Genomic DNA, 72,089 nt, shown 5'->3' with positions numbered 1-72,089 from the left:
AAAAAAATATATATCGTAGCCAACACGCGACAAGAACATAACAACCTTTTGTAAATAATTTATGCCGCTCGCCGTACACACACACACACACACACTCAATGCAAACGCAAATCATAATTATAAGTAAGTGAATAACGAAAGCAATTAAATGTGACACGATTATATACGATATCTATCGTGCATCTGGCAAGGGTCGGCTGCGGGCTGACGATATCAACAATGTTTTTGTTTATTTTCGTGCATTTATTATATTGTTTCGCGGCCGATAACAAAAAAATTATAATTTTATAGGTTAGACCAATTTTGTTGCAGTTTTCTTAGCTTTACATCATTCTTCTTCGATTTTAAAGTAATTCTCTACGAATAGTTTTACAAAACTAGGCATAATTAAGAAAATAACTTCTTTTGAGTGAAAAGAGGGGAGGGCGGGTCACTTCGGACCCGGGGTGCAGATTATAGGGTTAAGAGGTAGAAGGCTGTCAGTAAGAGGAGGAGAGTTGATAAGACGAAGAGCTTTAGATTCCACTCTGTCCAGAAGAGCTGTGTGAGTGGAGCCCCCCACACGTGAGATGCATACTCCATGCGAGGGCGGACAGGGCCCCTATATATGGGAAGCATCTGTGCGGGGGAGAAGAAGTGGCGGAGACGATTCAAAATGCTCAACCTCGAGGAAGCTGATTTAGTAAGAGAGGAGATGTGAAGTTTCCAGTTGAGATTTTAAGCTAAGGGTAGAACGAGGATATTTAGTGTTGAAGAAGGTGACAGCCGAGTGTTGTCGAAGAATAGGGGATAGGTGTTTGGAAGATTGTGGCGAGTTGATAGATGGAGAAATAGGGTTTTTGAGGCATTGAAGGATACAAGGTTCCTTTTACCCCAATCGGAAATGATAGCAAGGTCTAAGGTTAAGCATTCTGCAGCCTCCAGTCTGGAGTCTTGTAATTCCTGTTGTGAGGGTCTTCTGTTGAAAGAAGTTGAATAACACAGACTGGAGTCATCAGCGTATGAATGGATAGGACAGCTTGTTATAGAAAGAAGATCATTGATGAATAACAGGAAGAGAGTGGGTGATAGAACAAAGCCCTGTGGAACACCACTGTTGATAGGTTCAGGGGAAGAACAGTGACCGTCTACCACAACAGAGATAGAACGGCCGGAAAGGAAACTGAAGATAAAGGAACAGAGAGAAGGATAAAATCCGAAAGAGGGCAGTTTAGAAAGCAAAGACTTGTGCCAGACTCTATCGAAGGCTTTCGATATGTTTAGCGCAACTGAGAAAGTTTCACCGAAATGATTAAGAGAGGATGACCAAGAGTCAGTTAAGAGAGCAAGAAAATCGCCAGTAGAACGCCTCTTGCGGAAACCATACTGGCGAACAGAAAGAAGGTTAGAAGTGAAAAGATGCTTTTGAATCTTCCGGTTAAGGATTGATTCAAAAGCTTTAGATAGACAGGAAAGTAAAGCTATAGGACGGTAGTTTAAGGGATTCACCCTTCTTAGGCACAGGCTGTAAGAAGGCGTACTTCCAGCAGGAAGGAAAGGTAGGTGTTGACAGGCAGAGACGAAAGAGTTTGACCAGGCAACAATGTTCATTATAATGACATTAATAATTTACAGCATTTAGATTCTTTTTTGGTGTAAACATGATAGTGACCATTATAACTCTGATATATTGTTAGTTTGGTACAGAAAAGTACCATTTAAGCCTCGCTGGACCCCAGCTGGCCGCAGGTTTTGCTCTGGCAGAGGCTCCAGGAGGGCCACCAGATGGTAGGTCGAGCTCAGTGAAGGACCCTTTTAAGCGCGAAAAAACAAGCTTGGAGCTCTTGCTTGTTTGAGAATGTCAAAAGGAAAATAACAGATAAGCAGACATGTATTCACACAGCTTTATCCAATCTATCAGCCACGCCATGAGTATCTGCAAACTCAGGAATAACCTTGAATGTAATAATCATTTGTGTACCAAAGAAGAACTAAAGTATTAAGCAATGACAATAATGGCAAAAAATACATTGATGATAATTCTACCACAACTTTAAAAAATATTGATAATGATAAAACAATATAATGAATATAAAACATCAATAATATAAATAATAATAAAGAAATTACCACCACCACTACTCCGACTACTACTACCTACTACTACTACTACTAATAATAATAATAAAGATAAAGATAATAAGAAAAATACTACTGCTACTACTACAGGTAGTAGTAGTAGTAGTGGTAGTTGTTGTTGTTTTTGTTGTTTTGTTGTAGGTGGTGGTGGTGGTGTAGCAGTAGCAGCAACAACAGCAATATTAGTATTAGTATTCGTAGTAGAAGCACAAATGAATGTAATAAAAGTAAAAAAAATATAAACAGTCGTCGTGGTCGTAGTAGCTGTAGTAGTAGTAGTAGTAGCAACACCAGCAGCAGCAGCAGTAGTAGTAGTAGTAGAACAGCAACAATGACAACCGTTGTAGTAAATTAATATTATAGTATTATTTTAATATTTTATTCGAAAGAAGCAGCGGTAGTAGTAGCAGTAGTAGTAACAGACGAATGAATGTTGTTCCAAAGTTTACCAGCAGAAAGGATAAAAGAATGAAGATGCCGATCAACTCTTGGATGCATAGAGGAATTGGACACAATAGAGATGAGCAGGAGTGTGCAGCAGGGCCGCGGGATGGGGGAGGCATGCAATGAGCAAATTTAGAAGAGCAGTTAGCATGAAAATATCGATAGACAATAGAAAGAGATGCAACAATGCGGCGGAATCTAAGAGGTAAAAGATTGCTAGTAAAAGTAAACATGGAAACATGGAAATGCAGGCAACAGAAAGCCTGTTGGCTCATTACAAGGTTGCCCGCTTTGGTGATTTAATCTGCTCGACAGCCACTTGGGGCCTGGGGAGCAGATGAAAGCACCTCGACATTGAGGAGCAGATGAAAGCACCTCGATATTGAGGAGCAGATGAAAGCACCTCAATATTCAGTTTACTCCCGACGCAGCGAAGTGACGGTCGATTCTATATTTGAAGGAGTTGATAGTTCATTGATGATCTTCTTTCCAAAACGAACTGTCCTATCCATTCCTACGCCGATGATTCCACTCTGCATTATTCAACTTCTTTTAATAGAAGACCCACCCTTCAGGAACTTAACGACTCAAGGCTGGAGGCTGCAGAACGCTTAGCCTCAGACCTTACTATTATTTCCGATTGGGGCAAGAAGAACCTGGTGTCCTTCAACGCCTCAAAAACACAGTTTCTCCACCTATCCACTCGACACAATCTTCCAAACAACTATCCCCTATTCTTTGACAACACCCAGCTATCACCTTCCTCAACACTAAACATCCTCGGTCTATCCTTAACTCAAAATCTCAACTGGAAACTTCATATCTCATCTCTTACTAAATCAGCTTCCTCGAGGCTGGGCGTTCTGTACCGTCTCCGCCAGTTCTTCTCCCCTGCACAGTTGCTGTCCATATACAGGGGCCTTGTCCGCCCTCGTATGGAGTATGCATCTCATGTGTGGGGGGGCTCCACTCACACAGCTCTTCTGGACAGAGTGGAGGCAAAGGCTCTTCGTCTCATCAGCTCTCCTCCTCATACTGATAGTCTTCTACCTCTTAAATTCCGCCGCAATGTTGCCTCTCTCTATCTTCTATCGATATTTCCACGCTGACTGCTCTTCTGAACTTGCTAACTGCATGCCTCCCCCCCTCCCGCGGCCCCGCTGCACTCGACTTTCTACTCATGCTCATCCCTATACTGTCCAAACCCCTTATGCAAGAGTTAACCAGCATCTTCACTCTTTCATCCCTCACGCTGGTAAACTCTGGAACAATCTTCCTTCATCTGTATTTCCTCCTGCCTACGACTTGAACTCTTTCAAGAGGAGGGTATCAGGACACCTCTCCTCCCGAAACTGACTTATCTTTCGGCCACCTCTTTGGATTCTTTTTAGGAGCAGCGAGTAGCGGGCTTTTTTTTTTTTATTAATGTTTACTTTTTTGTGCCCTTGAGCTGTCTCCTTTGCTGTAAAAAAAAAAAAAAAAAAAAAGGTATTCGCATTTACTACTTCTGAAGGAAGATTGTTCCAGTGACGGATGACTCGGTTTGAAAAGAAACTCCTTCCGATGTCTGTGTTACATCGACTAGACTGAATGGATAAACCGTTATTTCTAGTTCTTGAGTTGGTTTGCAGTTCAAAGAATTTGGAGTAATCGACGTTATTGAATTTTTTCAGATACTTGAAGACTTGAATCATATCCCCTCGTAGGCGTCTTTTCTCCAATGTAAAGAGATTGAGTCGCTTGAGTCGTTCCTCGTGCGGTTGAGCCCTTAAGGTTGGTATAATTTTCGTGGCGCGTCGTTGAATCCTTTCCAGTAAATCAATGTCCTTTCTGTAATTAGGAGATCAGAACTGTACTGCATACTCGAGGTGCGGTCTTACCATGGAATTATACAAGAATAGCATCACGTCTGGCGTTTTACACTCGAAGTTCCTCGCTATGAACCCGAGCATAGTGTTGGCCTTGTTGTATGCTTTCTTACAGTGATTCGCGTGTTTCAGGTCACTGCTGATAGTGACTCCAAGATCCTTTTCCTCCTGCATCGCTTGCAGAGGTCTCCCATTCATGATGTATGTGTGGTTACTATTTCTGGACCCAATGTGCATGACTTTGCATTTGTCAACATTAAAGGACATTTGCCATTTTTCCGACCATTCGATAATGTGATTGAGGTCTTTCTGAATGATTTCGCAGTCGGTCTTTGTGAGGGCCTTTCCCCCCACCTTGGTGTCATCAGCAAATTTCGATATTGTGGATTTCAGTCCTGATTCGAGGTCGTTGATATATATGATGAAGAGAATGGGTCCCAGCACTGACCCTTGAGGAACTCCACTAGTGACTGGAAGCCAATCGGAAGGCTGTCCGTTGAGTAGTACTCGTTGTTTTCTGTCGGTGAGCCAATCTCTTATCCACGCGATCAGATTGGCTCCAATGCCCGCCGAGTGCAGTTTCTTAAGGAGTCGCTCGTGCGGTACCTTGTCGAAGGCTTTCTGAAAGTCCAGGTATATAACATCACTGGGGATGTGGGCATCCCAGTTCTTATATATACCTTGGAAGAAGTCTAATAAATTCGTTAGGCAGGAGCGCTTGTTTCTGAAGCCATGCTGGGTGTCGGAGATTACATTATTGTCTTCTAGAACCTTAACAAGTTTGTCTCTAATAATCTTTCCGAGTATTTTTCCTGCCACTGATGTCAAACTAATGAGCCTGTAGTTTAATGCAACGCTTTTGTCTCCTTTTTTGAAAATCGGTGTTACGTTCGCCATCTTCCAGTCTTCCGGGACCTTTTTCAATTGAACAGACTGGTTGAATATGTTAGTGAGTGGCTGAAGTATTTGTTGTTTAAACTCTTTTAATAACCGCGGGGACAAACCGTCAGGTTCTGTTGACTTGTTCGTGTCGAGTTTATCCAAATACTCTTTCACTTCTTGGTCGCATATTGAGTCAATTTTCAGAGGCGTGATTCCCCTCGGCGGGTCAGGGCTCTCGGGCGTGGTTTCGATTTCCTCGACTGTGAATACGGATGCGAAGTTACTGTTGAGGATTCTGGCCATCTGTTTACTGTCCTGAGTTACAGCTCCAGTCTCATCTGTCAGGGGACCAATGTTGGATTTTACTTTCTTTTTCGATCTGATGTATGTGAAGAATTTTTTTGAGTTTGTCTTGATGTCACGCGCTATTTGTTTTTCGTAGTTGCGTTTACTAAGTTCCGAATAATGGTGCGACAAGCTCTGAGGCTGTTGTGGTACTGAGTACGGGCTTCGGCCGTGTCATTCTCTTTCATTAGGTTATAATTCCTTTTTTTTAAGTTTACCGCCCTTTTTATTTCTCTGGTCATCCACGGTGGATCTACGGCACCATTTACTCGCCTGGGTTTCGTAGGCACTGTAGCCTTTTCTACTCCCAAAAGCTTATCTTTGAAGTTGTTCCACACGTTGTCGATTGTATTGTCGGTGAGGTGAAGTTGGTCCCAGGTCGCAGAGGGAAGCAGCTCACGGGCTAGGTTGAAATTTGCTTTTTTGTAGTCTGGTATCACTGACGGATTGTCTACGAGTTTGTGACTTATGTTGACATTGAAACGGATTAAGTGGTGATCGTAACCGTTAATTTTTTCACCGACTTCACAGTCGCGAATGAGGTCGGGGTCGCTTACTAATACCAGATCCAGCAGATTGTTTTCTCTTGTTGGTTGAGTTACAACTTGAGTGAGGAACGAATCCTCCACCATTTCTATAAGCCTGTTACCCTCTTGATCTCCAGTCAATTGTCCCCAGTCAATGTTAGGGCAATTAAAGTCCCCAATTATTATTGCTTCTTTACTTTGTGTTAAAGAGTGAAGCTCTTCGTACAGGGCAGTGTCGTCGGCTGCCTGTTGTTTTGGAGGCCTGTATACGGTCGCAAGTGTTAGTTTCTTATTATTCGCAGTTATTTCCACATAGACGGAGTCGTAATTCTCTGCGTCCTATTTGTCTATTTATATGGCAGGGAGCGTACTTTTTACGTAGCAAATTACTCCTCCTCCTTTCTTGTGCATTCGATTTTTTTGGAAGGTTTCGTACCCGGGGAGAGCTAATGAGACGATGGTACTTTGACTCCACTCTGTCCATGAGAACTGTTTGTGCTAAGCTCCCCCCCCCCCCCACACACACACACTCACACGAGATGCATACGGCATTCGAAGGCAGCCATGACCCATGTGTATGGACAGCATCTGAGAGGGGGAAAAGAACTGGCGGAGACGATACAGAACGCCTAACCTTGAGGAACCTATTTAGCAAGAGGAGATAATATTATAAGTTTCCTATTAAGACTGTGAGTTAGGGATAGACCGAGAAAGTTTATTGTAGAAGAAGGTGGCAACTGTGTCATCGAAGTGTGTGTGTTATCGAAGTTATAGTGTTATTATTCGTGGTAGTAGTTTTTTTTTTTTTTAGGTGCTGCCTATAGCGCTTTCTTCAGGCGTCTCTTGGACGACCCCAGCCCGTCGGTGGCGCTGGGGAATTTTATTTATAGTTGCGGCCGTGGTAGCAAAAGTAGTATAAGTAGTGTTTTTTTTCTTATCATTTTTATTATAACCAATATTTATTATTAATATTCTGACAGTAGTAATATTTTAATCATTATTATTATTATTATTATAATTATTTTATTTATTAATATTATTATAATTATTATTTATTATTATCATTAATATTATGATCTTTAACACTGTTGTTGTTGTTGTTGTTGTTGTTGTTGTTGCTGCTATTATTATTATTATTATTATTATTATTATTATTATTATTATTATTATCATTATTAATAATATTATTATTCATCTCCTGGTAGTTGTTGTTTTGATTTGTTTTTGTTATTATTACTATTATTATTATTATTGTTATTATTATTATTATTATTATTATTATTATTATTATTATTATTATTATTGTTATAATTATAATTATAATTATTATTATTATTATTATTATTATTATTAGTAGTAGTAGTAGTAGTAGTAGTAATGGTAGTAGTAATTGTTGTTGTAGTAGTAATATTTATTATTATTATTATTATTATTATTATTATTATTACTATTATTATTATTATTATTATTATTATTATTTTTATTAATATTTTTATTATTATTACTAATAATATTATTATTATTATTATTATTATTATTATTATTATTATTATTATTATTATTATCATTATTATTATAACATTATTATTATTAATTTTATTATTATTATTATTATTATTATTATTATTATTATTATTATTATAGTTATTATTGGTATTATATCATTATAATCATTATTATTAGTAATGTTTCTGATACCATTGACATCACTGAGCATATTTTTGTTATAATCAATAAACATTATGTGATAAAGGGAAACATAGAAAAGAGGAATATTAATTACATTCATGATAACGATAATGATATTAATAAATATAATAATAAATGGACTACTACTACTACTAATAATAATAATAATAATAATAATAATAATAATAATGATAATAATAATAATAATAAAAATAATAATGATGATAATAAGAAATAAGAATAATAACAATACAACGTGAATTGTAAAAACATATTTTTACCTCAAATATTACTATTACGATTGTTATTTTCTTAAATTATTATTGAAAATATAATTATTAATACTAATATTATTATTACTATTTTTTATTAATATTGTTGTAATTGTTGTTACAATAATAATAAAAAAAATATTATTGTTATTATTATTACTATATAATAATAATATTAACTTCAGAATAATAATATTATTATCATCAATATCATTGATGCCATAAATTTGGTAGATAGATTATTCATTCATTTAATAATTTAGAAAGTATATATTATATCAAATGTTATCATCATTAATATTTTCATAGTTATTATTATTATTATTATTATTATTATTATTATTATTATTATCATTATTATTATTATTGTTATTATTATTATCATTGTGTATTATTTTTACTATTATTATAATTGTCAGTTTGGTTATTAATAGTATTATTATTATTATTTATGCAACTACATCTAGAAGATAATTATCAATTAATCATTTCATGCTTATACTTCAACAACTCGAAAAAAATAATTCCAATATAAAAACCGCATACGCGCCCTCAAACGTGAATGAGGCAGATAGTGGTAGACGCCGTATTTAATACTGGCTCGGTTATTTCAATAACTGTAAAAATAGAGATTATTATTTTTGACATTACCTACTAAGACTACTACAATACCTCCCTTTAGTGTTATTGGTTCAATTATGTAAAGCTGCAGTAAGAATCATTATAAGAGTATTATTGAAAATCATCATCTTAATTACCATCATAATAATAATATTAATATTAATAATGATAATGATGATAATAATAATTGCAGTGATAATAATGCTAATGATAATAATAATTATAATGATAATATTGCCAAAATAATATTATTAATAATAGTATTAGTATTAGTAGTTGTACTAATAATAACGATAATATTAATCATAATTATAATAATAATAACTAACAATAATACCAACTACTACTACTACTACTACTACTACTACTACTACTACTACTATTACCACCACTCCTACTACCACTACTACTACTACTACCACTACTACCACAACTACTACAACAATTAATAATAATAATAATAATAATAATAATAATAATAATAATAATAATCATAATAATAATAAAAATACCGAGATGTATAAACTTCAGGAGAAAGCGTTTATTTTTATTTTTTATGCCAAGCTCGACTCTAGTCGACCAGTACCCCCAGGGTGACACATTTATTGTTTTGGGCGACTTCAGTGCATCTTCTGGCACAGAGAGAGGTGGCTACGAGGTATGTGTTGGGCCACATTGCTCTGGCATCAAACTTTGCAAAGTCCAGAAGGCTGAGGTTTGGTATATAGTACCTGGTTCCAGAGAAGCGAGTCACGCCCCTAGACTTGGTATAGCAATGCTGTTGTTGTGACAAAAGAGAGCGAATATCTCCTTGTTAGAATTCGTTGGAAGATCATCCTGAATAGGTTTTTTTTTCGGACTGGTAAGTTTTTTGCGACCGCCACAGACTTCTCGTTGCAAAACTGAGGATTCGCATCAAGTCCAAGAAAATCTGAAGGTGCAACCGTCTTGGGTTCTTGATAAATTGAAGGACCAGGCATATGCTCAGGACCTTGTGTTGGGGCTGACCATTAGGCTCCATCAAGAAAGCCTACCGGCGTACTAGGCAGAAGGTTAAAAAAAAATGATGCAGTGATTGTCTCGTATCGGTTTGAAGAACTTGCTGCTCTGAAAGACCACTGATAGTGTTGGCATACCTTTAAACGGGGAACTACCAGAGCAACCGAAGCACTGGAGAGCGTCCGAGGTATAGGAGTGTATTATCTATCTGAGTAGGTAGGAAGACACCTACCGTAACGGGTGTGAGCCTCTCCTGGTGAGGTATGTACGAGAAGCGTCCTCACTTTCCGTTTCACTATTGTCTCGTCAACGTCAGAATGCTCTCAAAGAAAATCCTCTTACTTTCCCCACCACACTACATACACGCAACACACACCATTTACCCAAAATTTATATTTTTTCACAATGGTTAACGAAAAGAATTCCCCGGAGTCCCCGTCTGGGGGAGACCACAAATGCCCCCAGAGCGAACTCCCATTTTAATTTTCGACCTGAGAGGTGTCCTGATAGCTTTCCAAACATTCTCTTTATAAACTACTGCAACATTCGCGGTGTTCGTTCTAGTTTACCTTCTGTGGAACACCATCTCCCCTCCTTTAAACCTCACCTTCTCTTTCTCACCGAAACCGAGGTCTCGGGGGCTCTCGACAGCAATGTCTACTTTGTTCCCTCCTACTATCTCAATCCTAACTTTGAAGCTTTCATTACAAAGCTGGGTGTTGCATCTACGTACGCAATGTCATCACTTGCTCTCGTGCCCACGATCTTGAATCTTCAGAATTTTTCACCATCTGTCTGGGACTTGTGACACTCTATTACTAAGTACATCTGTGCTGTTTATCTCTCACCTAACTCTACCAACTATGTAAAATTCTTTTGACTACTTGAACTCCAAAGTGGAACACATCTTGACTCACTCTCCCTTTGCTGAAATTTCCATCCTAGGAAATTTCAATGTTCACCACTAGCTTTGGCTTTCATTTTCTTTCACTGACCAGAATGGTGTACAAGCCTTCAACTTTGCTCTCCTCTATCTAGAGCAGTTGGTTCAGCACCCTACTCGTAATCCCGACCGCCTAGGACACACGCGCAACATTCTTGACCTCTTCCTAACCTCCAATTCTTCAGCAATCTCTGTTAAACTGTTCTCTCCGTTGGGCTCCTCCGACCACAACCTTATATCTGTATTCTGTCTTATAGCTTATGTACAGCCTCTGGACCCACCGAAGGGGCGGTGCTTCTGACATTTTGCTTCAGCTCGGTGGGACGACCTGAGGATGTAGCCTACCTTTCCGATTTCCCGTGGAATGACTACTGCTTCCAGGAAAGAGACCCCTCTGTGGTCGCCCGGCGCATCACCGAGGTGATTGTCTCTGGAATGGAGGCATACATTCCACATATTTTCTCTACTCATGCTAAAAAGCCTTGGTTCAATCACGCTTGTTTTCGTGCTCTCAAAGATATAGAGGCAGCTCACAAAAGGTATCAGAGCCTTCGCACTACTGCTAATCATGATCCTTACATTTCTGCCAGGAATCGTGCCAAGTCAATTCTTCGACTCACCAAAAACATTTCATCAATAGAAAATACCGCACCCTTGCTCTTTCTAATTCTTCCAGACACTTCTTGCACCTAGCGAAAAATGTCACCTACATTTTAATTTCTTCATCTTTCACTCTTCTTAATCCTGATGGCAGCACCGCCGTCACTTCTATCTTTAAAGCTGAACTCTGCGCTCAAACTTTCTGTAAAAACTCCACTCTGAACGATTCAGGGCTTATTCTTCGTACTCATCCCCCCCCTAACTCCTTTATGCCTGTTAATAAAATTCTTAAGAATGATATTTTCTCTGCCCTCTCTGGCCTCAATCCTCGGAAGGCTTATGGACCTGATGGAGTGCCTCCTATTGTCTTTAAAAACTACTATCTACTGACACTCTGCCTGGTCAAACCCTTTCGTCTCTGCCTTTCAACATCTACCTTTCCTTCCTGTTGGAAGTACGCCTACATACAGCCTGTGCCTAAGAAAGGTGACCGTTCCAATCCCTCAAACTACCGTCCTATAGCTTTACTTTCCTGTCTTTCTAAAGCTTTTGAATCAATCCTTAACCGGAAGATTCATAAACATCTATTTACTTCTGACTTTCTATCTGATCGCTAGACGAATAGCCTAAGACTCTTCGTCTCGTTAACTCCCCTCCTCTTACCGCCAGTCTCCTACTTCTTAAAATCCGGTGCCATGTCGCCTCTCTTTCTATCTTCTATCGATATTTTCACGCTGACTGCTCTTCTGAACTTGCGATCTGTATGACTCCCCTCCTCCCGCGGCCCACCTGCACTCGACTTTCTTCTGAAGCTCAACTATACTGTCCAGATCCCTTATGCAAAAGTTAACCAGCATCTTCACTCTTTCATCCCTCACTCTGGTAAACTCTGGAATAATCTTCCTTCATCTGTATTTCCTCCTGCCTACGACTTGAACTCTTTCAAGAGGAGAGTATCAGGACACCTCTCCTCCCGAAATTGACCCCTCTTTTGGTTACTCCTCTTATTTTTTTTTTTTTATAGGTGCAGTGATTTGTTTCTTGTTTTCATTGTTTTCTTTTTTTCTTTTTTTTTGCCCTAGAGCTGTTTCCTTTGTCATTTTTTCATTAATAATAATATATGTTTAATACTTTTTATTATTTTTGTGGTTATTTTAGGATATTAAGATTATTATTATTATTATTATTATTATTATTATTATTATTATTATTATTATTATTATTATTATTATTATTATTATTATTATTATTATTATTATTATTATTATTTTGATTGTTGTTGTTGTTGTTGTTGTTATTTATATCATTATCATTATTTACATTATTTCTCCTTACAATATTATTATTATTATTATCATTATTAACATTATTATCATCATTATTATCATTATTATCATTATCATCATTATTATTATTATTATTATTATTATTATTATTATTATTATTAGACTATTATTATCATTATTATTATTTTTTATCATTATTATTATTATTATTCCTTTTAATATTATTACCTCCGTCAACGAAGTTGTGAGGTTATATTTTTGGTCCGGTCAGTATGTTTACTTATTTATTTATTTATTTGTTTGTTTGTTCGTGAGCAGTCTCATGTGCACAATTTTGAGGATATATCAACCAACCAGCCTCAACTCCCTTATTTCTGAGGCTACATAAATGTTTTTGGTATCAGTCGACGGCAAAATGAAAGGGCTATATTTTGTAATAAGCGACGGAGCTCAATAACCGACTCGAAAAGGTAAACAATCGAATAAATTCGCAAAAAAAACGACTGAAAAAAAACTATTTTTGGGTTCCCGACCCCGAACCCACTCATTTTTTGAGAATTCCAAAAACCTGATTTGACAAATAATTTAGTCCTTCCAATGTGCTTTCCGATATGATGCATCACATTTCCCTACTCCCAGTAGTTTCGTCGCTAGAGTCAAAACGTAAACCCTTTTGAGAGCGATTTTGACGAACTCGACACTTTGCCGTTTTTGTCTATTGTGGCATTGCTATTGCCTCTAGAAGGCTGTAATTTGGCATGTATCAGGACACCTCTCCTCCCGAAATTAACCTATCTTTCGGCCACTCCTCTAACTCTTTATAGGAACAGTGAGTAGCGGGCTTTTTTTCACATTTATTACCTTTTTTTATGCCCTTGACCTGACTTCTCTGCTGTAAAAAAAAAAAAAAAATGTAGTCCCTCTTGGCAATGTAGTTTGACCAGCTCGAAGGATGTTTTGATAGCTTGATTCCACGTTTGTCGTCGAGCCGTCACATCATAGCCTGTTTTTCGGCCCTTTTGCCGCGATTTGAATACGTCCTAGTTTTTGCTTATAACTTTTTTATTTCTTTAATGCATTCCAATTTGTTTTTTTCTGATTATTAATCTGTATTAATAGAGCTTTCATTTGCCACCAAGCACGCCTTCCTAGCTTCAGTAGTTTTTGCTTAAGCTTGACCTAAAGTCGCGACGAACATTCGCGGAATCTAACTCATTTCACGCGCCGCGACGAAAAACCTTCCTGACGCCACAAAAAATTAATATATCTGCATAACAATTCATATATGAAGACTGCAATATGTTGACTATCTTGTATTAAACCCGTTTTAGGATATCTATATAAAAGTTACTATTATTATATAATCATTTCACTATATAAATCACCCTATATTAAGCCTTATTATACATGTTATTTCTTATCTTTTTTTTTTTTTTTTAGTATTCTACTATATTTCTTCCCATTTATGAATAATACATTTAATATATATATATATATATATATATATATATATATATATATATATATATAAATATATATATATATATATATATATATATATATATATATATATATATATATATATATATATATATATATATATATATATTTAAATATATTAAATGGGAAGAAATAGAGTTGAATACTAAATAAAATAAGAAATAACATGTATAATATATATATATATATATATATATATATATATATATATATATATATATATATATATATATATATATATATATATATATATATATATATATATATATATATTATTAAATGTATTATTCATAAATGGGAAGAAATATGGTTGAATACTAAAAAAAAAAGATTAGAAATATGTATTATAAAGCTTAATATAGGTTGATTTATATAGTGATATGCAGATATATTAATTTTTGTGGCGCCAGGAAGGTTTTTCGTCGAGGCGCGTAAAATGAGTCAGATTCGGTGATTTTTCGTCGCGACTTCTGGTCAAGCTCGAGCAAAAACTACTGAAGCTAGTAAGGCGTGGTAGGTGGCAAATGAAAGCTCTATTATTACAGATCGATAATCAGAAAAAAATGGAAAGCCCTAAATGAATGAAATAAAAGGTATAAGCAAAAAAGTAGGGCGTGTCCAAATCGCGGCAAAAGGGCCGAAAAACAGGCTATTTTGTGACGGCTCGACGACAAACGTGGAATCGAGCTATCAAAACATCCTTCGAGCTGGTCAAACTACATTGCCAAGAGGGGCTACATACCAAATTACAGCCTTCTACAGGGAAAGGCAATGCCACATTAGACAAAAACGGCAAAATGTCTGGAGTTCGTCCAAATCGCTCTCAAAAGCGTTTACGTTTCGAACTCTAGCGACGAAGCTACTAGGGGTAGGAAAATGTTATGCATTATATTGGAAAGCACAGTGGTACGGCTAAATTATTTGTTAAATCAGGTTTTTTAAATCCTCAAAAAGTGAGTGGGTTTCAGGGTTGGGAACTCAAAAAATAGTTTTTTTTTCTTTCAGAGTCGTTGTCTGCGAATGTATTCGATTTTTACCCTTTCGAGTCAGTTTTTGAGGCCGTTCGGTTATTAAAAAAAAAAAAAATATATATATATATATATATATATATATATATATATATATATATATATATATATATATATATATAACCCTTTCATTTTGCCGTCGATTGATACCAAAAACATTTCTGTTGCCTCAGAAATAAGGGAGCTATGGCGATTCGCACCAAAGCGGTTGATTTTCCAAAATTCGCGGCTTAATGATAGGGTTGGGGCAAGTATCCGGTCCATAGTGTAGGGTTTACTGTTCCATATGATGCACCTTGCATGGCCTTGGCCTTGACCTTTGACTTTGACCTCGAAAAGTTCGCCCTAGGTCAAAGTTTCCGAAAAAATAGAATTTCATCAAATTTCTAAACAAATGCTTCCATATGATGGGATCACAGTTGATGCACATACCAATTTTCAGGACGATCTTTGGCGGTGTGCTATGCGTCTAGTTATTATTATTATTATTATTATTATTATTATTATTATTATTATTATTATTATTATTATTATCATTATTATTATTTTTTTATTATTATTATTTTTATTATTATTATTATTATTATTATTGTTATTATTACTATTGTTAATATTATTGTTGTTAATATTATTATTATAATTATTATTATTACTACTACTACTACTACTACTACTAATAATAATAATAATAATAATAATAGTAATATTACTACTACTAGTACTTCTGCTATTATTACAAATATTATTATTATCATTATTATAATCATCATTTTCAGGGTTATTGTTGTTATTATGGTAAAATCATAAATGTTATCCTCTTTGATGGCTGTTATGTCTTTTTTTTCTACTTTATCTCTCGTCTTCTTTTATGTTTATCTTATTAATGATATTATCATTACTATTATTATTATTGATATTAATATTATTACTATCATTATTATTAGTATATATTAGTATTATTAGTATTGATTAGTTTTACTAATAAGATTATTGGTATTATTATTATTATTATTATTATTATTATTATTATTATTATTATTATTATTATTATTGTCATTATTATTATTATTATTATTATTATTTTTATTATTAATGATATTATTATTATCATTATTATTATTATTATTATTATTATTATTATTATTATTATTATGATGATGATGATGATGATGATGATTATTGGTCTTATTATTATTATTATTATTATTATTATTATTATTATTATTATTATTATTATTATTATTATTATTATTATTATTATTATTATTATTATTATTATTATTATTATTATTATTATTATTATCATAATTATTATTATTATTATTATTATTATTATTATTATTATTATTATTATTATTATTATTATTATTATTATTATTATTATTATTATTATTATAAATATTTTTATTGTTATAATTTTTTATTCTTATTACTAGTATTGTTCTTTTATTATTTATTATTGTTATTTTTCTGTTATTATTATTATTATTATTATTATTATTATTATTATTATTATTATTATTATTTTTTTTAATTTTTTTATTGTAAGGACATTTTCGAGAAGTTGAGTGAAGGAGGAGAAAGGAAACGCGAGTGTGTTTGAGATGTGTTGGGAATATACTCGTCTCAAACACACCCGTTTCGTTTCTCCTCTTTAATACACTATTATTATTATTATTATTATTATTATTATTATTATTATTATTATTATTATTTTTTTTTTTTTTATTATAATTGTTATTATTATTATTATTATTATTATTATTATTATTATTATTATTATTATTATTATTATTATAATTATCATTACTAAGGCTAATTAGTCAAACCAGATATAAGGAAGCTACTTGAAAGCATTGATAGAGAAAAAATTGCATTTTTCTAGAATCCCATGCACTATTTTTGGATTAACAACACGGGTTCTGAATAAAAGATACCTTGTTTATCCAATCTCTTTGCCATTGATAATGACCTTTTTCTCAGTTTACAACTTAATCAAATCTTTGAACACAGTTTACTATCATGAAATAATAAAAATAAGTTATTGCAAGTAGATGACAAATTAATGTGAAAATACATGAGGAAAAAACAACGGGGAGTGGTGATTATTCGACCTTACTACGAGTGACATCTGTCACTAATGTTATCCTTCAGTGCTCAATCCCTCAAACTACCGTCCTATTGCTCTACTTTCCTGTCTTTCTAAAGGTTTTGAATCAATCCTTAACCGGAATTCTTAAGCATCTATCCACTTGTGACCTATCTGATCGCCAGTACGGGTTTCGCAAATGGTGTTCTACTGGCGAAATTCTTGCCTTTCTAACTGACTCCTGGTCTTCCTCTCATAACCGTTTCGGCAAACTTTTGCTGTTACCTGAGACATCTCGAAAGCTTTTGATCGTGTCTGGCACAAATCTTTGATTTACTAAACTACCCCCCTGCGGATTCTATCCCTCTCTCTACTTTCATTTCCAGTTTCCTTTCCGGACGATCTATTTCTGCTGTGGTAGACAGTCACTGTATTTCCCCTAAACCTATCAAGAGTGGTGTCCAGCAGGGTCAATGTTATCTCCCACTCTCTGCTGTTAAATAATGACTACATATATTCAACATCCACGGGTTCACCACGCCCGCACGCTGACCACTCGGCCACCGCCTCCCCTTCTGGCACCTATCCAAAAATATCTCAAACAATTTTACTTCTTCACCTTACCATCTCTCCTTAAGCCCCTGTCATACCATCACGACCAAAACGGCGAACGCGCCAAGACCTAAGTTGTAATAGATTTGTCGCCGACTGCCCCCGATTCTTGGCCGGCCACGAGCACGCCAAGACTGTCGGCAACCGGACCACGATCGCCCGCCGCTCGCCCGACGACCGCGAGCCGGCCCATCGCCGACGGATCGGCGTCTGGTTGCCGATTCCGGCAGACCGCGCCACGAATTCTTGGGGCAGTCGGCGGTCGGTCGGCGAGTGCACCGTTATCCGTTTTCCCTGTATAAAATTATTTCTGTACGAACATTCCTCACTGAAGATGGTGGCAGTATCCGCCGAAACCTTTCGGTAAATATACATTTTTAGTCTGCAAGAGTGGGTTTTATTCTCATCACGTGCTCACTCCACCTTTAGCAGAGCCCTTCTAGCGCTCCACCAGTCTTCAGTTTTCCATCGTGGACCATGACAGGGAACAACAATAGTCTGAGGACCTATTTGCCTCTGAGTCCCAGGCAACTCGGATCTCGACCCAAGACGGCGATAATTTTATTTATTTATTTATTTATTTATTTATTTATTTATTTTTTTTTGTGAATGCACACCGACACGCTTGAATGTACGCCGGCTCGTCGTAGACTGCATGCCGACTACCTGCTGTCGTCGGGGACTGTGCGCGGACTGCAAACCGATTCCTGACGGAGTCGGGTCGCGCCAGGAATTTTTAGTGCATGCGCTAAAAATTCGGGGCACCTCCCGACACGGCCGAACCGCGTCAAGCCTCGGCGGCATGCCGGCAAATGTATTCGCTGACCATTACGAATGACCCTTACGAATCGGGTCGTGGCGCATGGGCCGAACATATTCGGGTAGGTGTGACGGGTTTAAATCCTGATGGAAGCACAGCTGTCACGTCTGTCTCTAAGTCTGAACTCTTTGCTCAAACTTTCTCTAAACATACCCACTCTAGACGATTCAAGGCATATTCCTCCCACTCGTCCACCCTCTGACTTTACTATGCCTGTTACTAAAATTCTTACCGTTTAAGAACATAAGAACACAGGGAGACTGCAAGAGCCCGAGTGGCCTACACAGGGCAGCTCTAGAATCCCCCCCACTACTCACGATGGGTGAAGTGTAGTTTCAGGGGTTACAGGTAGAGGCTTGATCCTCGTTTACCGGGCGAACGCTCCAGTACCCTGTCACCTTACTGCACCCACACCTCACTACCACCACTCCTCGTCCATGTTTCTTTTTTTTTTTTTTTTTTTTTTTTTTACATTGCGGCCTATTGCACCGGTAGGCTTCTTCCCGGTGGATCCTGATGGTCGGTCCAAGGCTTCTTTCCGGTGGGTCCTGATGGTCGGCCCAGCCCGTTCTGGCGCAGGCGAGTGTTTATAGTGGCGCCATCTTGCATTGGCTCATGCTGCCCTCCCAGAGCTCATCTTTAATCCTAGAATCTAGAGTCCGGGTTGATAGGTGGTCTTCTGGACAGCATGTGGGTAGTTTTAAGCCACTCGGCGGCAGCTGAAAAAATCCCAGCTTGGTGGCACCGGGCGGGGATTGAACTCGCGTCCTCCTGAACACGGGGCCGTTACTATGACGACTCAGCCACCGCCATCCAATCTACTCTTAAAACAAGCTATCGTCCCTGCACTAACTGTGATTGCTTAGTCTATTCCATTTCCCCACCACCCTATTACTAAACCAATGCTTGCCTATTTCTCTCCTAAATCTATACTTTTCTAATGTAAATCCATTACTGCGTGTTCTATCCTGCAGGCTAATTCTTAGAACTTTACTTATATCGCCTTTGTTGTAACCCTTGACCCATTTGCATACTTCTATCAGATCTCCCCGCACTCTTCGTCCTTCTAGTGAATGGAAGTTGAGATGTTTCAGCCTATCTTGATATGGGGGGTTCCTCAGCCCCTGGATCATCTTGGTCGTCCGCCTCTGAACTGATTTTAGCAAGTTGATGTCCATTCTGTAGTGTGGGCACCAAAACTGGGCAGCATAATCTAAGTGTGGCCCTAACTAACACTAAATAGAGTCTGAGGATGACCTCTGCACTTTTGTTGGTTACCGTCCTGTTAGTAAAGCCTAATACCCTGTTAGCCCTATTCCTCGCATTAATACATTGCTTCCTTAGTTTTAGGTCAGAGTTCACTAACACTCCCAAATCCCTTTCACACTCTGATCTGCCTATCGCTGTGGAGTCTAAACTATACCCGTGTAATGGGTTGCGTGTTCCTACACTTAGTACGCTAAACTTGGTGATATTAAAATTCATCTGCCATTTCTCTGACCAAGCTGACAGTTTGTTGAGATCCTCCTGCAGTGCTCTAGCATTCTCCCTTGTCCTTATAGTGCGTCCTATTTTGGTGTCATCCGAAAATTTACCTATGTCACTAGTTATTCCATTGTCTATGTCACTGATGTCGATAATGAATAAAAGAGGGCCTGAAACTGAACCTTGGGGAACCCCACTGGTAACATTACCCCATTCGGATTTTTTTCCGTTAATGGTAACCCTCTGTTTCCTGTCGCAAATCCACGCCCTAATCCAATCATAAACCTTCCCTCCTATTCCATGAGCCCTGACTTTGTTTAACAGTCTCTGGTGAGGTACCTTATCGAAGGCCTTACTAAAATCAAGATAAACTACATCGTAACTCTCATCATTGTCAGCTGCCTCGTATACTCTGTTGTAAAAGGATAAAAGATTAGTAATCACGACTTTCGTTTAATAAACCCATGCTGTGAGTCGTGAATTAAATTATGGTCCCTAATACTATCTGCTATTACTGACTCAAGCATTTTACCTATAACTGACGTCAAACTGATCGGCCTATAGTTTTGCATAGAAGATTTGTCTCCCTTTTTAAATATTTGAATAACGTGTGCCTGCCTTCATGAAACAGACACCACCCCTGTGTCTAGCGACTTCCTAAAAACTTCAGTTAACTGCCCACTGATTTCAGATTTACATTATTTTAATACCCTGGGAAAAATTTCATCTGGCCCTGGCGCCTTAGTAATTTTGAGTCTATCTGTCTGTCTAATCACGACCTCCCTACTTACGTTGATGTCGGTTAATCCTTCTACCTCTTCTCCCTTGTAGATCTGTTCTCCCTGAGGTATCTCGTCTAATCCTTCTTCGGTAAATACAGTTAAGTAATATCTGTTTAACGCCTCACTCATTTCCTCATCTGTATCTATTAGTGATTCTCCTGACTTAAGCTGCCCTATCTTATCACTAACCTTGGTCTTATAAAGTTGAAAAGACCCTTTGGATTGCTCTTTGCTTCTCTGGCAATTCTAATCTCATAATTACGTTTTGCTATACGGGTGTTTTTCTTAAATGTTCTGGCTAAATCGTTGTAACTGTCCCTTAGGTGAGTTTCCCCCCTCCTGATTCTAACATTTAATCCTCTTTTCCTTCCTATTTCAGTTTTTAGCCTGTCTGTCATCCATCGCAGGTAATTACCTGTTGACCTGACTTTCCTGCGAGGTATAAACTGTTGCTGACCTAGTTTAATCTCCCTGACCAGACTACTGTACTCATCCTCCAAGCTACTGACCTGACTAGTGACCTCACCAGAGATTAACGCCCCTCCCTGCTCTGGGTCCTGACCTACTTCTGACCCTACTCCCCTAATCCTTTGCAGCTGTTTTCTTAACTCCTCGTAGTCCGCCTTCCTGAAGTCAGGTATTAATGTGTTGTTACTGCTGACTCTGTCCTCCCATTTAATATTAAATCTAATTTCCTTATGATCACTGTTACCTAATGAATCCCCAACCTCTATGTTGCTTATTATGTCCTCTCTATTAGTTAACAACAAATCCAAAATATTTTCTTTCCTCGTTGGTGATCTAATTAACTGCTTAAGGAAACTATCCTGTATCACATCTAACAAATCCTGCGCCTCCTGGTCTCCTGATAAGGTATCCCACTCTATGTTCCTATAATTAAAATCCTCAATTACACACATTCCTATATCTTGACCCCCTAGTAATTTCCTGTAAAAGGGGTTGGCTACTGTCCCTGGTAAGGTTGGGCGGTCTATAAAGTACTCCTATGACAAGCTTCTCCTTCGTACCTATTGTTTCTACCCAGAGGGATTCTGTATTGCTATCTACCTTGGTTGAGTTGTTAATGACCGTTATCGTTTACCGTTAACGTTTACCGTTACCGTTGATGAGGTTTCAGGCCCCGCTCCACTGCTAGTGCAGCGCTCTGCGAGGGACGTCAACAATTACGATGTTAGTCTTTGTCTGCACGAAGTGTGTCAGCGACTGATCACAGCTTCTGCACCTTCTCAGCCCTTAATTCAACCTCATCTTTAACCACATATATTTCTTTAGATAATTTTTGCTTGAATTCATCTAATTTTTCCGCAATATTGGTGGCCAGAGATGCCTTATGGAGAATGAGCACACTTCACATGACACCACTTAGGACACAAACAACATCCAATCCACTTCTCGCCTGTGAAATCCTCACAAACGTAACACAAAGCCCTCACGCCCTCGGCCCTGACAGCCATGTCGACACAGCATTTCCCGCGTGGCGCAAGACGCAACACATCCCATCACGACCACGACCACTCACTCACTCACTCACTCACTATAAACACGTTACCCGCGTGTTGGTTCATCAGTGTGCCATATAAGATTATGTTCTGGTACATACTGGTCCACCGGTGGCCGAAAAAAAAAGTAAGAACTTCATAATTAGCATATTTTCTATCCCTTTTATAGGCTAAAATGTAACTAGAATGTTTTTTTTTCTTTTTCTTGGTCACAAAGGCTTAAATGAAACACTCACATATCACTGCCATCCAAAGTATATTAATAAACTGCAAGAAAAATTGCTGACACAAAAATATAAAATATGTCTTAGAAATATCAAATCAACATATTTTTTGTTTGTTTTTAACAAAAAGAATTTCCTTTTTACATAATAATGACTGACATGACTTAGTACCTGAAACACACTATTATAACTGAAAGAGTTTTCTTTTTCGCATAAAAATGATTGAGATGACTTAGTACCTGAAACACACTATTCTACACCAAAGTAACATCATTTTCATGTTTTTTTTTTATTATAACTGAAAGAATTTACTTTTTCACATAATAATGATTGACATGACTTAGTACCTGAAACACACTATTATAACTGAATTTTCTTTTTCACATGATAATGATTGACATGATTTACTGCCTGAAACACACTATTCTACACCAAAGTAACATCATTTTCATGTTTTTTTTGTTATTATAACAAAGAATTTTCTTTTTCACATAATAATGATTGACATGACTTAGTACCTGTAACACACTATTATTCACCAAAGTAACATCATTTTCAAGTTTTTTTTATTATAACAAAGAATTTTCTTTTTCATTTAATAATGATTGACATGACTTAGTACCTGAAACACACTATTCTTCACTATATTTCTCAGTAAAGCAAGGAAGACAAAGATGTGGCTTATCATCACAGTGGTCACAGTATGTCGAGACTCTTCTTGCCTTGTTTCTTGCTTCAGCATAGCCTTCATTCAAATAAATTTTCTCGTAACATCCACGACATCTTTTTCTTGTTTGTCGCTTTGGTCCATCTAGTTCCACTAGAGAATGCAGGGTTCTTCTTCCCGTCACATTACATGAACTTCTTCCAAGTCTTAGAGCTTCTTCAGCTGGGTGATCTGTCAGTGAAAACACTAAGGATAATCTGAACTCTCTGGTTGACATTGCTTTTGGGGTAATATTTTTTTATGCTAAAACCATGCATTTACCACTGTGATACCAGTAAACAATTCAATAGCTAGCTTTTTATACCATTTTGTTTTGTTTTTCTGAGAGGTGGATAGTCTTATAGGAAATTACACTTTCTGGCTTGATAATATCATCATTTTGTCTGTTTTTCTTGCCGCTTGAAACAAGAGAACCACTGTGCTCTGGAACAGTCGAAATCAATACATTTCTCTCAGTGGCGGATCTAGAAAATAATTTTTGTGGGGGCACTAGGCACTCGGCTCGCAACCGAAATTTCTCTGTTGAATACAGATTTTGGGTTCTATTCCCGGGCAGAGTGAGAGTTAAAATGGGCTTTCTCGCTTTACACTTCAGCCTCTGCTCCTCCGACCGCCTACCACTCGGGACACCAGTTCGATTAGGTGCCTTCGGCGCACAGCCCACCCAGCTATTGCTTCTGTTCATCCTTCCTTTCGGGTTGGTCGATAAAAGGGAACCTGGGGAAACTTGGGGAAGGTAGATTGTGGGAATCCGCACGGCATAGGGCCATGTGTCCCCGGGCTAGTGGATAGAAGTCCACCACAGGCTCAAAAGGTCAAGGAGGCGGAAATGAGCAACAATGCAACGCCCAGCAATATCGTATGCTCCCCACTTTACCTACGAGTATTATTTATTAGGCAGACATTGTAGGCCAGTCTCTGAGTCTCTGGGTTACTATTTTTTCCCATCCCAGCCTGTCCTCCATATTGTAATTCTAAAATATGTTAGGTTACAAGAGGAGCTTCATTAGCTTCATTTGTGAAATGAATGTGGAAGAGAAGCTGGAGTATGAGAAAATATTTGCTCTTGAGTTTACTTACACTTGATGTAATTTGTATTAGCAGTGCTTTGGTAAATAAAAAAACAAATGAAAAATTCTTTGTAAAGTGTTGAGACACATTAATGTATTAGATAACATTAAGCTACTTTTTTTTTTTTTTTTTTTGGAGGAACTCATTGGTACACTAAAACAAATTTAATTCACTGCAGGATAAGGGACAAATTTATATATATATATATATATATATATATATATATATATATATATATATATATATATATATATATGTATATATATGTATATATATATATATATATATATTATATATATATATATATATATATATATATATATATATATATATATATATATATATATATATATATATATATATATATATATATATATATATATATATATATATATATATATATATATATATATATATATATATATATATATATATATATATATATATATATATATATATATATATATATATATATATATATATATATATATATTATATATATATATATATATATGTGTGTGTGTGTGTGTGTGTGTGTGTTTTAATGTACAAATTACAGAATAAAGTTTCCTCTTTTATTCTTTTTGGAAAATATAATAATAATAATAATAATAATAATAATAATAATAATAATAGTTTTATATATATATATATATATATATATATATATATATATATATATATATATATATATATATATATATATATATATATATATATATATATATATATATATATATATAAAAAAACAGGACAAGTAAACGAACGAGATCAACCGAGATACATAGACGCTTGAATAATTGACAGCTTATAATTATATATGCGTGTGCACGGCACACTTCTACACAATCTACACGAAAAAAGAAGGCTCAGCCATTCCCGCCGCATAGATCCACATATATAGGCCGGGCTCTGATGGAGTTTCCTCATTGTTCCACTCTACTCCTCATACTGTACGCGGCGTGGCGACGCAGCACAGCCAGACAGCTCATCCCGTGCCCTGTGAAGGCCAGGGATGAGCTAGCCCATATAGGAGGCCCCAGAAGCCGCTCAATGACAACCGATAGTGTCATGAGCACTCGGTACCGGTACCGAGTGCCGAGTGGAATCATTACAAATCGGTACTGATCAGTGCCGAGTGCTCATGACACTATCGGTACTGGGCCCCGCTCAGAGTATTGGAAGACTAACGGTACCATTTCCGGTATTAGTACCGCTTGGATTCCCAGTGCCGGCGCTTAAGGGACACGCTCGCCCGCCATACTTGGCTGTGTAGTGTTGTGCCCGGCTGTGCGAGTCGCTGCATGTCCGTCTTCCCGCTATTTTGTCCTGCCTGATGTTTCCATCCTCCCGTTCGGCTCCATAATTCTATTAACTTATCTATTAGATTATTCTTCATGTCTGATTTTTTTTTTAATATAGTTTTGCCAATATATATACTGTTATCGTTATTAGACTATGAGTCCATGCACAGTAACTATATATATGCTAATTTCTTTCGAAAAAATAAACACTCACTTCCTTCAGTGGAGAGAGAGAGAGAGAGAGTCCTATTGTCCTTAAAACTTTAGTCTCTGCCTTTCAACATCAACCTTTCCTTTCTGGTGGAAGTACGCCTATATAATAGCCTGTGCTTAACCCGGCAGCGTCGGTGGACCCATTTTTGGGATCCCGCGAGTCGGTCCGCTGAAACGGCGGACCCAGTTTTGGGCTCGGCTCAAAACGCCTAATTAGAGCTAATTGTAGGCGATGGCGGCATAGAGCAACCCACCATGCATGAACTGGGTCTTTGTGGTGGGTAATTGATCTTGAGGTGGGCTTATTTGTCATAGGTGGTGCTGTAAGATCATGACAGACTGAATTAGCTATCCATACAGTAATCACTTGTCAAATTCTCTAAAGTAGACAACAAGCGACTCTCGGCTAGATCCCACGTGTCACGAGACTGTTTATTTTGTAACAAACACCACCCAAAAAGAATGGAGTTTGAGTCTTAAGTAAATATTTTTAACGGCTTTATGGTTATGAAAGGAATACTCTGATAAACGTTCCATGCTCTTTTCTTAGTCTCAAAATGCAGTGTAAGGTTGCCGTTTCTCGGCCGCTTCTCGGCTTTCCCATAGCCGAAGCCCACGGGTTAAGAGGGGTGACTGCTCCAATCCCTCAAACTACCGTCCTATAACTTTGCTTTCTGTCTTTCTAAAGTTTTTTAATCAATCCTTAACCGGGACCCTTCTATCTAATCGCTAATATGAATTCCTCAAGGGGCGTTCTACTGGTGACCTTCTTGCCTTCCTGACTGACTCCTGGTCACTCTTAGCCGTTTCGGTGAAACTTTCTTTTGTCATAGACATCTTCAAAGCATTTGACAGTCTAGCACAAGTCTTTGTTTGCTAAAATACCCTCCTACGGATTCTATCCCTTTCTTTGTACTTTTATCTCCAGTTTCCTTTCCGGCCGATCTATCGCTGATGAGGTAGACGGTCACTGTTCTTCCCCTAAACCTGTTACGTATTAACAGTGGTGTCCAGAAGGGTCCGTTTTATCTCCCACTCATTGATGTTCATTAATGCTCTTTCCATAGCAAATTGCCCTATCCATTACAACGCTGATGACTCTCCATTACTCAACACCATATAACAGATGACCCTGCCTACAGCAATTACAATATTCTTGGCGGAACGCTCCAGAACGCTTAAAACCCTGCTATCTAGCTCACATTTCCGATTGGGGCAGAAGGAACTTGGTTTCCTTCAATGCTTCAAAAACTCAGTTTTTCCAATCCCCTATTCTTCGACAACACACAGCTGTCCCCTTTTTCTACAGTAAACTTTCTCAGTCTATCCTTAACACAAGATCTTATCTAGAAACTCTCATCTCTCGCTAAATCAGCCTCCTCGAGATTGGAAGTTCTGTGTCGTCTCCACCAGTTCTTGTCCCCTTCCCAGATGCTATCCATATACAGGGGCCTTGTACGTCCTCGTATAGAGTATGCATCGCAGGTGTGGAGGGGCTCCACACATGCAGCTCAGCTAGACAGAGTGGAGTCAAGGACTCTTCGTCTAATTAACTCCCCTCTTCTTACGCAGTTTTCTATTTTTTTTAAATTCCGCCGCATTGTTGCTTCTTCAATCTTCAGAAGATATTTTAATGCTGACTGTTCTTCTGAACTTGCTAACTGAATGTCTCCACCCCTTCCGCGGCCCCGCTGCACACGACTTTCCACTCTTGCTCTCCCCTATACTATTCACTTCCCTTATGCATGAATTCACAAGCATCTCTTCTGCTGGTAAACTCTGGAACAGCCTTCCATCGTTTGTATTTCCTCCTGTCTATAACATGAACTCTTTCAAGAGGATAGTATCAAGGCACATCTCCACCCGTAACTGACTCATCTTTTCGCCTCTAGTTCTTTTTTTTTTTTTTTAGCATCGCCTAGCTGACTTTTTTTGTTGCTGATTTTAATTTCCACCCTTGAGCTGCCTCATTTGCTGTAAAAAGACATTCATTAATATTGGAGCATTAGAGTGGGATAAACTCCCACTTTCAGTTGTTTTTAAGTGCAACATTACTGATTCATTTAAAAAAATAAACTCGCCCGGCACTTCCTATACTTTAATATTCAGTAAGGCAGAAATGCAGTGTTTGTGGTTAATATACTATTTGATGTAGTGGTTTACGGACAGATCACCTAATTTGGAAAATTATTGTCAATGTGATTTTATAATCTTTGCATATCTACGCCAATGCAGGCATTAAATAAAGGAAAAATATATACAGAAGATCACAAATACAAAAATACAATGGGTATCCTTGTGTGTGTGTGTGTGTGTGTGTGTGTGTGTGTGTGTGTGTGTGTGAATGACATGAATTGAATTGAATGAAATTTATTGGATACGCTCAGACCATACAGAAAAATTATGTAACACAGTTCCCACATAATTTAATAATTTAGACAATACAAATATATAAAATGGTAGATAACTAATTCTAAAAAAAAAAAGTATTAAGAAAAATTAACTTGAAGAGACTAATGACTAAATATACATACTAATCCCCTAAACATAATTAGCACTGACTCCAAAATTAAGATAGATTTTTCATAATATTTATACTGGTGATTTGCATCAATAAAACTTATTCGAGATGTGTTATATATATATGTATATATATATATATATATATATATATATATACATATATATATATATATATATATATATATAGATATATATATATATATATATATATATATATATATACAAACAATCTGTTATTGCCAGTTCTAAATCTAACTTCATCTAATCACCATAGACCGGCTGCTCTTTCGTAATTATAAAATATACCATTCCATGCCATAATTTCTTTAAACAACATGTAGTTACTCAATAAAAAAATTGTTACTAAGTTGTCATGCCGAGTTGCAATTATTCTCTGGTCTTTCAATCTCAATTCCAAAACTGTTGTATTAGAAACATCTAGTAAGAACGATAACCGTGACATGCTACACTCATGCTTCGCTTAGGTCGACCTAAGGAATGCAATGTTACCTCCACCCAGTGCGTAGCTGGTGAGTCAGTTTAGGTTCCGCTTAGTTGAAACCTAAGGGTTATGCATCCCTTACGTCTCGGTGTCCGCCATTTTCTTGATTTATGTCTCACATAAGCGACACATATTTTTTTATAAGTACGAGCCCTGGAACCAAGAAATAACTCTCTCTCTCTCTCTGATCTCCTATTCGGCCTTAGACAATAGATGATATGATGGGCGGAAGCGCCTGATCATACTGAAAAAGGGTAATAAAAAAATAAGCGAGAAAGAGGAGGATAACACACTCAGACAGCCCCCACACACACACACACACACACACACTCCCAAACATTCACTCAGAGAGAGAGAGAGAGAGAGAGAGAGAGAGAGAGAGAATCGATGCTTATGTATTATCTTGTTACCATAATCTTTAACATACCGCAGTTATATTATTGTTATTATGTTTCTTAATATTATTATTATTATTATTATTATTATTTTGAATTTTTTGTGATAACATATGATAATAAAAAAAAATAATAATAATAATAACAAGAAGAAGAAGAAGAAGAATGATTATAATAATACATAAGAGGCGAGAAAACTGGGCTAGAAAAAGAGCGACACAAAAGAATGCAAATGATTGCCTAGTAGTAATTTTAAGGAAATCATCTGTAATTCATTTTCCATGGCTTTTACACACAAACAGATCTGGAATGTAGAGGTCTTTGGGTGCTATCAGAAATGCTATGAGCACAAAGCTATTTTCCAAAACATGTGAAATAAGTGCAATTGGTAGGACCAAGTCGCCTTCAACCACATTCTCTCTCTCTCTCTCTCTCTCTCTCTCTCTCTCTCTCTCTCTCTCTCTCTCTCTCTCTCTCTCTCTTACATTCTTTCTCACATTCTCTCATTCTCATTCTTTCATTCTCATTCTCTCAATCTCATTCTCATTCGCTCTGTCTCATTCTGTCTCTCATTCTCTCCCCCATTCTCATTCTCTTTACCTCTCTCATTCTCATTCGCTCATTCTCATTCTCCCTCATCTCATTCTCTCACTCATTCTCATTTTTTCTCTCGATCTCTCATTCTCATCCTCTCTCATTCTTATTCTTATTCCCTCTTTCTCATTCTTTCTCTCTCTCTCTCTCTCTCTCTCTCTCTCTCTCTCTCTCTCTCTCTCTCTCTCTCTCTCTCTCTCTCTCTCTCTCTCTCTCTCTCTCTCTCATTATCATTCTCATTACCTCTCTCTCTCATTTTCATTCTCTATCATTATTTTTCTCTCATTCTCATTCTCTCTCATTCTTATTCATATTAGGGGGCTTCGTGGTGCAGTGGTTAGCACACTCGATTCACAACCGAGAGAGCCCGGGTTCGCTTCCCGGGCGGAGTGGAAAAATTTTGGCGGCTTTTCCGATACCCTACGCCCCTATCCACCCAGCAGTAAATGGGTACCAGGTGTTAATCGGGGGTTGTGTCCCGTCTCCTGGGATTGTTCCCTTCTATAATTCCTTCCCCTTCTGTCTCTCCGGCATATGACCACAGACATTGCGCCGACTAAAACGAAACTCCTTTTTCTTATTCTTATTCAGTCTCTCATTCTAATTCTCTATCTCTCTCATTGTCATTCTCTTTCATTCTCACTCTTATTCTCTCTCTAGTGATGTGGGAACCGAGTACTTTCTGCAAACCGAGTAATTCGGTTTTGATTACTCTTCAAAACCGAGTAAACCGAGTTCTGAATGATTACTCAGGCGACAGCTAGGCGGGCACCAGGTCGTACAGGGATGGTCAAGAGGCTAGGGGGGGAGGTCAAAGGGCTGAAAGAGATGAAAATTGTTCATATTCGTCTGAGGACAAATGACTTTAATAAGATAATGTCTAACATCCCATCTGAAATTCAAACAATATTAATTTTCCTTCTTATTTTCAAAGAGCTACGTACAGTACTTCGATCATTCATGCTCGAAATAAAACAGAAGGCTCTAGGACCACAGATTATAAGACATCTGTCGATATATGAGGCAGCTAATCAATACACAACCATATTCCGCGCCACCAGTGTTGCGTGTATATATATATATATATATATATATATATATATATATATATATATATATATATATATATATATATATATATATATATATATATAATTTTTAACTGCAGTTAAGTTTTATTTCCCAGGCTGATGATCTATAATGTGACTTGCCAAATTCATCATCCTTGCTTTATTAATCCATCATCGATCGATCGATTAATTAAATCTCCCATATTTTGGGGGGATTAAAACGATCAAGTAACTGAAGTTAACTGAGTAGTACTCACTCAAATCCAAGAACCGAATAAAGCGAGTAGTACTCGGACCGAAACTCACATTCCTACCTCTCTCATTCTCATTCTCTCTCATTCGCATTCTCTTATTCTCATTCTCTCTCATTTTCATTCTCTCATTCTCATTCATTACCTCTCTCATTCTTATTCTCATTATCATTCTCATTTATCTTCATTCTCTCTCATTCTCATATTCTCTCTCTCTCTCTCTCTCTCTCTCTCTCTCTCTCTCTCTCTCTCTCTCTCATCTTCTATTATTTACTTCACTCATTTTTTCATCTCTGGTGATCAAGCCCTCTCCGCCACTCCACAACCGTTTCTCTCCCTAAAAACATGTAACCAACCCCTCTGAGTAATTGGTGCCTGACCTGTATGTTGCATTTTCTCCATTGACTGATTAATATACATCTAACAATGACATGCATGACTGTGTAACACAATTGGTTGACGTTGAGTCAAATATAGACTATTTGCGTATGGGAATTTTTTTTCCTTCCTGCCCCAATACTTCCTTCTGTTTACTCGTAGTGAGTTTTGATCAAATCTGAGACGCTCTACCTAGAAGGCTGTACATGCTTCTACATTAAAAGTAAGACCATGGTCGATATATAATGAACATTATACAGAGGAAGCGTGAGGGATCAAGGCGCGTGTGGAACATTTCTTCTCAGCTTCTACGGAATAAAGACAAGGAAATGCTGGTGTTTTTCTATTAAAACGTGTACATACATCTTTAGTGCATATACTGCAGCAGTTGAATAACTAAAATTATATGGTATATGGAAGAATTATGGCATACAAGCTCATTTACGCGGACGATCTGGGAGCGAGAAATGCAATGTTTTGGGTGGAATTGCTAGCTCCGCCCACGGGATAAGCTCCGCCCCCCTACCCACCTTGCTTCACCCATGGAGGTAGGATTAGGAGGAGACGGCGCGAGCTGGGTGAGGTGTCCCAGGAAAGTGAAGCCAGTTTGCCCGTGCTGGCCAACGCCCAGGACTGGCAGGATGGCCGCGCCAACCCTTAGTATCAGTAGCTTTATTAATTTTTTTTATCAATTGTTTCGCTATCTGTTAAGGTACTACAACTTTTTCTTTCTTGCTTCTAGACTAAAACATTTTTATTATTATTTCAAGTACTTTTCAAATTAATATTTAATTGTATTAAAACAAGTACTCATGCGCGAAAATAAGTATTTTCAGTGCGATGAGCTACATACTAGAAATACAAATATCCGTACATGCATTAACGACCATTTTTCAAGTAACCTAAACCCTGATTTTATATTTTTTTGTGGATAATAAATGTTCATAGCACAACTAATAATACCTGATTTATTAGTTAATTGTAAAGTACATAATTATAAAATCATTCCATCCTAAATTTAACAAGAGAAATTGAAAGTAGGTTTGGTTTGTATTTATTGGCCACTGATATGAATAAGTTTGGTGTACAACTGACGGCTCCTTACCTTAACATTACTTGCTAATTTATTAGTTATCTGTGTAGCATCATACTTAAACCGTACCTGCAAATATGTTTCAGCAACTGCCTTAAAACTAACAGACGCAGGTGGTTTTCCTGAAGGTCTGTGTCATATACATGTGATTAGTTATGGTGGGGAATATGTTCTTTTGGTTGCAATAAGCCAGCACTGAAATAACTAACTTACTAATAGCCCCCTGCCCTAAATTGTTGCTTGACACTCTTTCTCTGAACAGTTTTTCTGAAGTGATACAAATATCAATAACACCATCAGAAGGATATACCAAGTTTCCTCTATCCTTTACTTTAACTAGTGAGTGAAGGATCAACTTTCACTTGTCGCATATAACTAAGATTTTATAATAAGTGTTAAGGAATGCCTATATTGACGATAGAAGTTTATTTTTTTTATCTATATTCACCATTGCTAAGACAACTACTTTTAAGAAGATTTCATTCCATAATACCTAATAAGAAGCTATAACACCACACTCAGTAGGCTGAAGTCTGTAGTTTAATAATGAAATCTTACTCCATTTATCAGTTACTGCGTAGTTTATCTTCACCTCAGTTTAGTTTTAGATTACACCTAATATTACTTAGTTGTGAAATGTAAGTGTAGGGTATTTTTCCTTATCAAACCTCGCGCTGCAGCCGTATGCAGCACAGGACACTGGCATCGTGAGCAGCCCGCGAGGCACGTCCACACACAGTCCATTGACTGACGAATGACTGAATGCAGTGATTCATGTCTACAGTGAGGTCTAGGTAGGGCGCAGTCAGGTCAAAGCTAAGCCTAGGTGAGGCTGGGAGCGGCCGACAACCTGCTTCTTGCCAGTCCCAAGATGGCGGACTCTACTTCACTTTTTCCCACCGCGCGCTGCCTCCTCCTAAACCTACCTCCATGGCTTCACCTAACAGTGAAGAGCGACCCGCTGAGGGCCGCTCCATCCAAGGGTCAACCCGCACGGGCAGAGTCAGATGGACGTTGAGCTCACCACCCCCGTCACCATTACCACCACCACCACCATCACCACCACCACAAACGCCACCACCCTCACCACCACCACCACTACCACCACCACCACCATCACCACCACTACCACCACCACCATCACCATCACCACAACAACCACCATCACCCTCACCACCACCACCACCATCTTCACCGCCACCACCATCACCAATATCACCACCTCCACCATCACCACCACCGACATCACCACCACCACAACCACCTCCATCACCACTACCACCACCACCATTCTCACCACCACCCCACCACCACCACCACCACCACCATCATCATCATCAATATCATCATCATCACCACCATCATCATCACCACTACCACCATCAACTACCACCAGCTCCGTGGTGTTGTTAGTGCAAGCATCCATAGCAACACCCACTCCTAGTCGGCCACGTGCACAAGTTAGTGGCATAACTTGCCGGGTCAAACGGATGAAAGTTTCTCCTTCGCGTCCCTTCTCATATTCCCCTCCTCCACCTCCTCCTCCTCCTCCTCCTCCTCCTTCTCTTCTTTATCTTCCTTTTTCTCCTGCTCCTTTTCAACAGAGGCGTAGCTAGGGTTTTCAGCGCCCGCGAACAAAGTCAGTTTTCCCGCCCACTCCTGGCCACCTTGTGACAAAGTATGAACCACAAAGGGGTCCGTCATGGTTTCCCGTAAAGTTTATAGTTTTAGAACATGGAAAACCTGCAGCCTGTGGCATACTTTTGCGGTATGAAGAGGATGAATAAAGTGGAATAAAGTAGATATAAATGAATAACAGAGAAGGTCAGAATCAAGACACAAGAAAATATATATGAAATTCAATGTAAAATTATTTTGTACTAAAATATTAGTCAAATACATATAACATTGTGAAAGCATAAAACATTGCTTTGGATATAATAACCTAAAAAATTAACAAAGTAAAAGAAATAGTTCGATGTAAGGCTTTAGATGTAATTATGTAGCTTCAAAGATAAATTCTCCTTGCTTCTGCAGCTGCAAATTTATCGATTAGTTCCTCAAAATTTATGCTGTCAGTAACCTCCCTCTCCACACTCAGCAAAGTCAAGGCTGACAATCTTTCCTGTCCCATGGATGATCTCAGGTAGGACAATATAAGTTTTAACAGTCAGTAAGATCTGAAGACCAACTCTCAGATTTGGAAATACATCATCCCCATACTGCACAATGAAGCGAAGCAGGTCCTCTGGTGTCGAAAGCTTAACATGAGCCCTTGCCTTGAGTAGCATTCGGCAGTACATTATTTCACTGAACATCTCAATTTCTCCGTGCATTTAAGAGGGGAAAACATTTAATTCTGAAATTCATTCGTGATTATGTAACATCAATTTGGCGTCCCTAGATGCTGCGCCCTGGGAGAAATGTCCCTAATCACCCCCCCCCCCCCCACACACACACACACACCCCAGCTACGCCACTGCCTTTTCAAACTCCTACCGGTTCACCTCCTTTCGATCGTATGGGAGTGTACTACACTCACACTCTACACTACACTCAGTGTTGTCCGTAGTGGGGGCGGCAGCTATGAATGTGACCTTTACCCGTATATACCAGCTGTTCCTAGATGTCTTGGTACGTTCTACTCCATTTTTTTTCCCTGTTAATGTCTGCATTTTCTCAACTGCGTTCAGCAACTTGTTAATAAAAACAATTAGTTAAACATTCCAAACATTGTAAAGTTGCATAACTTCTCAGTCTTTACTCAACCAAACACAGACTATATATGGCCCTGGCATGAAGTTGACTATCTCCAATATACCGATTCCTATCTTATCTCCTTATACCGCCACCCTCATCCCCATCCCTTAATTTATGTCTATAAATTTCAGACTCTCTCTCTCTCTCTCTCTCTCTCTCTCGTGTGTGTGTGTGTGTGTGTGTGTGTGCGCGCGCGCATTTGCTTTTGCACAGTGACCCAAGAGACCGGCTAGATATCCTTAAAAAAAAGTCTCGAAGAATATCTTTATTTTTTTTATATTTTTTTTTTATTTTTTTTTTACTAAAATTCTAGATGGTGACCACACCCAAAATTTGGTTAAACATGGAATCGGCATGTGATCTGATTGTGTCTAAGCCCAATTATTCTCACCAAAGAAATTCAACAAAAGCAAAACCTCGGCACCAGTCATTTCTTACTATCATAACTTTAATATGACATACTGTCATATTGTGGAAATATATATGGCGATTAATTTAAAAGGGCCTAGTTGTGCCTATACCCATATTTAATGTTACAATGAAGCAAATAAATGTAGGAGTATCACACTAACCCATTATGTTGCTGATCAACATCTAACCATGTGAACTGCAGTAATATCGGTTTAAATTGGTTTAATTAGCACAATATTAATGCACAATGCAAGTAACAACATGTTTATGCAACAGTAATTATATACAAATGCACTTTACCTCCAATCAAGTATGGGGTAAATATTATGCATGAAGTAAAGCATCGTTGATATCGCTATAATAACTAAAGATAACTAAAGAATCTATCTGCATTATGTTCTGTTTAATCATCAAACACATTTGTACATGAGCAACATAGTGTTTTTGCACGAGTCCGCTTTATAGTCACAAAATATCATTCTGAACTGTCGCCCTGGAGCAGCAGCACGATCAGTTCCGATTGATAGTTCCGCCTTCAGTTTCCACATAAAATCTAAATGATCATGATCATTGCCATACCGAAGCGGACGTCTTATAGGAATGCATGAAAGAAGGGCATTTTGCATTACTATTTTTGGATGAAAGGTGCTAAATTTGGTTTAGATAAATGTTCCTTGCGAGCTATCATCTGCATGGGACAGAGGTAACTCGATTTGTCAAGCAAGCAGAACGGTCAGTATGTAATTACTGATAGAAGAGAGAAAAAGAGGCAGCATTGCTGCGAAATTTAAACGATAGAAGACTCGGTAAGATGGGAAGTTGATGAAACGCAGTCTTTGATATTGCTCTGTCGAAAAGGGCTGTGTGTGTGTGGAACCCAACCACACGAGATGCATATTCAATATAAGGGCGGACAAGGCCCTTGTATATGGATTGGATCTGGGAAGAGGGAAAAATGATGGAGACGTTATAGAACGCCTATCTCGAAAATAAATATTTAGCCAAAGATGATATATAAATTTTTCGGTTAAGATTTTGAATTAAGGATAAACCAAGAATGTTTAGGGGACAGCTGAATGTCATCGATGAATAGGGGTTTGATGTTTGGAATACTGTGTCGATTTGACAAATGGAGAAAATGAGATTTTGAAGTATTTAAGAACAGTAAGCCCTCTGTCCCATTCATAAATGAGAGGAAGATCAAAGGTCAAGCGCTTTTCAGCCTTCATTTATTAATACTATAATTCCTTTGGAAGGGTCTTTTGCTGAAAGATTTTGATTAATGCAGAGTAGTCGTCGGTGTAGGAATGAATATAGCAGTTTGTTTTGGGAGGATCATTAATTAATGAACGATAGAGGGAGAGTGCGAGATAGAGCAGAGTCCTGCATAACACCACAGTTGATAGTTAAGGGGTAGAACAGTGACCTTCTGCTACAGCGGAAACAGAATGCCCAGAAAGCAAAGTGGAGAAAATGAAAAAGAGGGATTAAATCAGGAGGTAGTTTGGAAGCAAAGATTCGTGCCAGACTCTGCGGCAAAGGCTTTCGAGATCTCTGAAGCCCCGTTTACACTGTGCCGACTCTGGGCCATGACAGCCGACGACTCTAGGGTACACGAGGTCTTAGGTGTTGATGTGAAAAAGTCGGGCTTTTTTAATTTTTTTTTACAACAAAGGAGGCAGCTCAAGGGCACAAAAGAAGGAAACAATAATAAAAAAAAGCCCGCTACTCACTGCTCCTAAAAAAAAAAAAAAAGAGGTGGCCGAAAGAGAAGTCAATTTCGGGAGGAGGTGTCCTGATACCCTTCTCTTGAAAGAGTTCAAGTCGTAGGCAGGAGGAAATACAGCGTGAGGGATGAAAGAGTGAAGATGCTGGTTAACTCTTGCATAAGGGGTTTGGACAGTATAGGGATGAGCATGAGTAGAAAATCGTGTGCAGCGGGGCCGCGGGAGGGGGGGAGGCATGCAGTTAGCAAGTTCAGAAGAGCGGTCAGCGTGGAAATATCGATAGAAGATAGAGAGGCAACATCGCGACGGAATTTAAGAGGTAGAAGACTATCAGTAGGAGGAGGAGAGCTGATGAGACGAAGAGCCTTAGACTCCACTCTGTCCAGAAGAGCTGTGTGAGTGGAGCCCCCCCACACGTGAGATGCATACTCCATACGAGGGCGGATAGCAACTGCGGGCATGTCTTGAAAGAGATCTAGAAACGGTCGCTGGATGCTGAGCTGACGTCGGGAGGGGAGTGTGGGGTCGTGAGGGTTAGCGTGAAAAAGTATTCCATGCTAAACATCCGAGACAAGAGTCGGGGGCAGTCGTCAAGACTGTCCCCTCCCGGAATTGACCTCAATTTCGTCCACTTCTCTGAACCCTTTTTTATAGGAGCAGTGACTAGCGGGCTCTCTTTTCATTATTGTTTCCCCCCCCCCTTTTTTTTTTGGCCCTTCAGCTGTTTCCTTTGCTGTAAAAAAAAAAAAAAGCAAAAAAAAGCAGTGGTAGGGGTAGCCTAGTCGTAGTTCGTAAAAGCAGTATCAGAGAGTAGTAGTAGCTGTAGTAGTTGTAGCAGTAGTAGCAGCCTCTTCATTCATCGACCTCAAAGCCCTCCCTTCTCGCAAAGTGCATGATGTCAGTCTCACTTTTTGAAGAAACTACAAATGTGTCACCGTTGAGTACTCGAGCAAGGTTTTACTGAACGATGAGTCAACTTTTCAGTTTGGTAGAGTGAGACGTAGCAAGCTTACGTGTCCTTTACACATTATTCTCCTTGATCCCCGTTATCTGTTAAGACTATCAAACATCCACACTCAGTTATGATTTCGGGTTGCTTTACTGGAGGGATAAGGGGGTGGGAGATTTCATGTGATTCTCAAGAAAATTACAATGACAAAATTTGTTATATTAAAGTTCTTCGTGACCAAATGACTAATATGTGTAGGATCCAGACTTGCAATTAAATTATACAATGAGCACGCCAAAGAGGGTCTTTCAACTGTCAGAGAAGATAAAAGGCTTTATATGAAGGTAATTCATCTCCGTAAGGGTTCTCAAGACAAGAATTTCATCGAGCAGAGGTCTTAGATAAAGCATAGACCTCTAATATATACCTTCTTGAAGTCATCATAGTCATTAGATTGAACGGAATTCAACTTGATTAATGCAGAAACCTTAGTGATTTCTTGCTGCACCGTTTACAGTTTGTTTTGAATGCAATTAATAAAATAATTAAAGTAGGTAAAGTAGGCAGGCCAGACACCTTACCGCAACGGGCAGAAAGTATTGTCACTGGAATATATGTGGGAGAAGGGGTGCTGGAAGCCCATCAAAGTCATTCTCGTGTCTCCAATGTCCACCTACCAATTGTTTCAATATTATTAACACCAGAGAGCAGTTCAGTATACTCTTTCAGGACAAATTATCTTACTTTCTACACCAAACTATATTCACATGACTCACATAAAATTTCCTCTAAACCTGTGCTGAAGAAGAGTGATCGCTGTATCCCTTCAAACTGCCTTTCTCTCTCTCTCTCTCTCTCTCTCTCTCTCTCTCTCTCTCTCTCTCTCTCTCTCTCTCTCTCTCTCTCTCTCTCTCTCTCTCTCTCTCTCTGAAACAGTCCTTAATAGAAAATTTATTGAACATCTATCAACTTCCAACCTTCATTCCGATCACAAGTACGGATTTCGCACTGGGAGTAATACTGATACTATTCTTGCTTTCCTAAATGTCTCCGGGTCATCTTCACGTAGAAGGTTTGGTGAAACTTTTACTATTGCTTTATACACCTGAAAAGTTTTTGACATAGTCTGGCAAAAAAAATAATAATATATACCTTTGTCTGTACCTCCAATTCCAGTTTCCTTTCAGGCTTGTCTATTTCCACTGTGGCTGACGATCACATCAACCCTATTTTTGACACCAATGGAAGCATCTCAAGGGAAAAAGATGTCAGTACGAGCGGCCAGAAGAGATGTCAATAATATTGGTTGAAGGGGTGTCTTGATACTCCCCTATTGAAATAGTTAAATTTATAGGCAGTGGGAAAGACACAAGAAAAAAGATTGTTCCAGAATTTACCAGCGAAATGTACGAAAGAAGGAAGATGCTGGTTAACTTTTGCATAAGGGATTTGGATAAAATATGGATGAGCTAGAGTAGAAACCTATGTGTAGCTAGGACGCGGGAAGGGTGGAGGCATGCAGTTAAACAAGTCCAGAAGAGTAGTTAGCATGAACATATCTATAGAAGATAGAAAGAGAGGCAACATTGCGGCTGTGTGTGGAACCCTACCCCCACACACATGAGATGAATACTCCATACCAATAATCTGGTTTTCAGTAGGGCTCTGCCATAGACTCCGTATCCTTGACGGGTGTCGGCGATACCGCGTGACCGGCACTAGTGGTAATGGTCAGTATCGATTGATCATGAGTCTTCTCGGCACTTGGTACCGGTACCGAGTGCCGACTGAATCGATTCTTCTCGGCACTGGATACCGGTTCCGAGTGCCGACTGAATCGATTCTTCTCGGCACTCGGTACCGGTACCCAGTGCCGAGAAGAATCGATTCAGTCGGCACTCGGTACCGGCACCAAGTGCCGAGAAGACTCATGATCAAACGGTACTGACCATTGCCAATAGTGCCGGTACCGATTGGATCTGACGCTCGGCGGCGCGCGGCCTCGCCAGTCGCCATGCGATATGGGCCCTGTGGAGACGAATTATGCCTTGAATGTTGTGCTGGCTGCTGAGTCACTGCCTCGCTGACCGTCTTCCCAAGTTACTACCATTTTGTCCTGCTTTTCGTTTCCATCATAGCTCTCGTCTCGATTATTTTATTATTGGGTTTATTTATTGGATAATATTTCATGTCCGATTCTTTTTTTTTTAGGATGCTAATATATATTGTTATTGTTATTAGACTATGAGTACATCCATAATAACTACGTATACATGCTATTTTTTTTTTCGAAAAAAATATTCACTTCATTCAGGAGAGAGAGAGAGAGAGAGAGAGAGAGAGAGAGAGAGAGAGAGAGAGAGAGAGAGAGAGAGTTTTCTTTACAGAAAATTTATTTAGGAATTTCATCAGACGTCATTAAAATAAAAAAAAACTCCTTTGGGTATCGATACCTGTACTAACGGTACCCGAGTTTTCGGTACCGCTACTACTGGTACTCAAATTAACGGTACCTGCCCATCCCTATTCGTTACTAACCGACTATGCGCGAGTGTTGCCCGTCTATCCAGCGAGCTGTTGCGACAAAGCCCTCCCGACACCCGTCAAGGATACGGAGTCTGTTGCTCTGCTCTATCTCGCAATTTCTACTGTTCATCAAACATCTTCCTTCGAAAACGAAGTATTATATTCACTCCTATGCGGATGTCTATATTCTGCATTACTTAACATTTTTTTACCTCAAAATCTACCAAATAGGAAATACAGAACTCAGCGATGGACTATAAAGAAAGTTCTTTTAGATGACGGGTTAAAATGTGAGGGGGGTGGGAAAGGGGAGAGAGGGTCACAAGCTGACCCATGGCTGCTAAGAAGTGCCGTGACACATGTCTGACCTCGGTGACGTCTGTTTGTGTGCGTGTGTGCGCGCGCATGTGTGTGTGTGTGTGTGTGTGTGTGTGTGTGTGTGTTTAATTCACCACCACGGTCTGATCACGTGTTGGACTCGTAATCGCCAGCAGGTACCCTCCCGACATGAGCAAATGCTCTTTATCATCGATCTATGGGTACTGCCAGGACCTCACACACCACACACCCCATCCCCCTTGCTCAAGGGGGTCAGTAACCACTCGTAGTCAACGGAAAGAATCCGGCCTGAGCGGGCTCGAACCGCCGCCCTGTCAGACCGTGAAGCCTGGCAGCGCAGCGCTCTAACGAGTTGCGCCACGGAGTACATACGTATAATGGTAATATGTCATCTGCATTCTAGAATGATAATATTGTGTTAATAAAGACTAAGATTATGTTGTGTTCTTCATTGCATTTTGGGAATAATACAAAGTTCGACTCTACACTTTACGGGTTTGCGATTTATGCAGCATACTTCGCATTTATACCTCCATGTTTTTAGTTTTCACTTGAAGATTCTGGCACTTATTAATGTTAAAGGACATTTCACATTTAATAGACAATGAAGAGATTGTACATTACTTTTCCAGGCTCTGTTCTGGATAGAGAGTACCGAACTACTAATCTTTGTATCATAAGCAAAGTTAGTACAGAGAGAGGCGGTGGCTGACTTGTCACCGTGCGGGCGAGGTTTTCCGGAGACCTAGCTCCGAGTCCTTCTCTCTACTAAAGGCTAACAATATTCAGTCATCGCCGAGTGGCCGAAGAAAACCCACATGCTCTCTTGTTACACCTGTCAGTCGTGACTAGTGAAACTCTCTCAAGAGGATCAAGTGGGATCGGTGGGTTGCATGAACTAAGCAAGAATGGTAAAAGTAAAGGTAAAGTTGGGAGCATACGCTATAGCTGAGCGTGGCGGCGGTGCTCATCTCCTTCCCGTTGACTTTTTTGAGCATGGGGTGGGAGAGCACAGCGCCAATGTAACATCCGGGTTGCAACATTTTACCTTTTCCACGTTTCCCCAGGTATTTATTTATCGACCATCCCGACTACCGACTGCCCAGGCCGAGAATCGAACCCAGGACTGCAGATTCGTAGTCAGGGACGCTAACCACTGCACCACGGAGACGCGTTTAATGGGAATAATGACAATAATGGCACCCATGTAAAATAGAAAGTATTGGCGTTAAGGTCCGAAAGTTTTTTCTTTTTTTTTTACATTTCGCCCATGGCACCGGCAGCTTTTTTTTTTTTTATATACTTTTATGCTGTTGATCAGCCCCAGTTCGTTATGGTGTAGGAAAGTGTTTTTAGTGCCACAATCTTACTTGGCTCATGTTGTCCCTAGGAGCTCATCTTTGATCCTCTTTTAAAAAGAATCTAGAGTCCATGTTGATAGGTGGTCATCAGGAAAGCATATGCGTAGTCTTAGGCCAGCACGTTTGTAGTGGCGGGCGGGACGCGAACCTGCGTCTTCCTGAACACCGAGCCTGCACGTTGATCACTCAGCCACCACGTCCCAAAAATTTTACAGCATCTGGCATTCCCAGGCGGTCATCCATCCAAGTAATAACCAGACCCAACGTTGCTTAATTTCGCTGATCGGAGTGGAAGCGATGCTCTCAACGCGGTGTGACCGTGGAATGGCCAATAAAAATATATAGATGAATTTTTGAGTCCAGTATCGATATCACTGATATATATTATGAACACGGTCTAGTGGTTTGCAAAACTAGATATGAATTCTCGGGCCTGGGTACGATTCCCGGCCTGAGCAGTTAGCCCGCAGCCTATTAGAATAGACAAGGTCATCTTATTTACGTTCTACCCCTGACATGACATTACCGAGATCCTGGAGCGAGGGGCGGACCTTCTCTCAGTACACTACACCGTCTCTCTCTCTCTCTCTCTCTCTCTCTCTCTCTCTCTCTCTCTCTCTCTCTCTCTCTCTCTCTCTCTCTCTCTCTCTCTCTCTCTCTCTATATATATATATATAATATATATATATATATATATATATATATAGATATATATACATAGATACATATATACACACACACACACACACATACACACACACACACACACACACACGCAAACACACACACACACACACACACACACACACACACACACACATATATATATATATATATATATATATATATATATATATATATATATATATATTTTTTTTTTTTTTTTTACAACAAAGGAGACAGCTCAAGGGCACACAAAAAACGTAAACAATAATAAAAAAAAACGCTACTCTCTGCTTATAAAAAGAATTAAAAGAGATGGCCGAAACGGGTCAATTTCGGGAGGAGAGGTGTCCTGATACCCTCCTCTTGAAAGAGTTCAAGTCGTAGGCAGGAGGAAATATAAATGAAGGAAGATTGTTCCAGAGTTCACCAGCGTGAGGGATGAAAGAGTGAAGATGCTGGTTAATTCGTGCGTAAGAGATTTGGATAGTATAGGGATGAGCATGAGTAGAAAGTCGCGTGCAGCGGGGCCGCGGGAGGGGGGGGAGGCATGCAGTTAGCAAGTTCAGAAGAGCAGTCAGCGTGAAAATAACGATAGAAAATAGAAAGAGAGGCAACATGGCGGCGGAAATTAAGAGGTAGAAGACTATCAGTAAGAGGAAGAGAGCTGATGAGACGAAGAGCCTTAAACTCCACTCTGTCCAAGAGAGCTGTATGAGTGGAGCCCCCCCACACGTAACATGCATACTCCATACGAGGGCGGACAAGGCCCTGTATATGGATAGTAACTGTGCGGGGGGAAGAACAGGCGGAGACGATACAGAACGCCCAACCTCGAGGAAGCTGATTTAGTGAGAGAGATTTGAAGTTTCCAGTTAAGATTTTGAGTTAAGGATAGACCGAGGATGTTTAGTGTTGAAAATGGTGACAGCTGAGTGTTGTCGAAGAATAGGGGATAGGTGTTTGGAAGATTTTTTTTTTTTTTTTTTTTTGAGGCATTGAAGGATACAAGGTTCCTTTACCCCAATCGGTAATGACAGTAAGGTCTGAGATTAAGCGTTCTGCAGCCTCCAGCCTGGAGTCATGTAATTCCTGTTGAGTGGGTCTTGTGTTGAAAGAAGTTGAATAATGCAGAGCGGAGTCATCAGCGTATGAGTGGATAGGACAGTTTGTTATGGAAAGAAGATCATTGATGAATAACAGGAAGAGAGTGGGTGATAGAACAGAGCCCTGTGGAGCACCACTGTTGATAGGTTTGGGGGGAAGAACAGTGACCGTCTACCACAGCAGAGATAGAACGGCTGGAAAGGAAACTGGAGATAAAGGAAAAGAGAGAAGGATAGAATTTGAAAGAGGGCAGTTTAGAAAGTAAAGACTTGTGCCAGACTCTATCGAAGGCTTTCGATATAGGCTTTCGATATGTCTAGCGCAACTAAGAAAGTTTCACCGAAACAACTAAGGGAGGATGACCATGAATCAGTTAAGAGAGCAAGAAGATCGCCAGTAGAACGCCCCTTGCGGAACCCATACTGGCGATCAGATAGAAGGTTAGAAGTGGAAATGTGCTTTTGAATCTTTCGGTTAAGGATTCATTCAAAAGCTTTAGATAGATAGGAAAGTAAAGCTACAGGGCGGTAGTTTGAGGGATTAGAACGGTCACCCTTCTTAGGCACAGGCTGTACGAAGGCAGGAAGGAAAGGTAGATGTTGATAGGCAGAGGCGAATGAGTTTGACCAGGCAGGGTGTCAGCACGGAAGTACAGTTTTTAAGGACAATAGGAGGCACTCCATCAGGTCCATAAACCTTCTGAGAGTTGAGGCCAGAGAGGGCATAGAAAACATCATTCTTGAGAATCTTAATAACAGGCATGAAGGAGTCAGAGGGGGGATAAGTAAGAGGAATATGCCCAGAATCGTCCAGAGTGGAGTTGTTACAGAAAGTTTGAGTGAAGAGTTCAGCCTTAGAGATAGATGAGACGGCAGTGCTGCCGTCTGGGTTAAGAACAGGAGGGAAAGAGGAAGAAGTGACATTGGATGAGATATTTTTGGCCAAGTGCCAGAAGTCTGGAAGAATTAGAGAAAGCAACTTGTTGACATTTGCTATGGATAAAGGAGTTTTTGGTAAGTCGAAGAATAGATTTGGCACGATTCCGGGCGGAAATGTAAAGATTATGGTTATATATATATATATATATATATATATATATATATATATATATATATATATATATATATATATATATATATATATATATATATCGATGGAGGCATACGCCGGGGGGCCCGTCGCCTCGCCCACCCTACGACGCCAAGCCCGGGAGTCCCTCCAGGTGAGTCTCCATGCAGGCCCTCTTCCCAACCTTAGTACCTCCCAGCAGGATCTATCGACTTGCTTAATCCACGAACTCCGTGGGCGTCCCCTTGGCCTCCTCCACTCAGGATTGTCTCTTACCGAGATAATTTGATGAGCCAGATCAGCTTCAGGGTAACGTGCCACGTGCCCGTATAGCCGGAGTTGGCGATGACGGACTCTACAAGTAATATATGTCGAATCAGTCTCACGGAGTAGTCGCCGGTTTGACACAAAGTCATTCCAGCGATATCCCACAATTTTGCTTAGACATTTAATACCAAAGGCATCAATGCACCTCTCCAAGTCCCAATTTAGTGTCCATGTCTCAGAACATAGAGCAAGACAGGGAGCACAAGGGACTTGAAGATCTAGATCTTTGTCCTTCTGTACAGGTATCGACAACGCCATATACTCGTGTTGAGCGAGTCCATAACACCGTGGGCCAGGCCAATCCACCGTAAGACTTCCTGGCGAGACTCACCATTGTTATGAACTACGCAACCATGATACGTGAAACTTTTTGAGATCTCAACGTCCTCACCACCCGCATGGACAGAGTGTACTGTTTCATCTAGCAAGCTTCCAAACACCTATACCCTGTCTTGGCCCAGGAGATCTGAAGTCCCAAGGGCTTCACCTCGTCTTGCAGTGCCTCGAGAGCCATCACCAGAACATCCAGCGACTCCGCCTGGATTACTGCATCATCGGCAAAAAACAAGGTCAGTGACCCTGGTATTGCCAATGGATGCACCGCAATAACTCTGGTCCACAACTCTGTCCAGTACCCAGTCCATACAAGTGTTTAAAAGCGATGGGGCAAGGACACAGCTCTGCCTCACTCCCGCATTAACCGGAAATAAGCTAAACAACTCTTCCACACACCACAGCACTCTCTGTCCCAGAATAGAGGCCAGTCAGCAAACTAATAGTCCGCGCAGGAATCCCACGGAGTCGCAAGAGATCCCAGAGTGCCTCGCGATGCACTGAGTCAAACGCCTTCTTGAGATCGACATAGGCTGCAAGTATCCCCTGTCGAAACTCACGTCGGTGCTCCACCAATACGCGAAGCGCTAGGATACGGTCAGTTGTTGACCTACCAGGCGTGAACCCAGACTGTTCAGATCTCTGCAGCTTCAGTATGTGGCTGCGAATTTGCATCAGCAATATGTGGGCAAGCACCTTGCCTGGGACACTGAGCAATATAATACCACGGTAGTTGTTGCAGTTCTGTCGGTCCCCTTTCCCTTTCCAGATAGGGACGACCAACCCCCTTTTCCAGTCAGGAGGAATGATACCGGACTGCCATACGGCAGTCAAGACCGCAAGCAACCCACGGATCATGGCCTCACCTCCAGCTTTGAGCAGCTCCGCACTGATGTTACAGGTGCCAGGTCCCTTTCCACCCCTCAACTTTGCCACAGCCTCTCTGACCTCAGTCAGAGAGGGTGGACTTTTGTCGATGGGTGGATCAGCATCCGCCCCTTGCAACCCAGCAACTGGAAGCTGCCCATTTGGAAGGACCGCCATGTACAGCTGCTCAAAGTACTCAGCCCAACGAGGCCTCTCCCCATCCATGTCCGATACGAGAAATCCATCAGCTGTTCGGATAGCGCTCAACTGAGAGCATCTTCAGGGCTCTGTAACCAGGTCGGAGGTCATTCGCATTTAAATGGCCCTCGACTTCCTTAGCGAGACCCCTGACGTACCTCTTCTTGTCTCTCCTCAGGAGAGCTCTAGTCCTATGCGACAGAGCCCTTTATTGGTCCTCCTTCCCAGCAAGTCTGTCAGCGCGACTCTTCTCAATATTCTCCAGCGTGTCCACCGAGGCAAAGCCACTCTTAGATCTCGGGCACTCTCCAATATGCTCCTTGGCAGCTTGTAGTCTCACGTTTGAAGGTATCCCACAGTTCTACAGGGTCCTCCAGGAATCCAGGGTGCTGCGCACATCAAACCGATTTGAGACTGTCGCTGCATACTTCTGAGCACATGCCAAGTCCTTCAGCCTCTCGAGATGGAACACAGTAGTGTTGCATCTCGAGATTTTTCTTAACCTGACATGAAGCTTGAGTGTTGCAACAACAGGCCTATGGTCAGTTGCAAAGAACTCAGCCCTTCGATAAACCCTGCAGTTCTGAAAGATCCTCCAACAAATATTTACGAGGATGTGGTCAATCTCCTTAGCTACCCCTCCGGCATCGCTATACCAACTCCAACGGTGTAGCTCTGGTCTCTGGTACCAGGAACCCGGAATTCTCAACCTTCTGGAATTTGCAAAATTCAGGAGGAGAGAGCTGTTGATGTTCCTGGTACCAAAACCATGAGGACCAACACATAGCTCGTAGCCAACGCTGTCAGTGCCAGTAGTAGCATTGAAGTCGCCCAGGACAATGAGTGTGTCCTGGGAAGGGCACTGGTCTAATACCATGTCAGGTTTGGCGTCGAACATTTCCTTCTCTTCAGTTTCACGCATTTCGGTAGTAGCGTACACTGCAACAAGAGACATGAAGCCCAGTGTGTGCTTCAGCCTCACTCGCATTATAAGCTCATCAACCGGAACAACCTCAACCACAAATGACAGCAGTTGGCTGGAGATGCCCATAGCTACCTCTTTGAGATAGAAGCCATTGCTCATGCCGGGCCAGGAGAAGGTGTACCCCCCCTTACTGATCTCGCCACTGCCATGACTCTTCGTCTCAGAGAGTGCCACTATGTCAACCCTCAGCTCACTGAGCTCATGTAATAGGTAGGGCAGTCGATCATCGTCCGAGAATTCAGATGTTCCAGGAGCCCACACGCAGAGCCATCCGAAGGTTAACCCCGGGCCTGTTTCTGCGGGCAGACGCAACCCCTACACAACCTCTGCCACGTACAAAACAAAAAAAGGGGCTGCGGAGCCCTTCCTCCTTCAAGGTGCAGAGGTCCCGTAAGCTTTGCCCTGCACCCGTCACTGACTGCAGGCTCCGCGGATAGGGATGCATCGTGGAAGCCTGCCGCGCGGCTGGCCCCCCCTGCAAGACCGGATCGGGGTCGAGGCACGCACCCCGACCCCGATCTCTACTTTTAAAATTGTTTTTGGCTAGGATATTTTTTGTGGGGGGAGGGGGGTGCAAACCCCTCTCCCGAATCAACCCAGATTAGGGGCTGGACTGACTGCTCACCATAGGGCAGGGACGCAAGACAGCTGGGAGGATTATTCCCCCGGATACCCAAAGAAAGAAGCATATACAGGAGAGAGAAAGAGGGGAAAGACAGCTCAGGGAGATTGAGGACGCTGCATTCCTCATTCAGATAGACTTGCCCCTACCACACACACACACACACACACACACACACACACACACACACATACATACAGTATATATATATATATATATATATATATATATATATATATATATATATATATATATATATATATATATATATATATATATATATATTCTTATGGACCTGAAGGAGTGCCTCCTATTGTCCTTAAAAACTGTGCTTCCGTGCTGACACCCTGCCTGGTCAAACTCTTTCGCATCTGCCTGTCAACATCTGCCTTTATTTCCTGCTGGAAGTATGCCTTCATACAGCCGGTGCCTAAAAAGGGTGACCTTTCCAATCCCTCAAACTGCCGACCTATAGCTTTACTTTCTTGTCTATCTAAAGCTTTTGAATCAATCCTTAACCAGAAGATTAAAAAATATCTTTCCACTCCTGACCTTCCATCTGATCGCTAGTATGGGTTCCGCAAGGGGCGTTCTACTGGTGATGTCCTTGCCTTCTAAACTGACTCTTGGTCATCCTCTCTCAGCCGTTTCGGTGAAACCTTTGCTATTGCGCTGGACATATCAAAAGCCTTTGATGGGGCTGGCACAAATCTTTGCTTTTCAAACTACCCTCCTACGGTTTCTTTCCTTCTCTCTGTACCTTTATCTTCAGTTTCCTCTCTGACCGTTCTATTTCTGCTGTGTTCTATTTCTGCTGTGGTAGACGGTCACTGTTCTTCCCCTAAACCTATTAACAGTGGTGTCCCGCAGAGTTCTGTCCTATCTCCCACTCTATTTCTGTTGCTCATTGATGATCTTTTTCCAAAACGAACTGTCCCATCCATTCTTACGCCGATGACTCTACTCTGCATTACTCAACTTCTTTTAATAGAAGACCCACCCAACAATAACTAAACGATTCCAGGCTGGAGGCATCAGAACGCTTAGCCTCAGACCTTACTATTATTTCCGATCGGGGCAAGAAGAACCTGGTGTCCTTCAACGCCTCAAAAACACCTATCCACTCGACACAATCTTCCAAACAACTATCCCCTATTCTTTGACAACACTCAGCTTTCACCTTCTTCAACACTTAACATCCTCGGTCTATCCTTAACTCAAAATCTCAACCGGAAACTTCATATCTCTTCTCTTACTAAATCAGCTTCCTCGAGGCTGGGCGTTCTGTACCGTCTCCGCCAGTTCTTCTCCTCCGCACAGTTGCTAGCCATTAATAGTGGCCTTGTCCGCCCTCGTATGGAGTATGCATCTCATGTGTGGGAGGGCTCCACTCACACAGCTCTCCTGGACATAGTGGAGTCTAAGGCTCTTCGTCTCATCAGCTCTCCTCCTCATACTGAAAGTTTTCTACCTCTTAAAGTCCGCCGCCATGTTGCCTCTCTTTCTATCTTCTATCGATATTTTCATGCTGACTGCTCTTCTGAACTTGCTAACTGCATGCCTCCCCTCCTCCCACGGCCCCGCTGCACACGACTTTCTACTCATACTCATCCCTTTACTGTCCAAACCCTTTACGCAAGAGTTAACCAGAATTTTCATTCTTCCATCCCTTAGACTGGTAAACTCTGGAACGGCCTTCCTTTGTCTATATTTCCTCCTGCCTATCACTTGAATTCTTTCAAGAGGAGTGTATCAAGACACCTCTCCTCCCGAAATTGACCTCTCTTTTGGCCGCTCATAACTTTTGTCTCTGTAGGAACAGCGATTAGCGGGCTTTTTTTTACACCTTTTTTTGTTGCCCTTGAGCTGTTTCTTTAGCTGTAAAAAAAAAAAAAAAAATATATATATATATATATATATATATATATATATATATATATATATATATATATATATATATATATATATATATATATATACAGTCGCGGACAGAAGTGAAGACAGATTTCAGAACAATTCAGTCAGCTGGCGAAAACTGGCAACTAATATGTTTGAGTACCGGTAATACCGGTCCTGACAACTCCAGTACCAGTAGTACCGGTACCATATATGCTGTCAGTATGTATAATAGATAGGAAAAGTTGGTGCCAGAACTTTGCATATATCTGCTGTTAGTGTTATTAGATAATTAGTCTTTTCATAACACCTATATACTGATTTTTTATGTAGAAAGTAAGTACTCAAAGAGAAAGGGCCGGCACACTCCAGTACTGGTACCGGTACTAACGATGGTGACGCACGCAGAATGGGTCATTCTTTATTATTTTTTTTATTTCATATATTTATTTATTTACCTACTTATTTATTTATTTATATATTTACACACACACACACACACACACACACACACACACACACACACACGAACTATTAGGCTATTGACATAATCCTTGTAGGATGTGTGTAGCCTAGCATCGTAAGGTGTTCTCTACATAGTAGGATCATTTTCCATGGCGCCAGCCGCATCATTATATATATATATATATATATATATATATATATATATATATATATATATATATATATATATATATATATATATATATATCATATCAAAATATAAGGCTAATAATAACTTTTATAAGATCATGTGTGTAGCCTATCATCCCAAGGAGTTCTCCCAACACTGAACGATAACGTTTCTTAAATCTTCGTCCATTGTTCTTCCACACTCAATTAGTATAATTTTACCATACGAGTTAAAATCATGTGCAAGTATTAACGTTGATTATTGATTTTATGTTAAGGTTGGTTAAAAGAGTTGGACATTATAGTAATATAAATAGCGGAAAGATCAGCCATTGGTAGTTGCCAGAAAGCAAAGTCAAATTAATGACATGATAATTGTTTTAGCATTAAATGGATATTTTCACCCCCAACAAAGTACTGTTACCTTCTTTTATCTATAAACAAGTGTTTTTATCAGGTATTTTACAAATTTATTGCTTGTGAATCAAATTAAAAAGGAAAACTCTTTAGTGCCTGTGAACGAAAGTTACTGAAATCTGTGTCTTCACTTCTGCCCGCGACTGTACGTGCTAGTTTATAGCGCTGGTATGGATTCTTCAGGGGCCTGGTGGTCGGCCCCGGCCCGTCATGGCGCGGGCAAGTGTTTATAGGTGCGCCATCTATTCTTCGCTCATGCTGCCCCCCGAAACTCATTCTTTAATGACTTGGACGGTTCTTCTAAAGTTTGCGTTATTAAGTGGTCTTCAGGATAGCATGTGGGTAGTCTTAGGCCACTCGGCGGTGACTGAAAAATCCCATGTGGTAGCGGGGGATTCGAACCCGCGTCGTCCAGAACGCTGTGAATGCGTAGGCCAGCACACAAACCACTCAGTAACAGCCTCTCTCTCTCTCTCTCTCTCTCTCTCTCTCTCTCTCTCTCTCTCTCTCTCTCTCTCTCTCTCTAACTTTTTTCAACAACAAACTGTCCTATCTACTCATACACCGGTGACTCTACATATACTTTGCATTTTTCAACTTCTTTCAACAAAAGACCTTCTCAACAGGAATTAAAAGTCTGCAGACTGGAGGCTGCAGAGCGTTTAACCTCTCCCCTAGCTTTCATTGACGATTAGGGCAGATAAACAACTTTCCACTATTCCTCAACAACACTCAGCTGTCAACTTCTTTAACCCTAAACATCCTCGGTCCATCTGTAACTAAAAATCTGAACTGGAAACTTCACAATTCTTCTCTCACTAAAGCAGCTTCCTCGAGGTTGGGCGTTCTGTATCGTATCCGCTAGTTCTTTTTCCCCGCACAGTTTTTACTCATATACAAGGGCCTTGTCCAACCTCGTCTGGAGTATGCATATCACGTGTGTGTGTGTGTGTGTGTGTGTGTGTGTGTGTGTGTGTGGGTGGGAGGGGGACTCCACATACACAGCTCTCTTAGAAAGAGTAAAGTCTAAGGTTTTTCGTCTTTTCAACTTTTCTCTCTTAGAGATAGTCTTCTCCCTCTTAAATTCCACCGCCATGCTGCTTCTCTTTCTATCTTCTATCAATATTTTTATACTGACTGCTGTTCGGAACTTTTTATTTTTTTTATTTTACAACAAAGGAGGCAGCTCAAGGGCACAAAAAATTAAAACAATAATAAAAAAAGCCCGCTACTCGCTGCTCCCAAAAAAGAATTAAAAGAGGTGGCCGAAAGAAAGATCAATTTCGGAAGGAGAGGTGTCCTGATACCCTCCTCTTGAAAGAGCTCAAGTCGTAGGCAGGAGGAAATACAGATGAAGGAATGTTCCAGAGTTTACCAGCGTGAGGGATGAAAGAGTGAAGATGCTGGTTAACTCTTGTATAAGGGGTTTGGACAGTGTAGGGATGAGCATGAGTAGAAGTCGTGTGCTGCGGGGCCGCGGGAGGGGGGGAGGCATGCAGTTAGCAAGTTCAGAAGAACAGTCAGCGTGGAAATATCGATAGAAGATAGAGAGGCAACATCGCGGCGGAATTTAAGAGGTAGAAGACTATCAGTAGGAGGAGGAGAGCTGATGAGACGAAGAGTCTGAGACTCCACTCTGTCCAGAAGAGCTGTGTGGGTGGAGCCCCCCCACACGTGAGATGCATACTCCATACTAACTTGTTACTGCACGCTTTCCCCCCCCCCCCCCCTCCCCCTCTCGCGGCCTCGCTGCTCACGACGTTCTACTCAAGCTCATCCCTATACTGTCCAAATCCCTATTGCAAGAGTTAACCAGCATCTTCACCCTTTAATCCCTTCCGCTGGTAAATTCAAGAACAATCTTACTTCATCTGTACCTCTCCTCCCGAAATTGAACTCTCTTTTGGCCACTGCTCTTAACTTTATTTTATAGGAGCAGTGCTTATCAGGCATTTTCTTTATTGTAGTTTTTGTTTGTTTTTGTTTTTGCACTTAAGCTGTTTTATTTCTTGTAAATAAAATGTATTTGTGAATATATATATATATATATATATATATATATATATATATATATATATATATATATATATATATATATATATATATATATATATATATATATATATATATATATATATATATATATATATATATATATATATATATATATATATATATATATATATATATATATATATATATATATATATATATATATATATATATATATATACGCATACACACATACATATACAAATACATTTTATTTACAATAAATAAAACAGCTGAGTGATGAAAGAGTGAAGATGCTTGATAACTCGTGTGTAAGGGATTTGGACAGTAAAGGGATGAGCTTGAGTAAAAAGTCGTGTGGGGCGAGGGCACGGGATGAGGAGTGGCATGCAGTTAGCAAGTTCAGAAGAGCAGTCAGTGTGAAAATGTCGATAAAAGATAGAAAGAGATGCAACATGGCGGGGGAATTTAAGAGGTAGAAGACTATCAGTAAGAGGAGGAGAGCTGATGAGACGAAGAGCCTTAGACTCCACTCTGTCCAGAAGATCTGTGTGAGTGGAGCCCCCCCACACGTAAGATGCATACTCCATACGAGGGTTGACAAAACCCCTGCATATGGATAGCAACTGTGCGGGGGAGAAGAACTGGCGGAGACGATGCAGAACGCCCAACCTCGAGGAAGCTGATTTAGTGAGAGAGAAGATGTGAAGTTTCCAGTTAAGATTTTGAGTTAAGGATAGACCGAGGATATTTAGTGTTGAAGAAGGTGACAGCTGAGTGTTGTCGAAGAATAAGGGATAGATGTTTGGAAGATTGTGTCGAGTTGATAGGTGAAGAAATTGAGTTTTTGAGGCATTGAAGGACACAAGGTTCCGTTTACCCCAATCGGAAATGATAGCAAGGTCTGAAGTTAAGCGTTCTGCAGCCTCCAGTCTGTAATCATGAAATTCCTGTTGAGAGTGTCTTCTATTGAAATAAGTTGAATAATGCAGAGTAGGGTCGTCAGCTTATGAGTAGATAGGACAGTTTGTTATGGAAAGAAGATCACTGATGAATAACAGGAAGAGAGTGGGTGATAGGATAGAGCCCTGTGGAACACCACTGTTGATAGGTTTAGGGGAAGAACAGTGACCGTCTACCACCGCAAAGACAGAACGGCCGGAAAAGAAACTGGAGATAAAGGAACAAAGAGAGGGATAGAATCCGAAAGACGACAGTTTAGAAAGCAAAGAGTTGTGCCAGACTCTATCGAAAGCTTTCGATATGTATAGCGCAACTGAGAAAGTTTCACCGAAACGGCGAAGAGAGGATGACCACGAGTCAGTTAAGAGAGTAAGAAGATCGCCAGTAGAACGCCCCTTGCGGAACCCTTACTGGTGATCAGACAGAAGGTCAGAAGTGGAAAGGTGCTTTTAAATCTTCCGGTTAAGGATTGATTCAAAAGCTTAAGATAGACAGGAAAGTAAGGCTATAGGGAGGTAGTTTGAGGGGTTGGAGCGGTCACCCTTCTTAGGCACAGGTTGTATGAAGGCAAACTTCCAGCAGGAAGGAAAGATAGATGTTGACAGGCAGAGGTGAAAGAGTTTGACCAGGCAGGGTGTCAGCACGGAGGCACAGTTTTCAAGGACAATAGGAGGCACTCGATCAGGTCCATAAGCCTTCTGAGAGTTGGGGCGAGAGAGGGCAGAGAAAACATAATTCTGAAGAATCTTAATAACAGGCATAAAGGAGTCAGAGGGGGGATGAGTAGGAGGAATACGCCCAGAATCGTCCAGAGTGGAGTTGTTACAGAAAGTTTGAGCAAAGAGTTCAGCCTTAGAGATAGATAGTGTTAAGGAGAGGAGGGAAAGATGAAGAAGTGAAATTGGAGGAGATATTTTTGGCTAGGCGCCAAAATTCCCGGGAAGAATTAGAAAAAGCAAGGTATTGACATTTGCTATGGATGAAAGAGGTTTTGGTATGTCGAAGAACAGATTTGGCGCGATTCCGGCTGGAAATGTAAAGATCATGGTTAGCGGGAGTTCGAAGGGTTTGGTACCTTTTGTGAGCTGCCTCTCTATCTTTGACAGCACGAGAAGAATCGTGATTAAAAAAGGCTTTTTAGCATGAGGAGTAGAGAAAGTATGTGGAATGTATGCCTCCATTCCAGAGACAATCACCTCTGTGATGCGTTGGGCACACACAGGGAGGTCTCTCTTCTGGAAGCAGTAATCATTCCACGGGAAATCGGAAAAGTACATCCTGAGGTCGTCCCACCGAGCTGAAGCAAAATGCCAGAAGCATCGCCTCTTCGTTGGGTCCAGAGGATGTACAGGAGCAATAGGACAAGATATAGAAATAATGTTGTAATCGGAGGAGCCCAACGGAGAGAACAGTTTGACAGAGTAAGCAGAAGGGTTAGAGGTAAGGAAGAGGTCTAGTATGTTAGGCCTGTCTCCAAGACGGTCGGGAATACGTGTAGGGAGCTGAACTAACTGCTCTAGGTCGTTGAGAGCAAAGTTGTAGGCTTGTTCACCAGGCTGGTCAGTGAAAGAGAATGAAAGCCAAAGCTGGTGGTGAACATTGAAATCTCCCAAGATGGAGATTTTAGCGAAGGGAGAGTGGGTGAAGATGTGCTCCACTTTAGAATTCAAGTAGTCAAAGAATTTTACATAGTTAGTAGAGTTAGGTGAGAGATAAAGATCACAGATGTATTTAGTAATAGAATGACAATGAAGTCTTAGCCACATGGTGGAAAATTCTGGAGAGTCAAGGTCATGGGCACGAGATCAAGTGATGTCGCTGCGCACGTAGGCGCAACATCCAGCTTTGGATATAAATTTAGGATAGAGATAGTAGGAGGGAACAGAGTAGATATTGCCGTCAGTAGCCTCAGAACCTGTGTTTCGGTGAGGAAGAGAAGGTGAGGATTAGAGGAGGAGAGATGGTGTTCCGTAGAAATTGATAAGAAAGAGGTTTGAGGAGTTATCAAGACACCTCCCAAGTCGGCAGCCAGTAGGGGAGTCCTCCCAGGGGAATTTGTGGTCCCCCCCAGGCAGGGCCTCCGAGGCACTGCTGTAGTACGCCATTTTGAATTTTGAATTTTGGGAAAAAGTGTGTATGTTGTGTGAATATAGTGTGGTGTGGATAGAGAGAGGATATGTCTTTAGAGAGCATGCTGAACTACTCTCTGGTGTTGATGAGAGAACAGGAAAACGGTTTGTGAGGATATGGGAAGAGTCTTTGGAGGGCTTCAGCACCCTCCTCAATTCCCATATATACCTCACCGGGAGTGGCTTGCGCCCGTTTCGATAGGTGTCTTCCTACCTACTCCACTCCAATATTTACATATATATATATATATATATATATATATATATATATATATATATATATATATATATATATATATATATATATATATGTGTGTGTGTGTGTGTGTGTGTGTGTGTGTGCAGTGTGTATTTATGTATATATTATTCAGACATATATATATATATATATATATATATATATATATATATATATATATATATATATATATATATATATATATATATATATATATATATATATATATATATATATATATATATATATATATATATATATATATATATATATATATATATATATATATATATATATATATATATGGGTAAGATGTCAATAATGATACAAGCTTTACCAATGTCAACAGCAGATTCATTGTTATTCTCTTTACAAGTTGTTTTTCCTACGTATTGCACGCACTAGGACGCGGTCGTCTGGTTATAGGGAAATGAAATACGTTACTCACAAGACGTCTTTTGGCCGAGATGTTCCCTGGTTTGGTGATTGAGTACTGTTTTAATACTTTCCATGTCTCTGACATTTTGCTATTAGTTATACGAGAAATATTACTAAAAGACCTAACATGCCTAATAAGTATATTAATTATTTGAATATATTAAGTGGTGTGTGTGTGTGTGTGTGTGTGTGTGTGTGTGTGTGTGTGTGTGTTTGAATCGCGGCCTAATCACGAGCTGGACTCGATCCTCATCGCCAGCAAGCACCATCACGTTTAGAGAAAGGCTCATTAGTCGATCTATGAGTACTGCAGAGACCTTCACACACCACATATCCCATCATTGTTGTCGATCTCTGGGAACTGCCAGGACCTCACACACCACACACCCCATCCCCCTTGCTCAAGGGGAGACAGTAACCACTCCTAGGGCCGCTTTCACAGTCATTTTGTTTGTTTTGATCGTTACCAATGGCGGTGATCGCCGCTATAGTATTTCCACGTAAAACTGGCAGATGGGGTAGTGGCTGCTGCGGGGTTAGCCTAGCACCGCACCTTGGTGCACACTCTCAACATCTCTCGCTTCCTCTGCAGCCACTACCTCATAAGCCAGTTTCACGTGGAAAACTATAGCGTTGATCGCCGTCATTGGTAACGATCAAAACAAACAAAGCGACTGTGAAAGCGGCCCTAGTCAACGGAAAGAATCCGGCCTGAGCGGGGCTGGAACCGTCGACTGTTTGGCCGTGAAGCCATGCAGCGCGGCGCTCTAATCGATTAAGCTACCCGAGCTGTGTATATGTGTGTGTGTGTGTGTGTGTGTGTGTGTGTGTGTGTTCTCTACAAATCAAGACTCCTGAGAGTGAGAGGTTGCTGACAGCAAGTCAAAATAACCGTTGCGAATGTATGGTCGTGCATGGTAAGGATGGAACGCCTTAATAACCATCAAATTGATATGACTCGATCGAGTATAACCATGTAACTATATACATGTATATGAGTGTATTGAATTATTTTCTGCCATTAGTGGCTACATTTCACGCTTTGTCTTGCATATTTTATGCTGTCGCTTAGTTTAACGTCTCATCAATCTTTTCTCTCTTCGTTCAGCCTTTTCACACTTTATGTTAAATATAAATGCTTCATTGTAGATTGTTTTTAGGTGTTCATGTTTTATTTTACTTTTCATTAATGGAAATGTTTCCTCCTTTTTGTCTGCCTTTACTTGGCTTCAATTTTATGAATACGTCTGTAGAGTTACACAAATACAAGAAAAAGCACAGAAATATAAAAGAAGAGGAATCTGAGTGATTCATGGAAAAATTGCAGTTGTAAATATCGCCCTTTGAGACCACACATTCCACACGTTCCCACAACCGTGCCCCTGCGAGTCCCGAGCCATCAGTTGGCTTAGGCTACGGTTTCTTTATATCAATTACTTGATAAAACTGAATTTTTACTATTTTTGCATCGGTCACTCTGAGTGCTACTAAGTAATTTGACCGGAATATGTGATGCTTAAATTTCTAGTGATTGGTAACATGTAATATAGCCTACTTTTATCAAATTGCTATTACGAATACAGCAGAGGAATAATGATGGTATGTCCGTTTGTCAAAATTTGGTGTTCTGAAGGATAAAATAATTATTTATCTTGCTTGTAAAATAAACTCTAGCTTCTAACTGTAGTCTACTTGATGAAATATTTTCGTTTATTGTTATTGTCTGTTCTTATTTATTTTTCTACTTATATTCCGAGTATAGTAACAGGAATGTTCTGAAACGAGACTTATAAATACCTTAACCTTGTGAAAGTGATCATGCAATACCAGTGGTGCAGATTGTCTGAATAAGCAATATAGTGCTGATGACTGGCAAAGGATGACACAACGAAATGGACGTAATATTTATGACTATCATCGCTACCATTACTATTACTGCCACTGTTACTACTACTATTACTCAGACGCATTTGATGAAAACGATGACGACTTCTGAGGATGGCCATCTTGGCATCATAATATTTATTTTACATGTCTTCCTTGGCAGTTAACATGCAGCTGACCTTTACTTCATGTTTAAGACAAGTATATGAATTAAACCATTTTTTTAAAGAAAAAAATACAGGAAAATGAATAACTACCACTACTCTTACTACCGCTATTACTACTACTATTACTACCACCATTACTACTACTACTACTACTACCACCACTACGACTACTACTACTACCACCAATACCACTACTATATTCATACTACTACTACTATTACTACTACTACTACTACTACTACTGCTACTACAATAATAGTAATAATAATCTTGATAAATAATACTGACAACAACAGTACTACTAATGATAATAATAATCATATTGATACTTCTATTATTATTACTACTACTACTACTTCTTATTACGTCACTATTACTACTTTTACTACTACTTTCTTAATGTCACAACTACTACTACTATTACCGATACTACAATATATAGAAAAAAATAGACGGTCCGCAAAATGCATGTGATTTATTTATTTATTTATTTATTTATTTATTTTTTTTTTTTACGTCGCGGCCTATTGCCCCGGTAGGCTTCTTTCTAGTGGGGCCTGATGGTCGGTCCAAGGCTTCTTCCCGGTGGGGCCTGATGGTCGGCTCAGCCCGTTCTGGCGCAGGCGAATGTTTATAGTGGCGCCATCTTGCATTGGCTCATGCTGCCCTCCCGGAGCTCATCTTTAATCCTAGAATCTAGAGTCTGGGTTGATAGGTGGTCTTTTGGACAGCATGTGGGTAGTTTTAAGCCATTCGGCGGCGGCTGAAAAATCCCAGCTTGGTGGCACCGGGCGTCCTCCTGAACGCGGCGCCGTCACTCTGTCGACTCAGCCACCGCCTCCCCAAATGCTCTCTGCCTGGGAGGAAATTCTTTTCCTCCACAATTTTCTCATATATTTTCCCGTATAATAAAAAAATATCAAATAGTATGTATAAATGTACATGGTGTAAGGGGAATATACAATAGCAGCAAGCACCCGAAAAGAATTGATGGCGGATTACAAGCTGCTTTAATACAAAGATTTTGAAAATTCATTTGGTTGTAGGGTCGCCCCGAAGGCTGTTCACCCCCCGCGGAATACTTTTAATTGGCATTTCCAGATAGATCATTATCTCTAAAAGACGATTAGGTATGTTAACACTTCGAGAAAATGTCCCACGTGCCCCTTACAGGCTCACAAACTACCCCCGGTGGGGTTCTCATGGGCTCCAACAGATGACACACCCAAACACCGACAGAGGCGAATTACACATCATCTCAGGGTTTTTTCAGGACCCTGAATCACAAAATTTTTATTTTTACTGTTAGATGCCTTAATTATGAGGTAAAGGCCAGCTCAAGGTAAAAAAAATTATTGAATATAAATTGTTCGTTAGGTATGAAAAAAACAAGTTCTATGTTATTCATTTCCCTATGTTTTTTTTTTCTCCAAAAATGGTTTAATTCTTATACTTGTCTTAAACATGGTCAGCTGCATTTTAACTGCCAAGGAAGACATGTAAAAAAATGTTATGATGCCAAGATGACTATCCTCAGAAATCGTCATCGCTTTCATCAAATGCGTCTGAGTCAGTCTCATCCACATCTTGCATTTTATCATTTCTCACAATCCCTTGAATCCAAGAGATCAATCATCGACACAGGTAGGAGGGGATTGTAAGACCACACAGGTTACAACATACTAGTCTTAGTCCTCATCCATCCTTGCCCATCATCATTGGATTTAGGCGTGTCTAGAATATTTTCAGCAACTCGCTTTTACAAGGCATCGCAGTGGTTCACACTATGTTTATGCGACTTCAGAACAGAGTAACATGGAGGAAGGTGAGTCCCGTCTACCGAAGATTTTGAAGTGAGTTTTGTCCTTCCCCGCCATCTTGCGTAGCAGCATTGCACCAACCACACCAACAGAAGACTCACGACCCTGTTTGTTCATCAGACAGGTAAATTGTTCCAATTGCTTCAGCACCTGAAGTTTGACATTCCAGTCATCACAAGTTGTCGAAAGGCAATGTGAAACCTGGGATTTTTCTCCAACGTTTTTCAGGGACCCTACCTTCCTCGTTTCTTTGAAGGTACTGGTGCAATTCTCCCCATTGAAGACATAAAACCCGAAAAGAGTAGCGCAAGTAGTCTTCATCCATAGCCTGTACCAGTTCAGAGAGGTTGTCAAGTTTTCGCTATTTGCCAGATCTTGTATCCAGGTATACAGTTAGCCTGAAGGTAGAGAATAATCATGAAGGTGTCAGTGTCAGGACAGCGTAATGGTAGTTCCTCCATTACGCTGCAGAGCTGGAATACAAAGATGATGTCATCATGTCCTGACACTGACACCTTCATGATTCTTCTCTACCCTCAGGGTAACTGTATATCTGGATACACGATCTGGCAAGCATCGAAAACTTGATATCCTTTCTGAACTGGCACGGTCTATGGGTGAAGACTACTGCGCTACTCTTATTGGTTTTTATGTCTTCAACGGGGAGGATTGCATCAATACCTGCAAAGGGATGGGTAAGGTAGGGTCCCTGAAAAAGTCGGAAAAATGTCCCAGGTTTCACATTACCTTTCTACAACCTGGTGATGACTGGAATGTTAAACCTCAGGTGCTGAAGCAGTTCGAACAATTTACCTGTCTGATGTGCAGAGTGGTGAATCTTCTGTTGATGTGGTTCGTGTAAAGCTGCTACGCAAGATGGTGGGGGAGGACGAAAACTCACTTCAAAATCTAAGGTAGACCTGGCTCGCCTTTCTCCATGTTATTCTGTTCTGAAGTCGTATATACATCGTGTGAACCACCGCGATGCCTTGTACAAGCGAGCTGCTGAAAATGATATATACACGTCTAAATCCTATGATGATGGGCAAGGATGAATGAGGACTGAGACTGCTATGTTGGAACCCGTGTGTTCTTACAATCCCCTCCTACCTGTGTCGCTTATTGATCTCCTGGATTCTAGGGACTGAGGAGAAAGACAGAGATCAAATGCAAGATTTGGATGAGGCTGACTCAGACGCATTTGATGAAAGCGATGACGACTTCTGATGATGGCCATCTTAACATCATAACATTTTTTTATAATATGTCTTCCTTGGCAGTTAACATGCAGCTGACCTTTACTTCATGTTTAAGACAAGTATTAGAATTAAACCATTTTTTGAAAAAAAAAATACAACATAGGAAAATAAGTAACATAGAACTCATATTTTCATACTTATCTGATATAACGAATAATTAATAGTCATAATTTTTTTTTTTTTCTTAGAGCTGGCCTTTACCTAATAATCAAGGCATTTATTCCCCCAAAATAAAAGTTTTGTAATTCAGGGTCCTGAAAAATCCTTAAGGTGATGTGTAATTTGCCTCTGTCGGCGATTGGGTGCGTCATCTGTTGGTGCACCTAAGAGCCCCACCGGGGTTAGTTTGAGAGCGTGTAAGGGGTACGTGGGACACTTTTTCGAAGTGTTAACACGCCTAATCGTCACTAGGGATAATTTTCTCTCTGGATATGACAATTAGAAGTATTTTGCCGGGGGGTGCACGTGTTTCTTAGTTATTCAACTGCTGCAGCTGTGTGAATTGTATGCACAGGTTTTATAGAAAGCAAACACCAGCCAGCATTACCCTGTCTTTATTCCGCACACGCATGGTCTTAGTTTTGATGTAGAAACATGTACAGCCTTCCATAGAGAGCGTTTCAAATTTTATATAACATCACTATGATTAAACAAAACGTAGCATTGGGGCAGGAAGGAGAAAAATTTATTCATATGCAACTAACAAGGTAGTATTTGACTCGACGTCAATCAACCGTGTTACACAATCATACATGTTATTGTTAGAATTATATTAGAGTAAGAAAATTACATATACAGGTCAGGCAGCAACAAGTATAACTGAGAGGAGTTCGTCTTGTTTTGTGGGGGAACAATAGTTCTGGAGTGGTGGAAACGTCGTGATCATCAGAGATAACAAAAGTGGAATAAATAATCGATGATAACTCGTGTAAGAGAGAGAGAGAGAGAGAGAGAGAGAGAGAGAGAGAGAGAGAGAGAGAGAGAGAGAGAGAGAGAGAGAATGTGGTTGAGAAGTTTGAAAAAAGTTGTCCAAATATGACTCGTTTGTAACCAAACTAACTCTGAGACTGTTTTACGTGAAAATAGTGTTTCACATAGTATTAAAATTCAGATGAATATTGTTCTTTATATATATATATATATATATATATATATATATATATATATATATATATATATATATATATATATATATATATATATATATATATATATATATATATTACAAAAGAAAAAAAACTAAATGACTTCTGACATTTGTTTTTACATCTATTTGAAGCTCTTAAAACTGCCTGTAAAACATTGTTAATTTACTTTATTTTAGAACTAAAAACTACTAATTGAAGAATTTTATTTTCCTCAAAACTTTAAATAGGCAATTTATTTTAGATTCTTACAGGATTATAATAAAGAACATAGAATGCATATTAATTGAAAATTAGTCGAGTTATATAAATTTTAATTAGAAAAAGGTAGCTTTTTAGAAACGCCATTTAAAGTTTAGTGTTCGTCTATACGCATAAGAATTCGTCAAACTACAACAAAAAATAGACAATAATTTTATGTTTGCATGACATGGACGAGTGCAAGCGCAACATTTATCTGAATTTAGAGCAAACTCATCCACACTACCCATGACGTGGTGCCAAGCACTTTCTTGTAGTTTCCCCAGTAGGCCTACTCTCCGGTACAGATCTTTCTTTGCTGGAGACCTCTAATGTTTTCCAGCACCATAGTCGTCACTCTCCCTGATGAATGTAAATAGTATGAAGTGGTGATGAACGCGTAGAAGGCTTGATTTGATAGCACCCCACTCGCCTGCTAATCACTCACTGCCGTTAGACTCGCAGAGCGTGCGCTGCGATTATGGGGGTGTAGCGGCGGGACAGAATGTAGGAGCCAGGCCAAAATGTAGGCTAATCAATCACGGAGCTAGAATTTAAAGTATCGTACCGCAATCTGTCAGCAACAAGCTCAGGGGCGAGATTCTCGAAACTCTTACGTGATTGTAAGGCACATCTACGACCACGCAGTACCTCCACCGCAATTCTCAAAGCGCTACGTGATCGTAACTATGCACGCAAGTTAAGAGTGGATCGGCTGCAGACGTAAGCCTTACGAGGTCTCCCTGATTTATATGAAATGCATTATAATTAGTGTTTTCCAACATGAAAATAGGAAGAACATGTGTTCAGAAAGTAAATTTATCTATTAAAGTGAGCAGTTAACAGCAGAGGTATTTGTTTAACAACTTTTGTGTGCGGTGCCGTTACAAAGGCAAAACTTCCCTCAGCATATTGGAGTCACACCTTAGAGTAATAATACATGGAGTGGCCCTCAGCGGGTCGCTCTTCACTGTGAGGTGAAGCAAGGGGGGTATGGGGGGGCGGAGCCAGCAATTCCACCCAAAATATTGCATTTCTCGCTCCCAGATCGTCGGCGTAAATGAGCTCGTCTGCCTTATTTCTTCCACATATCATATGTTTTTAGTTATTCAACTGCTGCAGTATATGCACTAAGGATGTATGTACAGGTTTTAATACAAAAACACCTGCATTTCCTTGTCTTTATTCCGTAGAAGCTGAGAAGAAATGTTGCACACCCGCCTTGATCCCTCACACTTCCTCTGTATGCTGTTCATTATATTATACTATGACTATGGTCTTACTCTTAATGTAGAAGCATGTACAGCCTTCTATGTAAAGCGTCTCAGATCTGATCAAAACTCACTATAGTATTTCCATTTGAAACAGGCCGGTGGGGTGTTGGCCGCTGCGGGGTCAGCCTCGCCCCGCACTTTGCCATACACCCTCAACACCCCTCGCTTCCTTTATTCTGTCAGCTATTTACTACCTTTAAATTAATTTAATTAAATAATTGAATAATCCAATAAGGTCAAATAGTGTTAAGATTGTTTCGTTTTTAGAATAATAACAAAGATTTTGTATAAATACCGCGACACTTGACAACGTTGTATTCCAACGTTGTCAAGTGTCGTGGTATGTATACAAAATCTTTGTTATTATCCTAAAAACGAAACAATCTTAACACTATTTGGCCTTATTGGATTGTTCAGTTATTTAATTAAATTAATTTAACTCCTCCAAACCGCAAAAGTTTTTTTTCTCAGGAGCTCCCCCAGAACGCAAAAGTCATCGAAAAATATACTTTGAAACTGAGAAAAAGTCATAAAAGATATTTTATAGGAAATTTTCTGGCGCACCGTGCTGTGAAATCCGTTTCTTTCTAGGTTGTCGCATTTGGCTTGAATATCATGATTCCCGAAAAATTCCAACTTTTTACTGGTGCGATGTACAGAAACAATTATTGAAGAAACGTTGCTCATTTTACCACGATGGAGTCTGAAAAATGTAGTTTATAATCTTTGACCCGAAAATTTACTGCCCATAGAGAGCCAAAGTTGTGGTGAAACTCAATAAATAATTTTGGTAATTTTTTTTTTTTCATTCTGGAATGAATCTCATTGAATAAAAGTTGTAGAAAATCATCCGTTCAACTCAACTGTGAATTCAGATTATGATTCGGACTGACCGTTTGGCTGGAATTACATGATTCCTAAAAAGTCCAAGTTTTTACTGGTGCGACGTACAGGAAAATTTATTGAAGAAAAGTTGCTCATTTTATCGCGATGAAGTCTGAAAAATATAGTTTATAATCTTTGACTTAAATTTACTGCCTACAAAGAGCCAATGTTGCAGGGAAACTGAAAAAAATAATTTTTGTAGTTTTTCATTCTGGAGTGAAAATCATCCGTATAACTCAACAGTGAGATCAGATTATGATTTAGACTGACCGTTTGGTTGGAATTCCATGATTTCCAAAAATTCCAAGTTTTTTTGGTGCGACGTACAGGAAAATTTATTGAAGAAAAGTTGCTCATTTTATCGCGATGGAGTCTGAAAAATATAATTTATAATCTTTGACCTTTAAATTTATTGCCTACAGAGACCCAAAGTTGCAGTGAAACTCGAAAACATATTTTTTGTAGTTTTCCATTTTGGAATGAATCTCATTGAATAAAAGTTGTAGTGAATCATCCGTATAACTCAACTGTGAAATCAGATTGTGATTTAGACAGACTGTTTGGCTGGAATTCCATGATTCCCCCAAAAATCCAATTTCCGCTTCCCACTCCTCTGAACACTCCTGTGGACAAGATATTGGTTCATGTAGATTCTAGAACATCAGGTATATCAGTGGAGATGTCAAGACTACGGTCAGCACGCACACAACGAGCAGAAACTAAAGGAAGACCGCCAAAACAGATCGACTGAGGGAACATAATCGCTCTGCAGATGCCATGATGCGTAGGCAGGAACTGTAGACTATTTTTAAGACGGAGTCGTCTAAGGGGCAAAAGAGGTGCCAGTTAGTCACTTAGCATCGACAAATATATAGTTATGCGCGCCGTTCAATTTCTAGAGAGCTTCTCGCTCTCCGGCGCTAACGTCATGCTCGTCGCCCACGTCTGAAAAAACTATATGACGCCAGTGGTAGTGGCGTCGTTAAGGGGTATTCATTTAAAGGTAATAAATAGCTGACATAATAGAGGAAGCGAGAAGTGTTGAGGGTGTATGGCATGGCCAGGGGCGGAGCTGACCCCGCAGTGGCCAACACCCCACCGGCCAGTTTCAAATGGAAGTACTATACGAGTAAACAGAATAAAGTATTGGGGCAGGAAGGAGAAAAACTTACCCATACACAAATATATAATAGTCCATATTTGACTCGACGTCAACCAACCGTGTTACACAAGCATGCATGTCATTGTTAAGAGATATATTAACCAGTAAATGGAGAAAATGCAACGAGAGGGGTTGGTTACATGTTTTTTGGGAGAGATTTGGTTGTGGAGTGGTGGAGATGGCTTGATCACCAGAGATAGAGAAAAAAAAAAAAGAGCCTTACAAGAGTGGAATAAATATTGGGAGATACCTCAAATAAGAGAGAGAGAGAGAGAGAGAGAGAGAGAGAGAGAGAGAGAGAGAGAGAGAGAGAGAGAGAGAGAGAGAGAGAGAGAGAGAGAGAGAGAATGAAAATGAGGGAGAATGATAATGAGAATAAGACTGAGAATGAAAAAGATCGAATGAGAATGAGAGAATAAGAATGAGAGAATTAGAATGAGAGTGAGAATTTAATGAGCGAGAGAATGAGAATGAGAGAGAAAACGAGTGAGAATGAGAGAGAAAACGAGTGAGAATGAGAGAATGAGAATGAGGGAGAGAGAATGAGAATGAGAATGGGAGAATGAAAAGGAGGGAGAATGATATTGAGAATGAGAGAGGTAATGATAATGATAATGAGAGAGAGAATGAGAAAGAGAATGAGAGATAATTAGAATTAAATAATAAGAAAGAGAGAGAGAATCAGAAGAAGAGAGAATGAGAATGAGAAAGGAAATGAGAAAGGCAAAATGAGAGAGTGGGAATAAGAATAAGAATGAGAGAGAATAAGAATGAGAGAAAATGAGAATGATGGAGAAGGAGATGAGGGAGAATGAGAATGAGAATGAGTGAATGATAATGAGAATGCGAATGAGAGAGAGAGAGAATGAGACAGAATGAGAATGAGAGATAGAATGAGAATGAAAGATAAAAATGAGAGAATGTAAGAGAAAGAATGAGAGAGAACGTTAGAGAGAGAGAGAGAGAGAGAGAGAGAGAGAGAGAGAGAGAGAGAGAGAGAGAGAGAGTGTGTTTGAAGCGACTTTGTCCAATCAATTGCACTTATTTCACATGTTTTGGAAAATAACTTTGTGCTCATAGCATTTTTGATAGCACCCAGAGACCTCTACATTCCAGCAATTTGATCTGTTTGTGTATAAAAGCCATGGAAAAGGAATTACAGATGATTTCCTTGAAGTTACTACTCGGCAATCATTCGCATTTTTTTGTGTCGCTCTTTTTCTAGCAATTTTCTCGCCTCTTATGTAGTGTTTCGCCACAAAAATCATTGTATCTTACCGAGGAAATGTTATGCTGCCATCCCTGCCTCTATGAGTGCGACCAAAAGCAGAGCAAGTCGGCATGGAAACAAAATGTTGAGGTGTATGGGTGTCGCGCGTTCAGCCAGTCGGGCAATGTTTTGGGTGGAATTGAGGCCCGCGGCGGGGAGGGGGTGCAGCCAAGCTGGTTTTACTTTTGTGACGTCATGCCCTCTCCTTGTATTCTTCCTCCAAGAGTAACACAGCTCGCCAGACTGCTGCCACTGCTTCCCGTGGCAAAATGATTGTGCTCCGAGAAGCCTAAATAAAGTGTGAGAGAACGGTGACAGATGAAAAATGTTAGATTAGTCATTCAGTGATATGTGAAGCATCAAACTATCAGAAAATTACAGGGGAGTTGGCCGTGTGTCACTCTGAATGACTTATTGCATATATGATTATATCCTGTTGCCTCCCTATTTCTGCAAAAAGGCATTTTATTTGCATTACATTGACTATTGTCACGTGTGTAGTTTACTTTGATCTGCTCCGAGGGGGCGCCGGATAGTCTGTTATTTAATGAGTATGTAGAAACTCTCGTCAAGGCAGTCAGTGGGTTGAGACAGAGGATGACTCATCGCCGTGGCGGGGCGTGAGGCGGGGCTCAATAAGCGACTGTGATTCGCTTCCGACTCTGATGACGTCACGTCGCAGCTCCCCTAGTCTTCCACCAATCAGCTGCGGCCTGCAGGGCTGCGATCTCCTTTGATAATTAGCCTCTCTCCGTGATCGTAAGGAACACTTAAGCTACGACAACGTAAGCTTACGTCAACGTAACCTTCGAGAATCTCGCCTCAGAGACGGGAAAAATTATTTAGTAATGTCAAAGACCATTGAGCGGTAGGGTGTACGTTCTTGAGGTCTTGGAGATTTATTTGATGGTTATATATTTTTTTCGTATTATTTCATAAACATTACTCTCTCTCTCTCTCTCTCTCTCTCTCTCTCTCTCTCTCTCTCTCTCTCTCTCTCTCTCTCTCCATATAAAAAACGCCTGGTGTTTGGGGTTGAATTCCTCTTCCGTGGTTCTTTGGGGTTAAGAAGAGGATTTAAGAGGATGAAGAGGTTTAGAAGAGGATTAAGAGAAAGAGGAAAAGGTTTAGAAGAGGATTAAGAGGAAGAGGAGGGGGATTAAGAGGTTTAGAACAGGATGAAGAGGAAAAGCAAGAGGATTAAGAGGAAAAGGAATAGGATTTAGAGGAAAAGGAAGATAATTAAGAGATTTACAAGAGATTTACGAGGAGGAGGAAGAGGATTAGGAGGTTTAGAAGAGGATTAAGAGGAAGAGAAGGAGGATTACGAGGTTTATAACAGGATTAAGAGGAAAAACAAGGGGTTTAAGAGAAAAAGGAAGAGGATTAAGAGGTTTAGAAGATGATTATGCGGAAAAGGAAGAGGATTCAGAGATTTAGAAGATGATTAAGAGGTTTACAAGAGATTTACGAGGAGGAGGAAGAGGATTAAGAGGTTTAGAAGATAAAGAGGAAGAGGAAGAGGATATTACGGTTTATAATAGGATTAAGAGTAAAAAGAAGAGGATTAAGGAATCTACTGATATATCACCCAAAGTTAAGAACGATACATATATATTACATATACTATGGAACTATTTCCCTAGTGAAGGCTGTCACGCTGCTGCTTCATTCTTAACAGAGAAAAGATCTACGGTAGATGTATCAGTAAGCTTGTTAATTAGTAGTAACGTATAATAGCTTTTATTATGTCGCTTTACAATATTTTCTACATTCAAGACTATGTAATTCAATATAATTTCGCAGTGAAATTTTGAAGTCATGAAAATATTTGGCCGAAGTAGGCTGAAGTTAGCTTTACTTGCTGCCAGCTGCTGGCCATCAACAATGATGCCTATCTGATAACAGAGGGCCTCACCGCTCACACAGCAGAGCAGGGATGGACGTCCGTCACGGTCGGCGACTACTTTATAAATGACTTCTTTCTCTACCAACTTACCAAGGGCGCCCCATGCATAATTTTTGATGATTTTCGACTGCCAGTGACATACAGTTCCTCAAAATAAATATACTGAATGATATACAAAGCGATATAAGTTTTTAGGTAAGTCACGACTGTCGGAGAATTTTCCCCATTGGAAAATGCATGGAACGAGAGATCCTCTCGCCGCGGGCTCACTTTGTGTTCTGCCGGGGTGCCGTACGATATCCTGGGCAAGCCGTTTTATTTTACACGGGACGGATTATTTCGCGACACCGGCGACGAGGGATGAGCCATGCGTTTGGCAGCTCGGGCCTCCCGTACGGAGCGCTGTTTGGCTAGCCTACATTCTGGCCTGCTAGGTCTCCGCTCCCGCTGCTCGTTGACTGGTTTCTGCGTTATGACGTCAAGTCTGTGGGCGTGGTCAATGCTGCTCCAGCTCCCATTCGTATCTGCCCCTATATTTTCGCATTCCTCAAGAATATTTTCGTATTGCATATATCTGATTTATTGTTTTCATATGCCTTTTATATATATATATCTATCTATATATATATATATATATATATATATATATATATATATATATATATATATATATATATATATATATATATATATATTTATACGTGCGAGCCTATAGCGCCGGTAGGCTTTCTTGAGGGGCCTGGATGGTAGTCGGCCCCAGCCCGTCATGGCGCAGGCAAGTGTTTTATAGTGGCGCCATCTTTTCTTGGCTCATGCTGCCCCCCGGAGCTCGTTCTTGATTCACTTGGATGGTTTCCTCTAGAGTCCGGGTTGATGGGTGGTCTTCAGGACAGCATGTGGGTAGTCTTAAGCCACTCGACGGTGACTGAAAAATCCCAAGTGGTAGCAGCGAATTCGAACCCGCGTCGTCCATCACGCGGTGAATGCGGGGCCCGCACGCTAACCACTCAGCCACCGCCTACCCTAAACCTTGACCCATAGTCTAATCATATACCAAGTCTGTTCACGCGCAGGAGAGGCGTGGCAAAGAGGTAACGTCATTCTGCCTAGGAGGGTCCGAGGCATGGAGGTAGAATTGGTGGAGTTGACACGGCCCGCTAATCCCATTCATTGAGGTGAAGCCGCCAAACTGTCATTTTTAGGGCCACAAGATGGGGGATACTCGGGTGAGAGCTCACGTCCACTACCTTAGTTGTTAACTCCAGACCCCGTCTCATTCATTATGGTGGTGGTGTTTTTGAGTACTGTACATTTATTGTTGCGGTAGAT

At 39.9% G+C, this 72,089-nt stretch overlaps 1 protein-coding gene and 1 pseudogene across 1 annotated transcript; both read right to left on the bottom strand.

Annotated features, from left to right (window-relative positions):
• Nucleotides 1-23,286: 23,286 nt before the first annotated feature.
• Nucleotides 23,287-25,758, bottom strand: LOC127003890 (uncharacterized). Its single transcript, XM_050870995.1, has 3 exons — nucleotides 25,667-25,758; nucleotides 23,694-23,845; nucleotides 23,287-23,600 (listed from the first exon to the last, which is right to left on the bottom strand). The coding sequence occupies exons 1-3, from the start codon at nucleotides 25,756-25,758 to the stop codon at nucleotides 23,287-23,289; spliced, it is 558 nt and encodes a 185-aa protein (XP_050726952.1).
• A 17,296-nt stretch (nucleotides 25,759-43,054) lies between these two features.
• Nucleotides 43,055-43,173, bottom strand: LOC127003948 (5S ribosomal RNA; annotated as a pseudogene).
• Nucleotides 43,174-72,089: the final 28,916 nt, after the last annotated feature.

Source organism: Eriocheir sinensis, chromosome 26 (assembly GCF_024679095.1).
Source record: "Eriocheir sinensis breed Jianghai 21 chromosome 26, ASM2467909v1, whole genome shotgun sequence".
Taxonomy (NCBI): Eukaryota; Metazoa; Arthropoda; class Malacostraca; order Decapoda; family Varunidae; genus Eriocheir; species Eriocheir sinensis.
Note: the sequence above shows the minus strand (reverse complement) of the source record. Positions and strands in the feature narration are given on the sequence as shown.

What these genes read in the sequence shown, in the direction of transcription:
- LOC127003890 (XM_050870995.1), bottom strand. Translation starts at nt 25,758, where the DNA reads ATGCAGCGACTCGCACAGCCGGGCACAACACTACACAGCCAAGTATGG. An exon ending in CGGCACTGGGAATCCAAGCG is followed by an intron (nt 23,846 to 25,666) that starts GTACTAATACCG and finishes ATTATTTTCTAG; the next exon opens with ATCCGCCACTGAGAGAAATG. An exon ending in CCACCTCTCAGAAAAACAAA is followed by an intron (nt 23,601 to 23,693) that starts ACAAAATGGTAT and finishes TTACCCCAAAAG; the next exon opens with CAATGTCAACCAGAGAGTTC.